This window comes from Oncorhynchus clarkii, chromosome 10 (genome assembly GCF_045791955.1).
Source record: "Oncorhynchus clarkii lewisi isolate Uvic-CL-2024 chromosome 10, UVic_Ocla_1.0, whole genome shotgun sequence".
NCBI classification, from domain to species: domain Eukaryota; kingdom Metazoa; phylum Chordata; class Actinopteri; order Salmoniformes; family Salmonidae; genus Oncorhynchus; species Oncorhynchus clarkii.
Window position 1 is genome coordinate 43,924,087 of NC_092156.1, and position 69,613 is coordinate 43,993,699.

The following is a 69,613-nucleotide window of genomic DNA, read 5'->3' on the forward strand; positions in this document are numbered from 1 at the left end:
GCCTAATGAATTTATTTAAATTGACTGATTTCCTAATATGAACTGTAACTTAGTAAAATATTTCAAATTGTTGCATTTATATTTTTGTTCAGTATATCCTCTTGTTTGCATTCAGCAGTAAACTCATTAAGCACTAAAAGTTATGAAAAATGTATCATAGTTACAGCATGTCACCTCGTCTGTGAGTCAACAGAAAGGCAGGATATCAAACATGGTGGGTAAACTGAACATGGTGGGTAAACTTAATGAGTTTCTCAGAACTGCCTTTACTGGAGATATGACAATGTCATTTACCGGGATGACGTTTTTCTAATTATATCAATGGACCAGTTAAACAAATTCTCTAAATTATTGACAAAATATGTGTATAAAGGTCATGGTTGTTAGCAATGTGCTCCATCTCATGACTGTTCTCTTGTTCTGCAGTTGGCCCTGAGACGGTAACTCCATGCCAGATGTCAACATCAGCGATTCCCTGTTGTGAAGAAGAATGACTTTTGCTCCACAGCTTAACTCTGCGTCGCTCTGTGGAAGATGAACCACTCCTGTCTCTCCCAGACCAGTGACACCACCAATGTGACAGCAGATCCACTGGGGGGCCATGAGATATGGGAGGTGGTGGTGATTGTACTCATCACAGGGCCTCTCTCCCTGGTCACTATCATAGGTAACCTGCTGGTGGTGATCTCCTTCCGGGTCAACAGGCAGCTGCGCACCTTCAGCAATTACTTTCTGCTGAGCTTGGCGGTGGCGGATCTGATCCTGGGAGCAGTCTCTATGAACCTCTATGCTGTTTATATTATCATGGGACGCTGGACCCTGGGCAGCCTGGCCTGTGACGTCTGGCTGGCTGTGGATTATGTGGCCAGCAACGCCTCCGTCATGAACCTGCTGGTCATCAGCTTCGACCGCTTCTACTCCATCACCAGACCTCTCACCTACCGGGCCAAGCGCACCACACGCCGGGCAGCCGCAGCCATCGGCCTGGCCTGGGCCGTGTCCTTCATCCTGTGGGGGCCAGCCATCCTGTTCTGGCCCCATGTAGTGGGTAGGGAAGCACAGGACGCGGGTGAATGCTCTATCCCGTTCCTGACCGAGCCTGCTCTCACATTCGGCACGGCCATCGCTGCCTTCTACCTTCCTGTCACCATCATGGGAATCCTGTACTGGAAGATCTACTGGGAGATTGAGAAGCGAGCCCAGGGTCTGGAGGGGCTAATGGGGTCTGGGAGCAGTGGAGGGGCCTCCCAGGTGTCTGGGCGAAGGGATGTCTACTCCAGCAGCACCAAGAGCAGTGTGAGCAGCTCCAGAGAGGTGCCTGTGGGCAGGGAGCAGAGCAGTGAGGTGTCCCAGGGCTGCTTCCCTGTGAGAGAGGAGCCTAAACAGAGCAGTGAGAGGAGAATAGCAACACTGTCATTGTCTCCCACCAAGGGGGCATACAGGGAGGGCTGCAGAGACAGCACCTGTAACATAGATGAGGAAGAGCCTACGGTCTCCCTTTCCTCCTCAGAGGAAGAACCAGAGCAGACGCAGCAGGGGGCGAGCGCTAAGACAAGCCCTAAAGCCATGATCCCACTCAGAGACGCCCAGGGCAGAGACACCGTAGGGGCCATCAAACCCCTGACATCCAGGGCAGAGGACAGTACAGCAGGTCCACAGGGCAGGCAGCCCCCCCTAAGGGGCTCCACATCAGACTCCAGACGCCACAAGCAGCCCAAAGCCAAGAGGAGGAGGAACACAATTGTCAGGGAGAAGAAGGCAGCCAGGACCCTGTGTGCCATCCTGCTGGCTTTCATCCTGACCTGGACGCCGTACAACATCATGGTGCTGGTGTCCGTCTCCTACTGCGTGCCCGAGAAGCTGTGGCAGCTTGGCTACTGGCTCTGCTACATCAACAGCACCGTCAACCCAGTCTGCTACGCCCTCTGCAACGAGCACTTCAGAGTCACCTTTAAGACGCTGCTGCTCTGCAGGCCGGGACAAAAGAACTGGGGAATGGCTTATAACTCCAACCATGCCTCCTTCAGGACACACAAGACCAGCAGTACTGTCTGAACTTCTTCAAAGCTAGACACTACCCTCTAGCTTAAGAAGAGTGAGACCTGCCCTAGTAAGAGACAATCCATGCAAGGGGATGATTTTTTGAAGAAGGCAGAGGAATTGCTTTTTGACTGTTCGGTAAGAAGGAAAAAGAAAGACATGCTAAATATGATGGGCATTGACATGCATGACAGTCAATAGCAGAAAACCTGTTGCCTCAAAGCAGTCTTTCTTAAGAGCATTAGATTGCATACATCTATGATAATCATGCAGTCTGTTTCTGCCCATGACTGTCTTCAAACCTTCCTTCCTCACCCTCCCCTTCAGTTCCTCTCCATGGAGCTGTTGGTCTGCCCGTTTTGACTTCGGGCCAGAGCCATGAAATGGCTTCTGTTTATGACATGTTTATTGAAACAGGGTTATGAATTGGTCCATATGTCTTAATGTTAAATCATCACCAGGAACTTGCAATACAAAAAAGGTACAAATATAACAGACACAAAGATTCCATCACTGATACTGTAGTGCTTCAGTGATACTGAATGCACACTGCTGCAATAGAGAAAAGAGGACACGGCACCAAATACAGCCAGTGACAAATATTTTATTTTCATGGGGGGAAAAAAAAGACAAAACCTTCTATCATAAAGGCAATATTCATTCACAACTCCAATAAAGTCCCAAAACTGTTCTACATCAACTGAATCAATATCATTGCTGAATATGACGGCAAAACGAAAACCGTTCTGTTCCTGGAAACCGCCTCTAAACAAACACCCCAAAAAGTGTCATGAGAAATACTTGTTTAACGCTTTAGTATTTGTTAGTTGGCTATTGATATAACATGATAGTATAGCTAAATTATATTACACAATTTCCTTACACTTTGATCAATTCAAATCGGAGCATACCATTAGCACACATTATCATGCACTTGCTTGACTGTTTTGCCTTTTTTTTTTTACCATGTCTGCCAATGTATCCTGTGTTTTTTTACTGTCACTAGTTAAGGTAAAAACATCTTCGCTAATTGTAATTAGTGTAATTTGTGTGCCAGACCTGTGGAGAGCATTGTGCCCAGCTTTGGGGGAGAAGAGCAGAGAGAAAATACAATGTTCCCTTTCCATGAGACAAACAACTCAGACATGCAATTGATTCAGAAATGTGCCTTTAAGGTTCACCTTAGAATCCCTTTGTGCCCATCTTACAAATTATATAAATGTAGACCTATATATGACAATGTCAATACATTTTCCTCTAAGGAAAATGCTACAGTATAGCAAATGCAAGTGCACACACCAGTCTGCAGTTTGTTTTAACACACCACTGTCTGACTAGATCCTCTGATGGCTCCCCATCATTCCAATAACATTATCCCCCTGACAGTCCCAGTAGCACTTGTATTGCTCATTACTGCCCTCCTGTGGCTATAACTGAAGGGGAGTGTAGATCATGACAGTAACGTGAGGCCCCAGTGGAGCTGGTTAGAGCATGGTGGGATGAGACTTCTGAGCCGGTATGGGAAGGGAAACAAAGTCCTGTGTTCGGTAGCCATTTCCCAACACATAACAAGGTCAGGTCGGGTTCAGGACTAGTGCAGCTCTCTAGGACCTGTGTTGCCTACCAATGGAATATGTAACTATTGCTGGTAAAATGCTGACCGTAGGTATACAGTCGTGGCCAAAAGTTTTGAAAATTACACAAATATTAATTTTCACAATGTCTGCTGCCTCAGTTTGTATAATGGCAATTTGCATATACTCCAGAATGTTATGAAGAGTGATCAGATGAATTGCAATTAAATGCAAAGTCCCTCTTTTGCTATGAAAATGAACTGAATCCCCCCCAAAACATTTCCATTGCATTTCAGCCCTGCCACAAAAGGACCAGCTGACATCATGTCAGTGATTCACTCGTTAACACAGGTGTGATTGTTGACAAGGACAAGGCTGGAGATCACTCTGTCATGCTGATTGAGTTTGAATAAGACTGGAAGCTTCAAAAGGAGGGTGGTGCTTGGAATCATTGTTCTTCCTCTGTCAACCATGGTTACCTGCAAGGAAACACGTGCTGTCATCATTGCTTTGCAGAATAAAGGGCTTCATTGGCAAGGATATTGCTGCCAGTAAGATTGCACCTAAATCAACCATTTATCGGATCAAGAACTTCAAGGAGAGCGGTTCAATTGTTGTGAAGAAGGCTTCAGGGCGCCCAAGAAAGTCCAGAAAGCGCCAGGACCATCTCCTAAAGTTGATTCAGCTGCGGTATCGTGGAACCACCAGTACAGAGCTTGCTCAGGAATGGCAGCAGGCAGGTGTGAGTGCATCTGCACGCACATTGAGGCAAAGACTTTTAGAGGATGGCCTGGTGTCAAGAAGGGCAGCAAAGAAGCCACTTCTCTCCAGGAAAAACGTCAGGGACAGACTGATATTCTGCAAAAGGTACAGGGTTAGGACTGAGGTAAAGTCATTTTCTCTGATGAATCCCCTTTCCGATTGTTTGTGGCATCCGGAAAAAAAAGCTTGTCTGGAGAAGATGAGCGCTACCATCAGTCCTGTGTCATGCCAACAGAAAAGCATCCTGAAACCATTCATGTGTGGGGTTGCTTCTCAGCCAAAGGAGTGGGTTCACTCACAATTTTGCCTAAAAACACAGCCATGAATAAAGAATGGTACCAACACATCCTCCGAGAGCAACTTCTCCCAACCATCCAGGAACAGTTTGGTGACGAACAATGCCTTTTCCAGCATGATGGAGCACCTTGCCATGAGGCAAAAGTGAGTGGCACGGGTAACAAAACATTGGTATTTTGGGTCCATGGTCAGGAAACTCCCCAACCTTAATCCCATTGAGAACTTGTGGTCAATCCTCAAGAGGCGGATGGACAAACAAAAACTCACAAATTCTGACAAACTCCAAGCATTGATTATGCAAGAATGGGCTGCCATCAGTCAGGATGTGGCCCAGAAGTTAAATGACAGCATGCCAGGGCGGATTGCAGAGGTCTTGGGGAAAAAAAAGGGTCAACACTGCAAATATTGGCGCTTGCATCAACTTCATGTAATTGTCAATAAAAGCCTTCGACACATATGAAATGCTTGTAATTATACTTCAGTATTCTATAGTAACATCTGACAAAAACATAAAGACACTGAAGCAGCAAACTTTCTGGAAATTAATATTTGTGTCATTCTCAAAACTTTTGGCCAAGACTGTAGAATACACTCAAATTCACTTAAACCAGCCAGCAATCACTTGACTCACTTTCCTTCAATGCAGTAAACACAATATCAATTCCTTAAAAAGAGTTACGCCAAGGTCCTGTTCTTCTCTCTGAGGTATAGAGATGGATGGGTACTAAGTAATGGTAAGGCCCTCTCTATGCTTTCCCAACTCTGTGTTGCCTCCACATCAGGAGATGGAAGATTATTCATTAATATTGAAGATGGGCACTACACAAAGACTACAGAACCAACCTATTATTGCAGCTTTTAAATCATTTCACACCTTTAATATGCTATACAAATATATAAATATACAAAACCTTAAAATTTTTCTGATTATGAACAAGCATTGGCATGCTAATTGATTTCAACTATTTCTCTCCTCTCCACGCAAAGCAGATATTTTGCAGAATAAAAGTAGGATTCGGAGCAGTCGTGTGCATGTGCAGTGCCTTCGGATTCTTCAGACAATTTAACTTTTTCCACATTTTGTTACGTTACAGCCTTATTCTAAAATGTATCCCACCAATCGACAACCAAATACCCCATAATGACAAAGTAAAAACAGTTTGTTAGAAATGTTTGCAAATGTATTTAAAATAAAAAAAAACTTAACATATTTACATAAGTATTCAGACCCTTTACTTAGTACTTTGTTGGCAGCGATTACAGCCTCGAGGCTTCTTGGGTATGACGCTACAAGCTTGGCACACCCGTATTTGGGGAGTTTCTCCCATTCTTCTCTACAGATCCTCTCAAGCCCTGTCAGGTTGGAGCGGGGAGCGTCGCTACACAGCTATTTACAGGTCTTTCCAGATATATCAGATCGGGTTAAAGTCCAGGCTCTGGCTGAGCCATTAAAGGACATTCAGAGACTTGTCCTGTTGCAAGGTGAACCTTCGCCCCAATCTGAGGTCCTTAGTGCTCTGGAACAGTTTTTCATCAAGGATCTTTGTTCCGTTCATCTTTCCCTCGATCCTAACTAGTCTCAGAGTCCCTGCCGCTGAAAAACTTCCCCACAGCATGATGCTCCTACCACCATGCTTCACCGTTGGGATGGTATTGGCCAGCTGATGAGCGTTGCCTGGTTTCTTCCAGACGTGATGCTTGGCATTCAGGCCAAAGAGTTCAATCTTGGTTTCATCAGACCAGAAAATCTTGTTTCTCATGATCCGAGTCCTTTTAGGTGCTTTTGGCAAACTCCAAGCAGGCCGTCATGTGCCTTTTTACTGAGGAGTGGCTTCCGTCTGGCCACCCTACCATAAAGGCCTTGTTGGTGGAATGCTGCAGAGATAGTTGTCCTTCTGGAAGGTTCTCCTATCGCCACAGAGGCGCTCTGTCAGAGTGACCATCGGGTTCCTGGTCACCTCCCTGACCAAGACCCTTCTCCCATAATTTCTCAGTATTGCCGAGCGGCCAGCTCTAAAAAGAGTCTTGGTGGTTCCAAATTTCTTCCATTTAAGAATGATGAAGGCCACTGTGTTCTTGGGGACCTTCAATGCTGCAGACATTTTTTGGTACCCTTCCCCAGATCTGTGCCTCGACACAATCCTGTCTCGAAGCTCTATGGACAATTCCTTCGACCTCGTGGCTTGGTTTTTGCTCTGATATGCACTATCAACTGTGGGACCTTATATCGACAGGTCTGTGCCTTTCCAAATCATGTCCAATCAATTGAATTTACCACAGGTGGACTCCAATCAAGTTGTAGAAACAGCTCAAGGATGATTAATGGAAACAGGACGCACCTGAGCTCAATTTCAAGTCTCATAGCAAAGGTCTGAATACTTATGTAGATAAGTTATTTCAGTTGTTTTTTTTACAAAAATGTCTAAAAAAACTTTTGCATTGTCATTATGGGGTATTGTGTGTAGATCGATGAGGAAAATGTATTTTTTAAATCAATTTTAGAATAAGGCTGTAACAAAATGTGGAAAAAGTGAAGGGGTCTGAATACTTTCTGATTGCACTGTATGTGTGTGTGTGTGTGAGATTGTGTGTACTTTGGCTGGTAAAAGCTGTGTTTGTGGTTTAAGCCACTTTTAAAAGAAACATACTTGATGTATTGTCAAGTTCAGGATATTACACATGGAGTTTGATATATTGACAAATAGTTGAAAACAAAAGCCTACATGGGTCACTTGAGCTTGGAACTGTGTAACAGTCATAGAACAACCAAACCTAAGCGTGTTTCAGCGGGGGGGGGGGGGGTACGTTTCCCTTTTCACAAGTCATCTGTCCCACCCCCGCCGCTCGACTGACCACAGAGAAAGAACCTCACTGTGGAGGGAGGGTTGTATGTGAGGATGGGGGTCCATCACGACGGAGGGACACTACGGGTCTGGTATATTGACGCCTTGTCTTTCAATAGGTCCAGACACAGATGGCAGCTCCAGCTCCCTGTTAGAGGACACAAGGAAACAGAGGTGAATGACTCAGACTTTTAGTCCTATAAATATCCTCTTTCTTCCATGGACCCACCTCATGTCATTAGCCCAGTTGAAGTCAGTGGGCTCATGGTAGAGGCTATTCTGTGATCTAACACTTTGCATTGATGAAGCATTTCAACGCTAGCTTAGTGCTGAACGAGGTGATTCATCAGTACGCTATCGTTGTCTGGCTACGCTGCCTGAGAGCTCTACTTGGACACTCGGCTCTGCCAAATTTACCGAGATAAATCTGTCTCCCTACGGAGAGGAAACCCACAACACTCGTTACCAAAAAAGCTGTTGACTCAGAGTAGACAGGCAAATGGGGCAGTGGCTGTGTAAAAAAAGCCCATTTAAACCAACATTGTGGGACATATTGTTCACATCCTGCTCTTACCTTCTGGAGGTTCAGCCATAGGGGGGCTGAGACAGTACATATGATAGCCTCTATCACAGTCATCACAGAAGAGAAGCTGGTCCTGGACAAAAGACCACAGGCTCATTATACAACGCAGTTTTTCAGTGCACCACTTCATTCTAAATATACAGTGCACTTCATTTATCCCACAGTAATAAGCATGACGCCTGCAGGTCAACTCACGTCGTTCTCTGAGGTGCCACAGATGTTGCAGCACTTGCACTCGATGCACTGCCAGCGGTATGTCTTCACTGCAGCCATCATCACGGGGGTGAACTGCAGGCAGGACGGGTGGCCTGGGTTGGACACAGAGAATGGGTCTCACAGGACAAACCCTGTCTGCCACTGTCATTACTGCTGGTCTTTGTAACTATGTCATCATGCGTCTGACTCTGAACACACTCAACACGGATCTTAAAGTAAAGTCTACCACTCACACACACCCATACAAAATTGTCTCAAATCGCAGAGGTTATCCCGGTCTCTCAGTGTAAAGGCCAGGGGTGGAGCGGTTACCTGAACGTCCACAGTCTGAGCAGGACTGCAGCGCCTCTGACTGGCCCGTCTTCTGGTTGAGGGCAGAGTCTCCCAGGCAGAAGTCACAGTAGTTATTGGGTATCGCCAAACCATCTGGACCTTTCTTGGGTGCTGTGAGGGAGAGAGACAGAATAAAACAACGTATAAGAACGCTTTCAAAAGTTATTGATTAACAAGGAACCAGTGTCATTGGCCGTGTCCGAATACCTATACTTGCGTTCTATATAGAAGGCATTTTCGGTATGCGGGAAAAAAAAAAAAAAATATTGTATGCTTTAAATGCCAGGATGTCATTCATACTAATTTTGGATTTTCATCTAGTAAAATTTGCTGCACACTTGAGGAAGAGGATCGTCTTTCCAGACTCGCGTGTGTTTGACTACAGCTGATAATGAGATAACGGGACGCACTGTACCCAAATGAACGAATGGCGGGAATCAAGACAATTGCGTATTAGATGATGTATTCTCAGGATTGGAAAGCCTAGGATGTGGATATTTGTTGCTTACTGCGTTGTTGTACTGAACAGTACGTTCTAAATAGTATGTAGCACGATTATACACAGTATTTATTTTTAGTAAGTAGTAGGCAAGAGATTTCGGACATGGCCAACCAATGACCCCACTGGTCACCAATGACTGGTCACTTACTCTTAGGCTCCTCAGGCTGGGGCGGAATGGGGGTGTGGACCTCAGGCTCCTCCTTGTCCTCTCCCTCCTCCTCAGCCAGGTGGGAGTGGGTGTAGTGGTAGCTCAGGCCCGGACGATTCTTGTAACGCTTCCCACAGACTGCCAGAGAAACCCCCCAAACACAACACGTGTGAAAACAAAAACATACGTAAACTATTAAGTAGCCTTCATACGAGGTCAGAGTACAACATTGTTTCCTAAATCGCTCAGATCTGACCTTGCCGTGGCATTTGCTGATGCTGAAAAATCATATCCATGCACTCCTGTCCTCTGCAATGGCCTGCTGTTTTGCCTATCCTCCCACTTAGTCAAACAGTTTCAGCACGTCCATAACTCTGCTACCCTCCAGTCTGCACTGGCTCATCTTGGAAGAGGGATATTACGTTTCAATTTGCACTCAATAGCTGGAGGCGAGAGACCACCTGTGGCCCTGAATGACAATTCTGCAATTCAATTTCAACTGGAGCGGAGAAGGCGAGATCCGGTCGTGGGAATGAATCTTTTCAGCATACAAAACCATAGGAGAGATCTCAATCTAGCTTCTAGAATTTAGCCTGATGGAGTCTGTTTTAATGAATGGACCAAACAGTTTAGATTAGTACTAATAATTTGAATGAAGATTACTCTTCCTGTGCCAGACTAGAACTCTGGTGCTTTGGGAATGGCATGAGGAGTCTAGACTAGACTAATACCCAGGGTTATAAATAGATGGATTTGTGGTGGGATTGTCTGAGTCGTGGAAACAAAGATGTCAGTGTTTTGCCCCAGCCTCAGGTCTAGCATAAGATGTACCAGCAGACCAAACACTTCCTCACTCCCACGCTCTCTTAATCCCTCCACTCACTCAATCACCCTCTCATTTCTTCAGCTGATTTGTAGAAGGGCAAGATTATTGACTAGGTCAGCTCACTGTCCCTTTCCCAGCCTGCCAGTCAAAGGCCATGGTGCAGAACCCAGGTTAGTATACTTCTGGATGGACAAGGCTCTTAACAACATCCCCCCCACCCCCCCACAGGCGCTCTCACACCAGGACCCTCAAAGCCCCAAGCTGTTGGTTCAAAACAAACGCAGAGGCACTATTTCACTCTAAAGAAATGGGTGAGGAGGACGAGACAGGACAGAACGTAGATGAGTTAAGAAAAAATAAATGGAGTTAAGAAATGCAAATGAGTGTGCAGCCCTCTATTTTTTTAAGAAATGCAAATGAGACATACTAAATTAACAGACACAAAGCCAGATTATGACAAGCATATAGCCAACAGTTGATTGACTGTAGTGTGTGTAATAATAAGTGTGCCATACAGAGCCAAGACAGTCCTGAAGACAAACTACTGCTGGAGTAGCCTAAATGTCATTTAGGATAAAATAACACAAATGTACACTGCTACTTAAACTGTGGAGGAAACCAAGCACAGAAAACGCATCTCCACACATTTACAATCCACTCAAGAATATCAAGTTAACTTTGACTTCAAGTCAAATGAATTGTACCTTAAATGAGAGCCATTTAGTGGATGAGGGGAGGCAGCGACATTTAGCCTAGTCTATGGGTTCAACTAATCTCAAAGTGTTCTAAATTTAGCCTTGTCTATGGGTTCAACTAATCTCAAAGTGTTCTAAATTTAGCCTAGTCTATGGGTTCAACTAATCTCAAAGTGTTCTAAATTTAGCCTAGTCTATGGGTTCAACTAATCTCAAAGTGTTCTAAATTTAGCCTCGTCTATGGGTTCAACTAATCTCAGTGTTCTACATTTATCCTAGTCTATGGGTTCAACTAATCTCAGTGTTCTACATTTAGCCTAGTCTATGGGTTCAACTAATCTCAGTGTTCTACATTTATCCTAGTCTATGGGTTCAACTAATCTCAGTGTTCTACATTTAGCCTAGTCTATGGGTTCAACTAATCTCAGTGTTCTACATTTAGCCTAGTCTATGGGTTCAACTAATCTCAGTGTTCTACATTTATCCTAGTCTATGGGTTCAACTAATCTCAGTGTTCTACATTTATCCTAGTCTATGGGTTCAACTAATCTCAGTGTTCTACATTTATCCTAGTCTATGGGTTCAACTAATCTCAGTGTTCTACATTTAGCCTAGTCTATGGGTTCAACTAATCTCAGTGTTCTACATTTAGCCTAGTCTATGGGTTCAACTAATCTCAGTGTTCTACATTTATCCTAGTCTATGGGTTCAACTAATCTCAGTGTTCTACATTTATCCTAGTCTATGGGTTCAACTAATCTCAGTGTTCTACATTTATCCTAGTCTATGGGTTCAACTAATCTCAGTGTTCTACATTGAGCCTAGTCTATGGGTTCAACTAATCTCAGTGTTCTACATTGAGCCTAGTCTATGGGTTCAACTAATCTCAGTGTTCTACATTGAGCCTAGTCTATGGGTTCAACTAATCTCAGTGTTCTACATTGAGCCTAGTCTATGGGTTCAACTAATCTCAGTGTTCTACATTGAGCCTAGTCTATGGGTTCAACTAATCTCAGTGTTCTACATTGAGCCTAGTCTATGGGTTCAACTAATCTCAGTGTTCTACATTGAGCCTAGTCTATGGGTTCAACTAATCTCAGTGTTCTACATTGAGCCTAGTCTATGGGTTCAACTAATCTCAGTGTTCTACATTGAGCCTAGTCTATGGGTTCAACTAATCTCAGTGTTCTACATTGAGCCTAGTCTATGGGTTCAACTAATCTCAGTGTTCTACATTGAGCCTAGTCTATGGGTTCAACTAATCTCAGTGTTCTACATTGAGCCTAGTCTATGGGTTCAACTAATCTCAGTGTTCTACATTGAGCCAACACACACAGAGAGAGAAAAACAAACAGGCATTAAGCAGACTGGACTGGAGGCAGAGGAAAAAGGAATGCGAGAGAAATATACCTCTTTCAGAAGGTTTTGAAATATGCTTTTGTTTGAAAGTGTCTGAAAGAGAGAAGAGAGAGCATAGACAGAAAGACTCAGAAGTACGGTCACAGACAGAGAGAATCAGAAAGGCATCAACAATGCGCCCGAGTGTCTGAGTTTCAGCTGCAAGAGATGACAATTTCAGGAGCTAAAAACAACAGACTGACTGCTTCCCAGCAACAGAGTTCCTAGAGAGTAGCCCACCTCTGCAAAAGCCCATCTGTACTCCCACTGTTTCCCTCCCAGGTTCTGCTGCACCCCCCTGGGACTCACTGTCACAGGAGTAGGGCTTGTCCTTGTCCTCCAGCGCAGCCGCCGCAGCGTCCAGCTTCTTCTTGGCATTGCTTACTCCACGACCCTGCGGACAAACACGCCGTCATAACACACCATCCCCAATATCATAGTTACAGTCATGTTGCCACACTGGACACCATTTCAGATGACATGCCCTTAACATCACTAACAATTATTGGTTTAGAATAGCTTCTCTCACCTTTCCCTTTCCTTTCCCTCTTCTTTTTGGGGTGTCCTCCTCATAGTCCTCATCCTCCAAGTCATCCAGGAAGTCATCTGGCTCCAGGACTCTCTGTGTTGACAGAGGAAAGCATGTAGCTTTAGTAGCTAGTGTCACTGGAGGAGTAGTAAACAAGCTAGTTATCACACACAATCCATCCAACCACAGCAGGCTACTGTACCTTTCTGATGCGTGCTGCAGGGGTGACCGCCCCACCAGTGTAGTCTGTCAGACTGGACTCCTCCTCAGGCCCTCGGAGCTCCGGAGGAACCCGTTTGTCCAGGGGTTCTCCCTTCAGCAGGGCCTCCAGACTGCTGCCATCAGAGGACAGGGAATCCTTCTTTAACCCCAAGTCCAGCTCTACAGACAGGGAGAACCACAAACAACCTTTACAAATGAGTGAAGAACAAACAGGAAAATGATGAACAGAGGGGCACACAAACGGGTCAACACAGCTGTAGTATTATTAAGCAGAGCAGTATGTCATGATAAGGACGTACCTGACTTTAGAGGAGGGAAAACGAGTCGGGGATCCTCTGGGGGGTGGGATCGTCGTTTCTTCCTCCACCTGCGGGATGGGTAGGTGTACAACTGTCCTGGGGCCACGCCTGGGAGATGACAGATAGTTGCATGTTAGTGAGCACCCCATGTCCCCACAGTGACAGCACATACATACAGTGCCTTCAGAAAGTATTCAGAAATGATTGTAGTGTCATACCCAAGAAGACTCGAGGCTGTAATCGCTGACAAAGGTGCTTCAACAAAGTACTGAGTAAAGGATCTAAATACTTATATAAAATGTGATTTCTGTTTTCATTTTTAATACATTTGCAAACATTTCTAAATACCTGTTTTTTTATGGGGTATTGTGTGTAGATTGATGAGGTGGAAAACGATTTAATCCATTTTAGAATAGGGCTGTAACGTAATAAAATGTGGAAAACGTCAAGGGGTATGAATACTTTCCGAATGCACTGTATATAGCCATGTTGTCGTTACTCATTGTGTATTCACTACTTTTCTATATTTTTCTTTCTGCATTGTTGGGAAGGGCCGTAAGTAAGCATCTTACATGCTGACCACACCGCTCGCGTCGCAAAATAAATTGAAACATACATGTTATTGAATTATTGCACCCACACTGCTCGCGTGCACCAACAAGAGTCTGCGTTGCCAGGCGCCAAAATATAGTGCCTTGCAAATGTTTTCATCCCCCTTGGCGTTTTTCCTATTTTGTTGCATGACAACCTGTAATTTAAATATATTTTTTATTTGGATTTCATGTAGTGGACATACACAAAATAGTCCAAATTGGTGAAGCAAAATAAATTACTTGTTTCAAAAAATTATATTAGAAACGGTGTGTGCATATGTATTTACCCCCTTTGCTATGAAGCCCCTAAATAAGATCTGGTGCAAACCAATTACCTTCAGAAGTCACATAATTAGTTAAATAAAGTACACCTGTGTGCAATGTAAGTGTCACATGATCTCTCATATATATATATATATATAGCTGGAGCAGTTTTGCCTTGTAGAATGGTGGCTAGATGTGCCAAGCTCATAGAGACATACCCCAAGAAACTTGCAGCTGTAACTGCTGCAAAAGGTGGCTCTACAAAGTATTGACTTCGGGGGGGTGAATAGTTATGCACGCTCAAGTACTGTTTTTTTGTCTTATTTCTTGTTTGTTTCACATCTTCGCATCTTCAAAGTGGTAGGCATGTTGTGTAAATCAAATGATACAAACCCCCAAACAATACATTTTAATTCCAGGTTGTAAGGCAACAAAACAGGAAAATTGCCAAGGGGGGTGAATACTTCGGCAAGCCACTGTAGAAGTCAGTTCTATTTGTGATGCTGAACGCCGTGCAAGGCCTGCCTCTCCCATCTCCTCAATTGGTTTATAGAAGCAGATACCCACATGCCATCTCCTCAGTGGTTATACCCACAAGGGTGAATGAAAGACAAACTGAGGTCGGTCGTGGTCATGGTAATACTATTAAATACCAATCGCCATATAAAGTCCAAAGAAGAAAAGGTCTGGAAGGAGGAGAGATGACTAGAAACAATTCGGTTGACCGTTTTGTATTTGAATTAATTGTCGGGAGTAGAGGATCTTGTGCATTTCAGGTAAAATAACTCACCGTTTATATCCCAGGACAAATTAGCTAGAAACAGCAAGCTAGCTAACTAAATGGCCATAAATGTTTAATGTTTTTCGACCTGTTTCGACCTTGGTTCAGAGTTTGTTTTGATATTCTGTGTGTCGTGATCCCGTTTGGTGTGGGGGGGACAAAATAAATTTGCGCGCGATGGCACGGACGATTTTGGGTACGGTATTAGTCTACAAATGTTGTTTACGAAGCATGTGAAAATACATTTGAAGTGTACTTACAACTAAATACGTTCTAGACCTACCAAAAAGGCATTAACTGTGACATATCTAAAATACTTGGTTTAATGTTTCAGCATACATAGCTCAACCCAAGTTCTCCAGAGGGCTTGAACTACAGTGTTCTCTCGTGCTCATCTCCAGATCATGAGAAGGTGGTGAATGATATAGCCTACTACTCAAATCTGTGAACTCAGTAGTTCTGAAAGAAAACTCCTACGCGACTTCAGTTAGTGTGTATGCGCACAGTATTTCTAACCTGGTCCCCTGTGTCTCTTCTCCATCCAAATGTAACAGTTGCTCTGCGCCACTCCAGTCTGAGAGTCCAGGAAGGGCATTCGGACACTCCTCTCGGCACATAGCCGGGCGTTGTAGTTATGGCACTGCTCCATGGCATCTCTGTAGTACTGCTCTCCGAGCCTGCACCCACACACAGAGAGCAGCAGCCAGGGTTAGCACTAGGAAACAGACTGCCTGTGTGTACTGTGATAAGAAGTATACATTCATGCATCAGTTCAACAACTGACAGTACCTGGTGCGCTTCTCTGCCATAGAGGTAGGTGTGGTATGTGGTCCTACCACCTCTTTAAGCCAAATCATGCTGTCTGAATTCTAGGCAACCTCTCTACTATGCTGTAAAATAGGCTTAAAATAATTAAAACTTCAAAGCCTTTATCACAGCCTCAGCTAAAACCCTTTTTGTCCCTTTTATGCTGGCACCTCGGAGCAGCAGGCAAGCAAACTATGTAATTGTGTCCCTGGACTTAGTAACTGGTGAGAATGTGTCGGCAGGTGCTCTTTTGTTGGCTTGGCAACAGCGTCTACCTGGTAGAGGAAGCACAGCCTCTGCTGGTTCAGATTTTCAACACAAATCAGCATGAGTGAAACCCATTTTTTTTTAAACTAAATGCTCTGTGGGGTGTCCTGAAAGCTTCATAGTAGTATCATTTTAAATCTATTTTATGCAAAGTGATATGAAAGCTTTAGGGAAATATACATAATAACTCTTCTCGTGTTTTAAACTACATTTGTTTCATGGGAATTTTCTGAAATTGGTTTAATTGTCTTGATGAAAACCACATCTGATTCATATCACCAAACTCCTTCGGCAAAAGTTATTTTTAACACTGCCCCAAAGACATGACTTTTATAGTGACTAATGTATTGTGTTAACAGCGCAACAAAACATGCATTCCACATAAAAGTATGCCAGGACAACATCTGCAGTGTCAGATGATAAATTCAGAACACATATAGTACAAGACCTGGACTAATTTTTAACTAGTAGGCCCAACCTTACATACTACAACAACAGCCTCTATGCACTCTAAGAAGCTAAACGTAACAACCAAATTGCCAACGGGATATCCGCAACTCCCTATCCGTAATCCGACTAATTCCAAGGGGAGTTTGAAAACACCCACCGTGAAAGTAAACCGGGACAGTGACTTGCTAGCTATCTAGTTTACAATCGTTTTAGCTAGCAACATTAGATCGCTACCACAATGACTGCAATTCTTCATGTATATTTGCTAACTTGTACCCGATGTTTGGTTACATAATGAGATTTGGTTCCTTTCAATGTGTTCATTAACCACAACTATTGACAAAACGTTAGCTAGCTGACCTGCTGAGTGTTGACTCTGTGGGGACACAGATGGCTAGCTAGCTGGGGTTAAATTCATTACGGATAACGTTTGCCGTTTAAGAACAAAACGGGGAGGGACCTAACTAGATTTTTCCAATATAAACTCTCGTTTGCATTTTCCGTTTGGAGTAAACGGTTTCTGTTGCAACAGACAACGTTTTGCAAGATAATCGGTGTATTACACCACAGCCTAGCCATTTCCTATAGTCCGCAAAGCTCAACTACTCAGTTTGATAAGTGAGTTACTCGGTTCCTTTAACGAACGTGTTCGGCAATTTACCATAACATATACTTGTTTCTGCTACCACCGACCTGTATTATATTTAAACGTAAAACACATTCGCGTACTTTAACTAGGTGGAAAAGAACAGTACTTACAGTTTGACAACATTCTCAACAACAGCCGCCATCTTGGTTTGCTTTGCCGTGTATAGTTTGCGCCTGCGCGGGGGGGAGGGGGTCCAATAGCCAGTTATGGGTTTTAGGCACTATGCAATTTCAGGCAACATGATTAAATCATGTCTTGTGTAATGTAATTTAGACTTCAGTGTTACTATTATAACTGATTAATGTACTACTTCTAGTGATATACTAAAATGTCCAGCAGATGGAGATGTAACCAAGTGGAAGGAAAGGATCATTCTGGCCAAAGATTTCAGGTAGCTCTTCTGACATGTAAACCGTCAAACTCACTGAATGCTACCCAATTTCAGACCTGTCAGTGCCCCACAATTGCATCTTTCATGTTAAAACCTTTCCTCTATTCATGACAACCTCATCCCGCTATACCACCCCAGCTGAGGTCCAAACTCAGGCCAGGGAGAAAGAGGCTGGCATGGGCACTCGGCAGGCCTTTCCATCATCCTTATCCCCTCAACACATCTGTGTATACCATGCTTCTAGACCTAGACACACAGCTGTTGTTCCTAGCCAATGAGGGACACGGTGAAAAACAACACTTGTTTGATTGCAAAACTTACCAGCGGTCTCCTTCGAATGCCACTGGTGTTTTTGTTTTGCAGTTACATAATTTATCCAGGCCAGTGGGGACACATTCCACTTATACTGTAGCGTGAGGTTTTGAGTATCATTAACTTAGAGAGGAATAGATTGTGCGGTTCAAGAATCAACACAAGTATATTCTGGAGGTCACATTGGAAATCTCCAGGCATGTCTTTGCTGGTGCACCAATCACTGTGTTTTTCGCTTTCTCTGTAGAGAAACAAAAGCGCTTGTGTAGAAGATCTGGATCGGTGCATATAGGGACATCCAGGCATTCCCAGAATGGCACAAAAGCATCAAACCCAACTCCTCTCATGGTTTTAATTTACAAAACTATTACAGTATAACGAAGGTCAAATAACATGTGACCCCTGCACTAAAATATTATTTTGTATTTTTTAAATGTAACCTTTATTTAACTTATTTACAATGACGGCCTACACCGGCCAAACCTGGACAACGCTGGGCCAACTGTGCATCGCCCTATGGAACTCCCAATCACGGCCGGTTGTGATACAGCCTGGAATCTAACCAGGCTGTCTGTAGTGATGTCTCAAGCACTGACATGCAGTGCCTTAGACCGCTGCGCCACTCGGGAGCCCAATATCTTTCCATCTCTGAAGTTCCTTGAAGACTCAAGCTCAAAAGGGCAGAAAATAATATCGAGATGAAAACAAATTTACAACAAGCTTTTTGAAAACACAGTTGAAACAGTTAACTTGTTTGCTGCAACTATTTGCTCTGATAAGAAATACACCATGAGAGAAAAGGTTACAAATAAATATCTTTGGTCTCTCCCTCTCCTCATCTGCACCGGCGGTTTCACCCCCGTCTCCTCGGAGAGCCTCCCCCTGCAGGGCCCGTCTCAGTGGTGTTCCCAGAGCTATTAAACTGGATGGGCCATGGCAAACACAACAGAAAAGACAAAACATGGACATCGTTTTTCTTCTAACCATAATATTGCATTTATTCAATTACAGCTTGTAATCAATTTTGTGACGCCAGTAAATAATTTGTCCCAGTACGTAAAATACGCCAATTGATAGCAGCATGATAAGTCATCATCAAACACATAATTATTGTGCAAAAATGGAAGATCAGCAAAGGTTATGATGTAAGAGACATCTACAAAACTTTGATAAGTTTGGTGCCTATAGTTCCCTGCGTGTAGCCTCATATCTGGTGATTCCGATATGTGTTTGGTTCTGTATGCTGCAATCCCTTTCTAAAACAACCAACAGCTACTTGGAGGTCAGGACAAGTAGATAGATACAATGTGAAACATGCCAAAATAACTTGAGTTCAATTATCGTAGGAGGCATAGCATATTTCACAGCTTAAAAAAAAAAAAAGGAAGACCAAAGTATGTTCACATAGTCGCATACTGTACACGACGACTTCAACTAGATTGTAAAAGCCAGTGAAGGTTATTAATGTCAACATTAGTCCATCAGTCTTTCACGATGCAGGAGAGGCTGGTGTACTGTACTGAGGAGTTGGCTGCATATCTGTCAGCAGAGCTCCAGAGTAAACAGACACAGTCTTACGTAACACCGTCCTGGCCTGGCCACAGTCAGCAGGACAGCTCCAGTATCTGGACCAGGCTCGGGCTACGGACAGACTGTGCTGCAGTACATCTTATCACATCCTCTCTCCCTCTGAGTTGAAGCATATGTCTACTAATACAGTCCTCTTCCCAAAATGTCAGCTATGGAGTCTTTTCCAGCTGATTTAGAAATCACATAAACCATGCACAGGGTGGATTTTATGGAATGAGAACATTATATGTTGATAGATATGGCCTGATCCAAAAGTAAACATAGAAATTAGAGCAGTTTAAAAGCTGTAATTCATGGAACAACGCTGGAACTATGCTGTTACAATGCTTGCCAACAGGTTTAGTTGTAAATGTCAACATTTTATTGTGCAGGAAAAGGTTTATAGTGCTTTAGTGAGTTTGTCAAAGTATCAAGAAATGTAATCTGAGACTATAATGATATTGTTAAGCGTTAGGCTCAAATGTAGTCTGTTTTCCTACAATATGGTATATCTTGGTATAATGTGTTAACGGGGAATCCAACGTTTTGTGCCATTGGTCCATCCTCAAGATAAACCTAACCATCATTGGTCCACCGTTATCAAAGAACCAATGTATGTTCTATATTATATTATCTATCATCCAGAATATTTTCTACAATGTTAAAGTGAATCCTTGCACCTCTGGGTGCAAGTAATCATGCATTTATTGTTGGGTTTGTGAAGAATCAAAAAATATATATATACAGTACCAATGAAAAGTTGACACACCTACTCATTCAAGGGTTTTCCTTTTATTTTTTATTATTTTCTACAATGTAGAATAATAGTGAAGAATTCAAAACTATGAAATAACACATATGTAGTAGGCAAAAAAAAAGTGTTAAAACAAATCAAAATATATTTTATATGAGATTCTTATAGCCACCCTTTGCCTTGATGACAGCTTTGCACACACTTGGCATTCTCTCAACCAGCTTCATCTGGAGTGCTTTTCCAACAGTCTTGAAGGAGTTCCCACATTTACGGAGCACTTGTTGGCTGCTTTTTCTTCACTCTGTGGTCCAACTCATCCCAAACCATCTTAATTGGGTTGAGGTCGGTGATTGTGGAAGCCAGGTCATCTGATGCAGAACTCCATCGCTCTCCTTGGTAAAATAGCCTTACACAGCCTGGAAGTGTGTTGGGTCATTGTCCTGTTGAAAAACAAACGATAGCCTCACTAAGCGCAAACCAGATGGGATGGCGTATTGCTGCAGAATGCTGTGGTAGCCATGCCGGTTAAGTGTGCCTAAATAAATCACAGACAGTGTCACCAGCAAAGCACCTCCACACCTCCTCCATGCTTCACGGTGGGAACCACACATGCGGAGATCATCCATTCACCTACTCTGCGTCTCACAAAGACACGACGGTTGGAACCAAAAATCTCACATTTAGACTCATCAGACCAAAGGACATAGCAAAGGACCAGTTCCACCGGTCTAATGTCCATTGCTCGTGTATCTTGACCCAAGCAAGTCTCTTCTTATTATTTGTGTCCTTCAGTAGTGGTTTCTTTGCAGCATTTCGAACATGAAGGCCTGATTCTTGCAGTCTCCTCTGAACAGTTGATGTTGAGATATGTCTGTTACTTGAATTTTATTTGGGCTGCAATCTGTGGCGGTCCTCATGAGAGCCAGTTTCACCATGGCGCTTGATGGTTTTTGCAATGGCACTTGAAGAGACTTTCTAAATTCTTTTAATCTTCCAGATTGACTGACCTTCCTGTCTTAAAGTAATGATGGACTGTTGTTTCTCTTTGCTTATTTGAGCTGTTCTTGCCATAATATGGACTTGGTCTTTTACCAAATATGGCTATCTTCTGTAAACCACCCCTACCGTGTCACAACACAACTGATTGGCTCAAACTCATTAAGGAAAGAAATTCCACAAATGAACTTAAGGCACACCTGTTAATTGAAATGCATTCCAGGTGACTACCTCATGAAGCTGGTAGAGAGAATGCCAAGAGTGTGCAAAGCTGTCAACAAGGCAACGGGTGGCTACTTTGAAGAATCTAAAATATATTTTTGGGTTACTACATGATTACATGTGCTATTTCATAGTTTTGATGTCTTCATTATTATTCTACCATGTATAAAATAGTCGAAATAAAGAAAAACCCTTGAATGAGTTGGTGTGTCCAAACTTTTGATTGGTACTTTATACTCCATGAAGCAAACGGTGATCTGGCAACTCTATCCTGTACTGTATTAGTTTGTAATTTCCACAAATTGCAGATTTAAAATGTATCAACCCCTACAAGAATGTCCATTAATGATGATCCACACAATAATTCACATTTCCTGTTGCTGCAGTATTATTTTCCTGCTGTAGCAATCTGGCTCAAATTAAAACCCTCTCCCTGTATCTTGTAACAAGAATTCCAAATAACATTGGTAAAAGTCTGATTCAGAACTTCACTGTGTTGGTACAGAGATGGTTTGAGCAACACAAGGACTTGGCTACAGCGGTGAGATAATCTCCAAACGTGCTCAACATCTCAATTACCAGAGCATGAGGGCCAGTTTAAGCAGCTCTCTGTAGATCTGCTGAAACGTCAAAAGATATCCAAAAAGCTCTCCAAAACTCATCGTCTCTCCTGATGCAAAGTTACAGCATTCACATTCTTGCATTAAAAATAACAAAAGCTGGAAAATGACACATCTGACTCAGGGATGTGACCTCCTCTACCACTCTGGATCTTTGTCCTTGCAGACATTTAAAACAAATATATATAACCTTTATTTAACTAGGCAAGTCCGTTAAGAACAAATTCTTATTTACAATGACGGCCTACCCCGGCCAAACCCGGACGACGCTGGGCCAATTGTGCGCCGCCCTATGGGACTCCCAATCACGGCCGGTTGTGATACAGCCTGGAATCGAACCAGGGTCTGTAGTGATGCCTCTTGCACTGAGATGCGCAGCGGTCTGAGGCACTGCAACTCGGCAGACACCCTCCCTGTTGTACAGTTCATCTTTCCATAAGCGTGTCTTTGATAATGTATATCCAACCATGAATAGAATGTCAGTTCCAGAACAGCTTTGTAAGCTGGATAAATCTGTGTGACACAGACACCAAACTGTGATCTCAGGAGCACGGACTCAGCACGGTTTTACAATACCATTTCACTCCCACTGACAAATATGATCCCAGTCAGATACATGCTGACCTCAGTTCCTGACCAGCAGTATATTCTTTCACCGGTTTCTTCATATCCTCTTTGGAGGAAGGGTAGAGGAGATTTAACAGTGTCAGCTTTTGGCTCATGGTCGCTTCATTTCGTACTTACTATATTAAGTAATTTGCATGGAAAAGTGTAGAAAGATATTCAATACCAATTAAAACACTAACAGCAACTGAAGTTAAGTTCCAGGAAAAAAAGCACTTCATTTGAGCGTCCTACTGTACAAATCCAGCCTTGTAATCCAGCAAGGCTTGGTTGAGGTCAGAACCTCCTCTTATACGCTAAGGAGGTCAGTAAGGAGGACAGAGGGCCGAGGGCTTCTCATGGTCAGGTGTAGAGCTCCTGCCGCCCTCCCTGCAGACAGGTTCCGTTGAGGCCACTGAGGCGCTGGCTATCCATAATCTGTAGCACGTCGTCCAGGATGGAGGGGCCCAGGTCCAGGTGCAGGGAGAGCAGGGAGCCTGCATGGGACAGGTAGGGGCGCTCCTGGTCCCCATCATCCAGATAAGGGTCCTGGATACACACATCTTCGCCTGATGACAACCTGGGGGAGGGCGGGCAGAACTGGGACATCTTGCTGGGAGCCAGTGAGGGAGAAGATGAGTCCAGGCCTGGGTGATGGGGCGTCAGGATCTCGTCATCCAGGTGCAGTCGAGGAGGCTTGGGTGGAGGGGGCGCGTTCTGAGGCGGATGGGGGCGGGCCGAGGAGGGTGCAGAGGTGACTGGTAGGGTGATGGCCTGCACCCCTTCGATGACGGGCAGCGAGAGGGCGTTCTTCAGCAGGGGGGAGCGCTCTGAGGAGGGTGTGTGTCCGCTGTCGCTGGCAGTACGGCTGAACTGGAAGGGCTCTGCGTACATGGAGGAGCGCTGAGACAGGTTGTGGCCCTGCTGCCCAGGGAGAAGGTGGAACTTCCCCTGCAGGAAGGACAGGTCCCCAAACAGGTCGTCCCCCCCCCCGCCGCTCCCGATATGAATGGTGTGGCGGAAGTCCCCCAGCGGAGGACTGATCATGTCAGAGGAAAGGATATCCCGCAGCTTCTCCTTCTTCCCCTTCCTGCTCCGCCGCTTCAGATAGATGGGCGCCTTGGTGGACATGTCGGGAGCCCTCCCTGGGCAGCAGAGGCTCAGCTCCTGCAACAACGTGAGGGGAGGTGGTGGGGAGAGGAGGCCGGGCAGAGCTGGCTGGCTGAGCTAAACTATTAACAGGTCAAATCAGGTCTGGTGATCAGGGAGGACTGCTACTTCTGCAGCCAGCTTTAAAATGATGAATAGTACCAAACAAAGCCTAGATCACTCTCTTGGAACAGAGATTCAGTGAGCAGGATGTAGGGTTGACACTTTGGCTGCGGAGGAGGTTTCTTGGTGAGGTAAAATGATTATGTCCACAGTTTTAATCAACTGCAGAAAGAAGCAGAAGAAAGCCATTAGAACAGAAAACTATTACAAAACCTGTGTTATAAAATGCATGCTTTTATAAACATGCAGGAATAATCCTCTGCCATGAGAGAACTTAATTTCATATGTTCTGAAACATAATCTATAGGGATTATGAACACTCAGGCGTTGATACAGGAGGGGAAAACCTCTAGCATGAAACAACATGTAAAACCCAGGGACCCCCTTAATCCTAATTTGACTAGCATCTCAGAAAACGTTATTTACGCTGACCAAACACACAGAGTTGAATGAGTTGAGATAAGATAAACCCATAGTTCCGTCGTATCATTTGAGGGCAGGACAGAAAATAATGACTCTGTCTATTGTTGTTGGCAACGCAGCGTGGGAATAAAGGCTTTTCTAGTTGACGAATCCTGGAATGAATTCATCCTGATCCACTGCGGAGGAGTGGTAGGGAGATGTGTGAGGGTGTGAATAAGGGAGGACATTTTTAGTAGCATGTCTAGAGGACGAGAGAGAGGTTAACCTGGTTTAAACCTATTTAGGGAGCTTTAGTGAAGCAGCTGTGTGTGTCAGGCTGGTGTCTGATGGAGGCAGATTAAAGTGCTGCTTCTCAGTGAGGGCCTTGGCCCCGAGGGCACAGGAGGTAGACAGGGCCAAGGCCAAGCAGAGCAGGAGAATGAGAGAGAGGGCATGACTTGCATGCCGCTGACATTAACTCAAGCTTCTTAGGTTCTAGTTATGAGACAGCTATACAGTAGCACCACTGCGTGCACAGGAGGAGCCTGAGCATCAGTCACTCACAGAGGATTTCCTTTAACGTTTGCTGTCAGCGACTGTGCATAGATCACTCTGCAACAAAAACAAAACAACGCCTCCCTTCTGCCAGCGTACGGAACACAATAGCTGACCTCAATGTGCATACAAAGTACACAATGGTAGAGTAATACCGAATTGAAGCCACAAAAGGCACCAGGGGGAACAATATAATGTCACATGACGTCAGGGTTGCAGAGCGAGAGGAGCTGGTCCAACCAACTTGATCGGGGCTCTGCTGAGCCTGAACAGAGTGCATTCTGGGTGGTGACAGATGCCTCTCACAATAGCACAGACACACATTGTTAACTCACACACACAGAGAGAGAGACAGAGAGAGAGAGACAGAGAGAAGAAGAAAGGAAGGCGAGAGGAGGGGAGAGAGAAAGAAAGAGAGGGTAGCAGTGCCAACTGAATGACTGGTCTGTGGAGATAATGACTGACAGAGAGAAAAAGAGGGAGAGAGCAGCGCCTCATCTCCTAGCTGCTCCATTTGGCCATAGTGAGGAAGCCACTCTCAGGGGCACCATTGTGGACCCAGACTGTGTACGTGAATACTATACAACGGTCTAAAGCACACGATCAATCTATTTAATTAAAATGAGAAGGGTAAACGAAGCACCAGGACGATTAGAATGCAATAATGTAGTAGGATACTATCTAATCACTTAAAAGGTTTGGACAAAACATTGTAATGAGATTCTAGCCTTGTCTTAGATCCTCTGTTGTGTTCGTATGGAACAGCTATACATTAGCCTACCAGACTAATGAAATGCCTTTGCCTCCATAAAATCCATTTGTCAGAGTTAACAGATCACCATTATGGGAGGTCAATAGTATTTAACCCTGGTCACAGCAGGTTATAATGACTTACACATACTGCATTTAAACTTAATGTACATTTAACATGCTCAAAACACATTCGCTCTTCCCCTTTCATATAGGCCTATTCACTCAAACAAACAGAGAGAGCGCTCTTGCACATTGTAAGCAGTTTCCAAGGCCTGTCTTTCCCCAGACTGAAGTGTTAAACATATTTTAAAGAATGCTTTGACTACATAACAAAGGGGCCAAGATCTTGGTAGACCCCTGAGTTTAAAGATAAAGGTCACATGATATTAATAAGATCATTTTGCTCCGGTTTTGCTGAACTGCAACCGTCTGGATGGGAAGGCTGGCCATTATAAACCCCAATCACAGATACAGCAACGGACACAGCTAAGGTCAAGGCTAAGAGACAGCTTCCCGGAGCCATTACTTCACACACACACACACACAATGGCCATCTGAGTTGTGCGAGACGCCACTTATCAAGTTGATAGGAGCCAAGGTTGTGGAGACAACCTTGTGACATGTCTTGGTTGTCTCCAAAAAAAGAAGCCAGAGGTGCTTTTTGTGGAGGGGGGGGGGTCATTGTAAAAAGTGTGTGTCAGAAGCTGGGTCATTGTACAACATGGGTGTCAAACTCATTCTACAGAGGGCCTAGTGACTGCCTGTTTCTCTTTTCAATTAAGACCTAGACAACCAGGTGAGGGGAGTTCCTTACTAATTGGTGACCTTAATTCAATCAAGTACAAGGCAGGAGCGAAAGTCCACAGACTCTCGATGCTCCGTGGAATGAGTTTGACACACGTTATACAATATGTTGACACACAAATCTTTGTTTCCTGCCATTTTATCATGCATTATATTTTCCTCAAGTTCAGTTCCAGTTGAGAAACGGAATAGTCTCTTTGACTTTCAAACTGGTTAAGAAATACACAGGAAAAATAAAAACACAGGAATTTGAAGGGTCTGTTTTGACAAGCCCCTTTCATATTGTCCAAAAGTGTAGCTTCTTGAATCTCAACTTGTTTCCTCGACACACAAGGTGTGAGCTTAATCCATAAAATTACCAGGCTATATCAGACAGTTTTTTTTAAACTGCCACAGCTGAGATTGCACAACACTTGGTGAAGCCCTTGAAAGGCTTGTTCATTTGTTAGATAATGCATGGAACATACTGTCACAACTTTTTTGGCCCAGGCTGCCATTGCGAGTTCACACAAAGAGCACTGTCAGAGGTCTCAGAAGGACATTGTTCACCCAGCACATACTGTTAACTGCAACCAAAGCGCTTTTTGGAACAATGCTCACTCACAGTGTCACCATTCAAACTGTTCTGTCACAGGAGGCCAGTGAAAGACAACAGGCCTCAACAGCCGAAGGGATAACTTCATTCTGCTTTTAAAATAATTTTACTCCTGCAGGGCGGGAGAATTGTGGCTTGAAAGAAGTCAGGTGTTATGTCTTGATCACACCGAAAGCATCCTCTGGATGTGTGCAACAAAAGTTCCACATTCACCTTCTGCTACCTTTTCTGTCAAGCCGTCTGTCTACACATACAATTTGATGCAGACGTTCGATGTATGCAACCCACAGAACGCACTGCAACGCAATGCTGCAAGGCAAACGCAGCGTTCCATTGGAAACGAATTTACTTCTGGTGTACCAAAACGCAAAACTACTGTCGGTGTGATGGAGGCGTTAGTGAAAAACATCTGCTTTCACGAGCCTTTCAAGGAAAGTGGAGCTGAAGGATTTTTGGATCGTAACATTTTTAGATTCCTTTCTCATGATACAAACAGAACCCTGCCGAAAATTATTTTAAAAATCCTCACATATTAAGGAGAAATTAGGGAATACTCCTCTCGCCCTCGAAAGTTGTGTGAAAGTGTGAGGTTTGGTAAACAATAGAGAAACAGAATTTGCATAAACATATACAACTAATTGATTTGAGGATCGTAGCACAATACCCAATATCCACCTCTGTCCCAGGAAGAGAGAGCAAAGGGAACAGGATCGAGATTCTCAATGTTTCATTCACCCAACACACTAATGATTTCCTATATTGTTAGAAATGTCCACTAATCTAGCTAGAATAGAGATATGCTGCAGTATGACAAAACACTCCCAAAAGGGATGACTAATGGGCTAACAGAAATGTGGAATCCTCATAATAAGATACGAGTCCCATTTGGTCAGATTCAACATTGTCAGTAAGACTGAAAGTAGGCCACTTAGTTTCTTAGAAAGTAGGCCACTTAGAAATTTAAATGCACGTTTGAGTCAGGAAAGTTTGCTCTCATGACCTCAACAAACCAATGTTGCTTAAAATTACATTTTAAAAAAGGTACTTCACCGGTTGTCCATGCAGTTGGTCCTCTTGGTGGTAGGAATATGAGACAATATATCCACAGGAAAGTATAATTACATACAATTTTAAAAGCACTCTTAGCGCATTTAGATTTCTATCACCTGAGGCAGAACCAAGTAAACATGTACACGAGCTAGGCAAGTATGCGTGCATGTATTACTCATCTTGTGCGCATGGTGTTGGTGATACAAATCGGAATGTACTACCAGTGCTTTGAAAAGTTGATGTAGCCTAGTTATACTTACTTACCTGCTGATATATTGCATCACATTCCTACCGCCAAAAAGGGCAAACCGCATTGACAACCGGTAAAATATATTGAAATATAATTGTATTCAACATTATGGCATGTAGAGGAAACTTATCTGATTCAAACGCTCATTTTTGCCCGACATAGAATCTATGCAATTCAACGTCTGGTTTCCAGGCAGGATGACATAACCGTCGCCCGACAGTCTTTCCGCAGTACCCCTCCTATTCACCTTCTTCTATGATAACTTGGGCTATCTTTTATTTAATTTCTACTGGATACATGTCGGTTTATCATAGGCGCTGTGCGCAACATTCAAGAAGGTAGAATAGATCCAAAGACCCGCTTACCTCCCAGTTTCCCGATATCCGTTATGATAGCCCTGACTTTCACCAAAAATATCTCTCATCTGCCCAGAGCAGGGGTCGGCTATTCAGGGTTGCGTAAAAAGCCGAAAAAGTCCCACTGCTTGGCGATGCGTAGGTGCCTGCATCACAAAACGTAACCACTTCACATCGCCTGTTCCATAGGCTGCTACAGCGACTATGTGCAGATATGGTAGAATCCGAGACATGCGCTACACCCCTTTTCGTTCTCGTCCTCATACCGGAAACTCCGGCACTGGATTTCGCGTATTACAATTTTGAGGTATAGCTAGCCCAAAGGCGGGCAGATGGCGATATTGATCTGGTATTGGTGGTTTCATTTTACCGTCCAAACACATTGTATGCAGCAAGCAATACACTCCTAACCCCTGTGGACCGGTTCGTACATAAACAACTCTCCATTCAGGCTGCAAGGCCTCGATTTCCCCATGAACTAAATTTAACAGCGAGAAGGCGGAAAAAAGCCGAAAAAACTGAAAAAGTGTACTTTCTGTATGAAACACAATTTCCCACCACCAATAACAGCTTATTCTACTAACTGTTGTTGTGCCATGCATGCAGCCAGGGTAAACAAGACTGCTGCAACCTGATTGACTGAAGGCTATACCCAACATCTGGGACTATAATTACTAGGCATTCGCTACTTTAGCATGGTGGTTTAAAACGGTGTTTCATTAAAAAAAAGTAGGCATATTTCCCCCGTTTTTTCCTGCCTTCTAACCATTAAATCTAGGTAAGGATTAAATGGATGCCTATGCAGCCTGAATGGAGAATGTTTTAGGTATGAACAGGTCCACGGGTTTAACGAGTGTATTGCCAGCTGCATACAATGCGTTTGGACGGTAAAATGGAAACTACTGAATATCGCTATCTGCTGCCCTTTGGCTTAAGGGATGGCGCAGGGCCCACCATGCGCATATCACCTTAGCAAACGGCCGATGATTAGAAAACTTTGTTGGATTATATGGCTACTTTGTGGCTGCAAATTCAAACACATATGCGCTTCCGACACATGTACAAGCACTGCAGTGTGCACACTGACTAGCAGTTACACATATTTGTCCCCAGGGCCGTTTCTAGCTTTTTTGGGACCAGTCCCTAAGAGAGATTTGGTTGGGGGGCCCCTCACCTCGTGGGCAAAACATTTGAGTGGCACCCTCTTGACTGTGGAGAGAAAAATGTGCAGCTTTAAAGTTAGTGATTGATGCTAGAGGTTTTGTATAATTTCAGCCATTAGTTCTGAAAGTAGTGCTCCAGAGCCAAACAGGTCCCTGAAAATTGTGCACAATTGTGATGGCAATATTTTATGAATTTGTAAGTGCTTAAGATCACGGACTGCATCTTTAATGTCCTGCAATTCTACATACTTGCCATGGGCCGTACAGAAAATGTTGAGTTTTAAAGCAATTTTTCTGGAATTCTACCAATTTTTCCATGGGCTAGAGAGATTTTTGCAGTTTTAAAAGTAATTTCCTGCAATTGTACACATTTTTCCATAACTTATGCCATGTTAATATGATATCTGAGTCTGAGTGGGAGTGAATAACACAATCAACCGGCACTCTCTAGAGATCAAGGTCCCTGGGCACATGCCCTGTGTGCCCGGTTAGTAATGGGGTCATGAATACTACAAGGTTTACATTGCTAGGTAAGTTAGTCTAGCCAGCTATCTACAAAATGTTAACTGACATGGGCTAATCGAGTGACTGTCAGTGACTGACATAACAAGAGGATAACTGCTGATGGACTACCACATTTCAAAATTGTGTATTCTACTACCCTCACTAACAGTAAGTTGAGACCCCGACTGACTTAAATATATAGGGGGTTGGGGGGCCTCTAGCAGCCGCAGGGCCCTTAGCAGCTGCTTATGTCGCTTATACCTAGAAACGGCACTGCCTGTGCCAATCACACATGAAACCATAAAAGACTGCCATGCAACCCCCACGAAAGGCATCAGTCTATACTGTGTCATTCTAAAATCTGATGTGGTCAGCAGCTAAGATGTTCCTAGAAAAGCCCGGCCTCGAGCCATCCCGTTCTGAGCCGGTGACCAATCATTTTGACATTCTAACAGCCAACATTTCATAATAATTTGGTTGTGTTTATGAAGGTCATGGGTAACATTAGAAAACACTTTTTTTTTTGTATTATCTTACTAGTCTTGTGTGTAGTAGACAAGGGTATATAGTGCTGTGTGCTCATCACTTGTGGGGCACATGGAACAGCAGTTATTCTTGTAGAAAGTTATATTTTGAAATCATCTCTTGAATTTTGAGAGTTAGGTCTGTTTGGCAAAAGGGAAGTGTTTTGGAAACCTCAGAATCTGCTGATACTATATAAAAATCTAAACGTCTTACCTGCATCTGACTGTAGGAAGATTTGAAAAAGTCACTTTTTGGTGATCTGTTTCCCCATCCTCTGTTTCAATTCCAAGCTGCGCTGGCCCATCTCTTCATACAGTTGAAGCTGGAAGTTTACATACATCAAATATATTTAAACTCAGTTTATCACAATTCCTGACATTTAATCCTAGTAAAATTACCGGTTTTAGGTCAGTTAGGAACACCACTTTATTTTAAGAATGTGAAATGTCAGAATAATAGTAGAAATATTTATTTATTCACATTCCCAGTGGGGTCAGAAGTTTACATACACTCAATTAGTATTTGTTAGCATTGCCTTTAAATGGTTTAACTTGGGTCAAACATTTCGGGTAGCCTTCCACAAGCTTCCGACAATAAGTTGGGTGAATTTCAGCCCATTCCTCCTGACAGAGCTGGTGTAACTGAGCTTATTCAGTTCTGCCCACATATATTCTATAGGATTGAGGTCAGGGTTTTGTGATGGCCACTTCAATACCTTGACTTTGTTGTCCTTCAGCCATTTTGCCACAACTTTGGAAGTATGCTTGGGGTCATTGTCCATTTGGAGGACCCATTTGAGACCAAGCTTTAACTTCCTGACTGATGTCTTGAGATGTTGCTTCAATATTTCCACATCATTTCCCTTCCTCATAATGCCATCTATTTTGTGAAGTGCACCAGTCCCTCCTGCAGCAAAGCACATGATGCTGCCACCCCAGTGCTTCACGGTTGGGATGGTGTTCTTCAGCTTGCAAGCCTCCCCCTTTTTCCTCCAAACATAACATAACGATGGTCATTATGGCCAAACAGTTCTATTTTGGTTTCATCAGACCAGAGGACAAAAAGTACAATCTTTGTCCCCATGTGCAGTTCCAACCCGTAATCTGTCTTTTTTTATGGCAGTTTTGGATCAGTAGCTTCTTTCTTGCTGAGTGGCCTTTCAGGTTATGTCAATATGAGACTCATTTTACTGTGGATATAGATAGATGTGTACCTGTTTCCTCCAGCATCTTCACAAGGTCCTTTGCTGTTGTTTTGGGATTGATTTGCACTTTTCGCACCAAAGTACGTTCATCTCTAGGATACAGAACGCGTCTCCTTCCTGAGCGGTATGATGGCTGCGTGGTCCCATGGTGTTTATACTTGCGTACTATTGTTTGATGAACATTCAGGCGTTTGGAAATTGCTCCCAAGGATGAACCAGACTTGTGGAGGTCTACAATTTCTTTCTGAGGTCTTGGCTGATTTCTTTTGATTTTCCCATGATGTCAAGCAAAGAGGCACTGAGTTTGAAGGTAGGCCTTGAAATACATCCACAAGGTACACCTCCAATTGACTCAAATTATATAAATTAGCCTCTCAGAAGCTTCTAAAGCCATGACTTCATTTTCTGTCTGTTTAAAGGCACAGTCAAGGGCAAGGGTTTTGTGGAGCGATGGGTAACGATGCTTCGAGGGTGACTGTTGATGTGTGCAGAAGGTCCCTGGTTCGCGCCCGGGTATGGGCGAGGGTACGGTTTCAAATGATACTGTTACACCAGCAAGATGTGTGTTAAATAGACTTATTTAGGGCAAGTAAAGGACAGGGGGGTGTGGGGGCATTACTTTAATAATTGGCAGAGATAATGCAATTCTAATACAGTCAAAATGTCTGCATTGGCACTTCTATTATTAACACAAGGTAACATTTAGTCCCACAGGCCTACAATAATCACATTTCTTTGATTATAATGCAGCTGATTATGCCAACATCTAGGCTCCCACCGGAATAAACTACCTGCTCCCATTGAATCTCGACCCGATGTAGGCCTACAGTATGCAACCCAACAGTTGGCTATGGTCATGTGAATACATCGATAACAGCCAATTATAGACATCTTTAAAACGTCTCACCCGGGGGTAGGTGCTATCTGCATGTGGGTAAACAAAACATTGTCCGTGACATGAGAAAAGAAAAGTGATCAATACTCTTCTAGAAGGGACAGCAAACGTGGTGAACATAAGAGGCGCATAGTGCAATGACGGCAGCATTTAAAAAAAATGCAACAACTCATTCATTTTTTAAAATTATTTAACTAGGCAAGTCGGTTAAGAACAAATTCGTGTTTACAATGACGGCCTACCCCGGCCAAACCCGGACGACACTGGGCCAATTGTGCGCCGCCCTATGGGACTCTCAATCACGACCGGATGTGATACACCCTGGATTCGAAACAGGGACTGTAGTGACGCCTCTTGCGCCGAGATGCAGTAACTTAGACCGCAGCGCCACTCGGGAGCCCTGAATGACATCTGCACTTCTACCAAAGCATGTGCAGGCCATTTTTGAAAGATTTCATAACTTGTAAATACAAAGCTGGCCATACAATGTGAGGGAAGCCTACACATGGTTTAGTTAAAGAGTCTGAGAAGAAGCCTACTAACAAGCCTACTACGGAACAGCTCTGTTCCGGATAAGGGCAGACTACCTATTGTATTTTCCCCTTCCTCCTTTCCATACAGCTCTAAATACAGCCCAGATGTTAGGCATGTTCACCAATCTGTGTTCATGAGGTAGCCTGAGCTTTAGTCCTCTCAGGGTCTATCTTTCAGTCCCTTTCCCACCATGTCCTTCGGTTTGTTAAGCCGAAAAAAGACAAGTGCACTTTCAGCTCCCCTGTCTTCAGACTGCTCAGGCCCCCAACCCAGTTCTTGTCATGCATAATGCAAGAGGGCTTAAGAAAAATAGTCTTGCAACACATGCCCACAGCTTTTTTGCTTACTAGAGAAAGTATGAGTGATTAAGGACCCAATTCAACCCAAGTTATTCACTAGGTTTCTGATAAATCAAAAACACATGTTTTTTCACTGCAAGAATGCATAAATCCATTTATACTCAAGAAAACAATGTTTTCAGTGAGATAATAATAAATAAATAAAAACGAACTGCTTAAATCACATATGCTTTCTCTAAGCACTCAAGGAACATTATGTATGATTCACTTGATGAACTTGGCTACCAGTTTGATTGAATAGGATCCTGAGTTCAAAACCAGGCAGTCATGGTTGACGCAGTCATATCGTCAACATTTCACGAAGGTATGAAAAACAAGAGTTAGACAACTTACTTAACTTATTCCTTTTTTTAAATTATTTTTTAGCTCCGTTAGACAAAATGTGTCATGTTTTCTTTTGCAATCAGGTTCAAGTTTTTAAATGTTGATATTAGGCTGATCGGTAAGCTACCATTCCAAAGACAATTTTCTTGGGAGCGCTGAATGCTTCGACAGCACTGTGACGACCTCCTTGTCTTTTCACTAGGAGCTTTAACGGTCGCTGGGTAACAGGCTATTGATAGGTGAATACAGTGGGGAGCTAAATGAAAGAGGGCTGTGCTCTTTTAAATGTCCTTCAATATATTGTAGCTAGTTTCCAAGGTATCCAAGGCACTTGATTATTTGAGGTCGTTATGGCCATTGACACGTCTTTAACAGAATGAATGAAGATGGAAATGCGACCGTTACTATTTAAATTAGCTTATATCATGCCTGTAGGCTCTTACAACACCATGTACACGCCGTTTAAGCCTCCTCTTCGCATTAGAGTTATGAAGCAGATAATGAGGGGTCTTCATTAAATCGTCCAATTAATGAACACTGATCTATTGGTAGAGTTAAATAAAGATATATACTGAGCAAGCTGAAATATTATACAGACCCTTACTACTACTGTTACTATAATCAAACCAACTCAGTTCCTGCTCTTCCCCACAAACACCTGCAGACTGCAGTAGGACGTTTCTACTGGAGGTTTTTGTGGAGAAGCCCGCGATGAGCAACAATTCAGTTGATAAAGTCCTGTAACCTGGGACTTTGCCGTGCATTGAAAATGATCTGAGTGCTTCAGACACCACTACAAATGTACACATAGCAGGGTATGTGCAGCCAAGTTAAAGAAAATCAAGAATAATAAGTACTTTTTTTTTTTTTTTTTACAGAGCCAACGCAAAACAGGATATATCCCAAATCCCTTTCCTCTCTCTGCTGTCTGCGTCATACGCTTGAAGGATATGACTATTTTTCCTTAAAAGCACACGGACAACTTTGGTTTTACCAATGTCCAATCAGAATAAATACATGGTTAGCTGCAAAAGTATTGGGACAGTGACCCATTTTTTTTTTTTACAGTAGATTTGGCTTTCTACTCCAGTACTTTGGATTTTAAATGATACAATGACTAGGAGGTTAAAGTGTAGAATGTCAGATTTAATTTGAGGTGTACTGTTTACAAATTACCACACTTTTGTACATAGACACCCCCCCATTTTAGGGGACAAATTCAGTTATATGTGTATTAAAGTAGTAAAAAGTTAAGAATTTGGTCCCATATTCAAAGCAAACAATAATTACACCAAGCTTGTGACTTGATGCATTTGCTGTTTGTTTTGGTTGTGTTTCAGATTATTGTGGCCAAAATAAATTAATGGTAAATAATGTAGTGTCATTTTGTAGTGACTTTTATTCTAAATAAGAATATCATGTTTCTAAACACTTCTACATTAATGTGGATGCTACCATGAATATGGATAATCCTGAACGAATAGTGAATAATGATGAGTGAGAAAGTTAGATGCACAAATATCATACCCCCACCAAAAATGCTAACCTCCCGTTATGTAATGATGAGAGGTTAGCATGTCTTGTGGGTATGATATTTGTGCTGAAGTACAGAGCCACACACACAAAAAAAAAAAATAGGTCACTGTCCCAATACTTTGAGCTTGTATATAGCACAGAATGCACACCCAATCAAAAATGACTGCTATTTCGGTTACAGAAGTTGTCAGCCTCACCTGGGCACTATGCATCTCCACACAGACCCTGTTCACAAGAGTCCCCTTTCCACACAGGCTGGTCACGGAAGAGGTCAGGGACTAGAACTCCTCGAACACAATTGTATAGAATACATTCGTTTTTTTTACGCGTGAATAACTTTAGCGAAATCGACTACCATCAAAACAGTGACGATCACCGACAACAGAATGACAGAAATAAGAAATAACACCACAGCTGTACTTCGTTGTTTTCTTTTAAACCAGGTTTTATTATTCCTAATATGAAGATACAAGTCAACAAACATTATTTTCAATCTGTAATGAAAATGCTCCACAGCACACTGACATCTTGTGGAAGGGTCTGGTATTACAGACACATACCTGAAAAATGGACAGCAGTTCTAGTTAAAGTAATAAGTAACAGGAGTAACAGTAGTAGTAATAACAGTAGCAATAATAATACATCATAGCAGTGGTATTAACTTGGAATTAGTTAAGTCACAGAAGAAGGAACTTAGATTCATCAAAGAAATTAGAAATGAGAGTGGGTGAACAGGCTTATCAAACGCTGCAGAACAGATCAGACCACTGGATGAGAAAATACAAGAACCCCGCGAGACAGCACATCTGCTGTCTAACTCTAGAAAAAGGAAGCTCAAATTTGCCATCAGCCCTCTGGTTAATGTATACTGTATTTATTTTCCTCTTCAAATAAGAGACCAAGATACCTTTTCAGGTGTTCCACTTTAACTTTTAAAACCCCATAAAAACCCTATCTCAACACCCTCAATTAATACAATCCTTTTCTGGTCAAAGCTCACCAGTAACACACAGAGACTGAACAACAACAAGTCTGGAACCAAATCACAACCAGCTCCACATATTTCTGCTTGGCTGGAAGGCCAGAGTCATTCTACCTTAGTATATCAGAGTGTGTGTGTGTGTGTGAGAGAGTGAGACAGAGAGAGGAGAGAAAGGTAGTGTGTATGTATGTAAAGTATGTGAAATAGTGGCTCCAAGTAACATGTCCTTTTGCATCACATGACCAATTTGGCCAACTCACCTTCTGAGCCATAAACATTCATAAGAAGTTATACTAGAACATACAGCGCTAGACTCATCTTCAGAGACTTCAAATGGGCCTGGGGAACCTGCTCGTGTCTACAACTGGGTCACTGTTGGAGCAGTACGCCCAGTAGAGGGCTACACAAGCTACTTGTTGAAGTGCTGTGGCCGATCCAGCACTGGCTGCCCTGGTAGTAGTTTGTCACAGTGAATATTGACACAGCAAGGCTCACTCTGTTCTACTCTGAGCGTCGTTGACGTCTTTGTTGTTGTTGCCTCGTTGAACAGGTCAGCGGGCTTTGAACTGTGACTCAGGAGCCAGAGGCTCAGCTCGGTACATTCGGCTGGGACCAATCGCTCAGGCTCACAGCTGGGATACAAATCAAGGCAGACAAAGCAGCCAACTGCATATTCTACAGCCTCAGGTATTATGGGTCAACTCTTGCTTATTTACCCCAAATCACACCAACTGAATTGGAATGAAAGGCCAATAGTGCAATGGTCTTGCCTGTTGGAAAGCTGCACATTTCGGACACTTAGCCAGCCACTTGATCTTCCCTTCTCTGGTTGAGGGTGAGCCATCGGTCATACAATAACCTAACAGGGCTTTGATACGCCCACACCCTCACCCCAGATAAGCCTATCGTTGAGTAACAGATTACCATTTTGCCTGCAAGAATTGAGGCTCCAGGATTCTGCCATGTTTAGAGCCGTCTTACACAGGAAAAACTTCCGCTCGTCTCAGACAAGGAAATAAAAATCACCCACTGTGCCAGGACTCGCCATCTACGCATCAATGTCACCTTTACTGTCATTTAATATCATTTAACCATTTTCTTTTTTGCCCTTTTGTGAATTCTTTCCAAACTGCTAATGATACACCTGTGTAATACTACACCCTCCACAGCATGGGTTTCATGGTATCATGCCATACATGGCTTACGGGGGAAATCTCATGTACCTAGAAAATCTGACTAGGTGAGAATTGGAGAGAAAAATGAGACACACACAGGTACAATCCTACATGAGGTCATGCCACACGCGGGCGGAGGAGCTCAAAGCTCTCCGGCAAAACACCGGAAGACTATTCTCTCTATCATTTACCATCAAGTGAGGAAAGTGATCCATGGTTACGCCTCTTCCAATCCAACCGAGCTGTGCCTGCATTTCACTTCCTTCAAATCGCTGTTGCGGCTGGGCCTGTCTCCATGCGCCCTGTGGTACCTGGGTACAGAATCCATAGACATATGCCGCGTCAACGCCAAGGGGCACATTCTGAGATTTGTTCCGTGAGCGAAAGCGCTCCCTTTGTGATTAAGCGCTATTCAAGGAACGACTGGGCTAATAAAGGGTTCTTAAATCTGTGGGCTGCAGTAAGGCTCAGTACTCCTCCTCCCTCGTCCAGCACACTACCTTCTGATTCTCTACTCTCATCATCCCCCCTCAGCACCCCGACCCTAACCCACCTGTAATGACCCCCCCCCCAACCTACTAGACCACCCCATGCCACATTGATGTGCTTTTGCTTACAATCCTCTCTAGTGTTGGGCACTGGCAGTGTTAAACAGTGTTAACGTACCCCTCTGCCATCACATAGCAAAACAACAGACAAAGGAGGAGGTGGTGAGGGAAGAGTGAAACGGAAGTCTGAAAATCATCTAGGAGGAACGTTTAATTCATTCATTAGCACATTGTCATCTACATTTTAAGAATACTTCTAGAAAGCCATCTCAACAACTTCTTTAAGTGTGTGTTTATCTGTGTGTGTGTGTGTGTGTTAAGTCAGAAAAGCAGCATCCAACCGGACACGTCTGATGTAGAACAGAAACGTGCAGAACCCACAGCACCACAACTCACACTCACTAGAAAACTAAATCTCTCTGCTTCAAAAAGAAACAAGGAAACTCACAATCAAAGGAGAAATAATCCCATCGAAGAACAAAATCAAACAGGTACACTTTCCAAGTTAAAATAAAACCACTTTAAATATATCTATCATTCTGCACTGGTGAAAATCACTTAACTGCACACTGCTAAAATTTACTGAGCTTTCTTAAAAAAAAAAAAAAACCCACCTCAAACTGAAAACGATACAAACAGAAACAAGACCAACGTGGTCCCGTGAATTAAACCAATTTGTTGTTTCACAACATGACTCAATACATCCACTGACGTACTCTTTAAATAACTTCTCCCCCCCCCTCAAGCTTGCAACAGCAAAAAGATAAATATTAATTATAATAACAGCAATAATTATTGGTAACGTTAATTACGCCAACGTCCCAAAAATGATGTGGTCCTTCCCAAGGAGGGGGAGAGAGAGATTGGGAGAGGGGACGTGAGGGGACAGCACTCTCTACCGTGGTCCATGGGTTCTCTTTTAGTGGTAAAACAGCATTAGAGCAGATTAGCCATCTAAAAACTGGTCGAGGAAGAACTCATTTTAAACAGAATCCAATGTGGGTGAATGGAAGAGAATGGACTCTTACAGGCCTCATAGCCTCTTGGCTCTGCCAATGCTAACCACCCCTGCCTCTCATCTCCCCACAAACACCTTGGTTCTCCCCCAGCGATGAGGTCAAAGAGTTCTTATTAGTGACTGATCAACAAACACAGCTTCTTGTCTGAAAATGCCATTGAAGCAAAAAGACAAGGGCTTACATTGGTAGGATGAATCTAATGTGAGAAATGGAAAGGAAAAGAGCGATATGAGAGGGAAAGAGAAGACAAATGGAGAGGGAGGGAGGGAGAAGAGAGGGAGGAAGAGCAAGCTCTGTGTGTGCCACATAGTTGTTGACAAACTCCTTAGGACCAAGGCTGAGAGCGATGTGTTTATGCCACAAGACTGTTTTCCTTTCTGCCCGTTTCAGTTTGGTGGAATTTCGACAAATATCATTTTCCTTGATGTTGTTATTCTCCAGACATTTTATTTCTTCTTGCCAAAGAAGCTGAACCTCTTTTCGCGGTCCTTCTCCTTGCCCTCCTTGTTGCGCATGGTGACCCCTGCAGCCTCTGCTGAGCTAGGGGAGATGGGGGGCATAGTCATGGCTCGGCTCAGGGCCCTGGGGCCTCCGGGGGAGCGGTCTCCTGACCCCCCTGCTGGGATGCAGCTATGAATGGAGTGGATCCACGAGGCCATCTCCGGCTGGGACAGACAAACGCAGGGTTAGTCCTCAGTAGGGGGAAAACACCAGAGGAGCATCAGAATCTTGTTTGGGTTCAAATGTGACACTCACCTCATCTTTAGCTTGGAACAGGAACTCCTTACCATCCCCTAGCCTGCACAAGAGAAACACCGGGTCAGTATAGATGCACATCACAATTTATCACAATTTAATTGAGTTTACAAGACTATTCTCTTTTCAAACCGTCACGTTCCCGCTCTCTCACCGTAGTTTGAAGACGTGTTTCCTCTTCTTGTAGTCGTGCGCCACCTCACACACAGCCTCTCCCAGGCTGATGGGGACTTCTCCGTGGTAGGGGATCCCGCTGGAGGCGCTCTTCTGGTCCTTGTAGAAGCCAAGGCTGCCCTTACGCAGAACGCAGTAGACATTCTGCCAGGACCTATGGGAAGAGAGAGAGAAGCTGTTGGCGGAAGGCATGCAGGCATGCGCCTGAAAAGGTTAGGGACATCGAAGAGTTCATGGCGACACACAAAAGGCTATTTTCTTCATCAAAAGAATAGACACTCCAAAATCCTACATCTAACTTCTTATGCTGGTGTTGTTTTTGCTTGTATTAATCCCATCCTTCAACAGACGGAGTCTATATAACCTAGGGCTCTCCATTTACCCTTCATGGCACTCCCAACGCTCACTCCAAGACGCCCCTCCATGCCCCCTGCCCAACTCCCGTCGCGGTATCTCACCTGCTAGCTGCCCTCTTGGCGTGGGTCTCCATCTCCTGCTTGCGGTAGAGCAGGCCTTCCATGGCGTCTGTGCCAGCGTTATCTCCCTTGCTGGGCAGCGTGGCAGACGGGTCCAGGCGTGAAGACGCCAGCCCGCTGTCCCTCCCCGGACCATTCACAGAGTCGGACTCAGAACCCTGTCATCCAAGACACACGGCAGTCAGGACACATGGCCACAACGATTCCTAGAAGCCATGCGGCGTAATACCAGTCATTGACTGTCTGTCGGAACTTGACAAAACGAGACAACAGCTGAATGTCCATATCCACACATGCACTAGATGGTAGCTTTGAAAAGGATGGACAAAAAAACACATACAGGACTACACAGACACACGTTAACAGACGACAGACACATGGTGAACAGCTCCAACCAAGCAGGAGGAGGGTCAACCCTCATCTGAATGTCACTCACAGCCTTACTGGAACATGGCAAACGCAGCAGAAAGCATTGTCATACTGTTGCTAAGATACACTTGGCTTTTTATAGAGGGGGTGTGGCATTGTTATCTTTGTTTCCTGGCAAACCATCAAACTCAATTTGAAAGGAAATCAACATTTCCTCTCTTTAAAAAAAATAACTTTCCCTACTAACACCCCATTCAAAACAACCCCACCAAGCTAGGCACAGCCCACCCAGGGACCTGCCAGCTAGGGACAACCCTCATCACCTCATACTAACAATAGCTTGGAACTGAAACTACCCTCATGTGCTGGTCATTTTGAAGATGGGTACAAATGGAACAGCACCCAAGAAAGGCTTAAGAGCCTCTGATGCTTCTGGTGACACCAAATGATATCATGAATCTGTGTGAGGCATGATTGGCTCAACAGCTGCGGGGACTGTAGATCTTCAAAATCAAATAAGGCAATGGCACAGTGACAGAGGACGATGGCGCCCTCTAGTAGGTCATGCTGAGGTACTGCGGGAGCTGAGCGCAGGCGGTGATGGGGGGGATGGGATGAGGAAGCTAGGCTAGGATAGGTACTCACGCGCAGCGGATGCTTTGGCTTAGACACGGGTTTAGAGACAGGTTCACACTTCTCTTTCTTTTCCACTGACACTGATGATACTGATAACGACTGCAGGTAAAGACGCAACAAGTCATTGTTAAGAAGTCCTTGTGCTAGGAGATAGCATGCTACCCTGTGCTAACGCGTTTGAAACAGCCTGACACACGCACGACAAAGGGACACAATCACATCAGAAATGGGGAAACGGACTCGCGTCGAACATATACAGGCTTGGTTACAGTTATGTCAAAGACGTCTCTCACACTTAGAACATTTAAAACCTTTCATTCAAATCTCCTCAAACATATGAACAGGACAACACGAAGAGGAAAAAGACAAAAACATGAAAAAAACTATATACTGCGGTGAAAATCAAACTATTTCAGTCAGTAGTTTAATTTGAGTGCATGAAACAGGAGGTTAGAAGCTTTGATTAGATACAGTGTGTCTCAATGTCCTCTCTCACCTGGGAGGTGTCCTGGTAGCTGTGGACTCCATTGACTGATACTGACTGGTTGAGTGTGGTCTGGTCCAGGCTGGTCCTGGGTTACACAGAAGGGGAAAGGAGCATGAGAACGAGGGGAGGGGGGCATCAAATGTCTCTGATTACTAGGAGTTCCTCCAGTCTTACCTGGCATCATGTGTTTCGGCCTCAGACGGGGCCACCTCTTCTGTCGGGGGTGGTGTGGGGGTTCGCCTCGCCCTCTCCTCCTCCTCCCTCCTCCTCTGGATCTCCTGCTCCTCCAGCTGAAATGGAAGCCCAGGTTAGTGGCTGTTCAGAGGAGACGTTACCCTACCTTCCTAACAACGGCAAGTACATGCATTCTCCCAACTCCTGCTAACCCACCGTCTTCCCATTTGCAAACCACCCCCGTCCTCCTCACCGTGGTGAGTTTCTCCAGCAGGGTGAAGCGTTCCTCCCAGCCGGCGGCCAGCTTCTCGAAGGCCTCGTGGCGTTTGATCAGGCTCTCCACCTCGTCCACGTTAGAGCCCAGCTCGGCCCCCCGCACCAGGGGCTCCTGGCCTGCCAGCCACGTCTCTGCCACGCATGCATCCCGGCCAAACTGCAGCACCTCCAGAACTGAGACAGAAACCAGAAAATAATGAGCATCCATGAAAAGATCACGAGCAAAACGTGTTAAAACAGACCAACGCAAAATGAATTCATTAATTCAATTGAAAAAACACCCCGAAGTCCACATACCTATCAGGAGGTGGTCCATCTTGTCCTGCCACTTGTTGCTGATCTCATCCCTCTTACCCTGGAGCTGGTCCAGTTTCTCCAGGATCTATGGGAAAGCCAACAGGTATGTCAGTAACATTACATGAACAAGCAGCAAGCCGCACTACACACACCAGGTCCCTGGTCAGTGTGGGGCCAGAACAACCGCTCCCTCAACGTCAGTAAGACTAACAACTTTAAAATGGTCTGCGCGCAGTTGTGAAGAAACCTCAGGAGGTTGAACAGGTTTGGCATGGGCCCTCAAATCCTCAAAAAAGGTTCTACAGCGGTACCAGAGAGCATCTTGACTGGCTGCATCACTGCTTGGTGTGGCAATATCACCGCCCTCAATCGCATGGTGCCACAGAGGGTGGTGCGGCCAGTCCAGTACGTCAGTACGCTCCCTGCCATCCAGGACCTCTATATCAGGGCGGTGTGAAAGGAAGGCCCGGAAAAAGACTCCAACCACCCAAGCCATAGACCGTTCTCTCGGCTTCCGCCCGGAAAGCGGTACCCCTTTTTGCCCTAACTCGTTTTACTCCTCACATACACTGCTGCTACGGTTTATTATCTATCCTGTTGCCTAGTCATCACTTTACCCCTCCCTATATGTACACATCTACCCCAATTACCACGTACCCCTGCACATCCACTCGGTACTGGTACCATGAGTATATAGCCATGTTATCATTACTTAGTGTGTATTTATTCCTCGTGTTATTATTTTCCTATACTTTTCTTTCTGCATCATTGGGAACGGTCCGGTCCGCAAGTGGGCATTTCACCATTAGCCTACACCTGTTGTTTACGTAGCATGTGACTAAATAAATGTGATTTGATTTGCATAAACACACCTTTTACATTTGCTTTTGTCCTAATCCCGTGACTAAATCCAAATGTGGGTGTCCAGTATGTGACGTAACGGTGACATGGCCCTTACCTCATCAGCTGCATAGTGGTTGTTGTTGATGAGAGAGTGTCCCATCTCATTGCAGGTGGTGAAGCTGTCTGCCCGGGTCTCGATCTCAGACTTGATGTCCTGATGGTTGGCTATGACCAACCCTGCAGAGGACACGTCCCTGACAGAGAGAGAGGATGGGGGACGGACGGACGACAGAAATTCAGCGTAAAACCTTAATTAAAAACATCGAGAACAACGATGACAGAACAGAGGTAAGGTCAGGTCTCACCTGGGGCTGTCGTGGGCGTCGATCTGCAGGTTGACCCCGTCCATCCACAACATGAGGTCACGCACCATGTTGACGAAGCGGAACTTCTCCACGGTGTCCAGCAGGAGGTGACGGCGAGCCTGGCCGGCCCCCAGCAGACCCTCCCAGGCCTCAGTGACAGAGCGCTCGCTCCGGTGGATCTCCTCGGCCTTCTCCCCGGCGTAGGCCTTCTGCAGCCGCGCCGCGTCGTCCTGCACCTGGTTCACCTGGGGTTGGAGGAGGCAGCCGGCTCAGAAGGGATCCTGAAAACCATTAACCTGCCCCCTCATGTGCTCTGACACATTTCTGATAGCCCCCAGTACGAGTCTGAAAAGCAGCCCTCACAATGCATTAAATCTAATATTCTACTGTGGGATGGTGTGTAAAAGTGTGTGTAATTACATTATTTCTCCCATTAGTGTTCCTGTAAGTATCCCTGTACACTGGTGGTATGGTGCAGAGTTCATCCAATTGAATTCAATATCTTTATTGTCCCGAAGGGAAATTCATTGTGCAGCCAAGAGTTTAAAAGAGCAGCAGCCTACCTGTCCGCTGAGGGCCTGGATGTCGTGCTCGTAGGCGGTGTGCTGTCGGTGGAGGTGCTGGACGGTGTTGAGGTCACGGCCCAGGTCAGAGGGCAGCGCCTCCTTCTTCTCCCGGACTCTCCCCAGCGCCTCGCGGGCGTCCTGGTGGAAGCGGTGCAGCTCGTAGGAGGCGGACAGCATCTGGGTGCGCGTGTCGATCAGCTCCAGCAGGTCGGCCCACGCCTCGTTCAGCCCGTCCTTCCACTCTGCCACGCTGGCGTTCTCAGGGTGACCCGACTCGATGAGGTCATCGGCCAGCCCATTAACGCCGTCCACGCGCTCCTGGCCGATGGTGCTGGTGTCCCGAGCAAACTCCCGGAACTTGTCCCGCAGCATCTGAGAGGAGAAGAGGTTTAAATATGGATAACAATCCCAGGTTATCGCCATACTTCTTAAAAGGTAGCTGACAGAAAAAGAAAAAAAAAGAGTTGTCGGTGAGCAATTAGTGCCTGTGTGTTGTGTTGCTAAGCGCGTGTGTGTGTGTTGTGTTGCTAAGCGCGCGTGTGTGTGTTGTGTTGCTAAGCGCGCGTGTGTGTGTTGTGTTGCTAAGCGCGTGTGTGTGTGTTGTGTTGCTAAGCGCGTGTGTGTGTGTTGTGTTGCTAAGCGCGTGTGTGTGTGTTGTGTTGCTAAGCGCGCGTGTGTGTGTTGTGTTGCTAAGCGCGCGTGTGTGTGTTGTGTTGCTAAGCGCGTGTGTGTTGTGTTGCTAAGCGCGTGTGTGTGTGTTGTGTTGCTAAGCGCGTGTGTGTGTGTTGTGTTGCTAAGCGCGCGTGTGTGTGTTGTGTTGCTAAGCGCGCGTGTGTGTGTTGTGTTGCTAAGCGCGTGTGTGTGTGTTGTGTTGCTAAGCGCGCGTGTGTGTGTTGTGTTGCTAAGCGCGCGTGTGTGTGTGTTGTGTTGCTAAGCGCGCGTGTGTGTTGTGTTGCTAAGCGCGCGTGTGTGTTGTGTTGCTAAGCGCGTGTGTGTGTGTTGTGTTGCTAAGCGCGTGTGTGTGTGTTGTGTTGCTAAGCGCGTGTGTGTGTGTTGTGTTGCTAAGCGCGCGTGTGTGTGTTGTGTTGCTAAGCGCGCGTGTGTGTGTTGTGTTGCTAAGCGCGTGTGTGTGTGTTGTGTTGCTAAGCGCGCGTGTGTGTGTTGTGTTGCTAAGCGCGTGTGTGTGTGTTGTGTTGCTAAGCGCGCGTGTGTGTGTTGTGTTGCTAAGCGCGCGTGTGTGTGTTGTGTTGCTAAGCGCGTGTGTGTGTGTTGTGTTGCTAAGCGCGTGTGTGTGTGTTGTGTTGCTAAGCGCGTGTGTGTGTGTTGTGTTGCTAAGCGCGCGTGTGTGTGTTGTGTTGCTAAGCGCGCGTGTGTTGTGTTGCTAAGCGCGTGTGCGTGTTGTGTTGCTAAGCGCGTGTGCGTGTTGTGTTGCTAAGCGCGTGTTGTGTTACTAAGCGCGTGTTGTGTTACTAAGCGCGTGTGCGTGTTGTGTTACTAAGCGTGTGTGCGTGTTGTGTTACTAAGCGTGTGTGCGTGTTGTGTTACTAAGCGTGTGTGTGTGTTGTGTTGCTAAGCGTGTGTGCGTGTTGTGTTGCTAAGCGTGTGTGCGTGTTGTGTTACTAAGCGTGTGTGCGTGTTGTGTTACTAAGCGTGTGTGCGTGTTGTGTTACTAAGCGTGTGTGCGTGTTGTGTTGCTAAGCGTGTGTGTGTGTTGTGTTGCTAAGCGCGCGTGTGTGTGTTGTGTTGCTAAGCGCGTGTGTGTGTGTTGTGTTGCTAAGCGCGTGTGTGTGTGTTGTGTTGCTAAGCGCGCGTGTGTGTGTTGTGTTGCTAAGCGCGCGTGTGTGTGTTGTGTTGCTAAGCGCGCGTGTGTGTGTTGTGTTGCTAAGCGCGTGTGTGTTGTGTTGCTAAGCGCGTGTGTGTGTGTTGTGTTGCTAAGCGCGTGTGTGTGTGTTGTGTTGCTAAGCGCGCGTGTGTGTGTTGTGTTGCTAAGCGCGCGTGTGTGTGTTGTGTTGCTAAGCGCGTGTGTGTGTGTTGTGTTGCTAAGCGCGCGTGTGTGTGTGTTGTGTTGCTAAGCGCGCGTGTGTGTGTGTTGTGTTGCTAAGCGCGCGTGTGTGTTGTGTTGCTAAGCGCGCGTGTGTGTGTTGTGTTGCTAAGCGTGTGTGTGTGTGTTGTGTTGCTAAGCGCGTGTGTGTGTGTTGTGTTGCTAAGCGCGCGTGTGTGTGTTGTGTTGCTAAGCGCGCGTGTGTGTGTTGTGTTGCTAAGCGCGTGTGTGTGTGTGTTGTGTTGCTAAGCGCGCGTGTGTGTGTTGTGTTGCTAAGCGCGCGTGTGTGTGTTGTGTTGCTAAGCGCGCGTGTGTGTGTTGTGTTGCTAAGCGCGCGTGTGTGTGTTGTGTTGCTAAGCGCGTGTGTGTGTGTTGTGTTGCTAAGCGCGTGTGTGTGTGTTGTGTTGCTAAGCGCGTGTGTGTGTGTTGTGTTGCTAAGCGCGCGTGTGTGTGTTGTGTTGCTAAGCGCGCGTGTGTTGTGTTGCTAAGCGCGTGTGCGTGTTGTGTTGCTAAGCGCGTGTGCGTGTTGTGTTGCTAAGCGCGTGTGCGTGTTGTGTTGCTAAGCGCGTGTTGTGTTACTAAGCGCGTGTGCGTGTTGTGTTACTAAGCGTGTGTGCGTGTTGTGTTACTAAGCGTGTGTGCGTGTTGTGTTACTAAGCGTGTGTGTGTGTTGTGTTGCTAAGCGTGTGTGCGTGTTGTGTTGCTAAGCGTGTGTGCGTGTTGTGTTACTAAGCGTGTGTGCGTGTTGTGTTACTAAGCGTGTGTGCGTGTTGTGTTACTAAGCGTGTGTGCGTGTTGTGTTACTAAGCGTGTGTGCGTGTTGTGTTGCTAAGCGTGTGTGTGTGTTGTGTTGCTAAGCGTGTGTGTGTGTTGTGTTGCTAAGCGTGTGTGTGTGTTGTGTTACTAAGCGTGTGTGTGTGTTGTGTTACTAAGCGTGTGTGCGTGTTGTGTTACTAAGCGTGTGTGCGTGTTGTGTTACTAAGCGTGTGTGCGTGTTGTGTTACTATGCGTGTGTGTGTGTTGTGTTACTAAGCGTGTGTGTGTGTTGTGTTACTAAGCGTGTGTGTGTGTTAGTACGTAGTTGAACGTATGAGGAAGTGAAAGGAAAGCCACTCACGGTGACATGTTCGTAGTCCTGTCCCAGCTCATGGGATCCGGCCACCACCTCCCTCTCAGCGATCCACTGCTCCAGGTCGTCCACCTCTCTCTTCAGCTGGGTCAGCCTCAGCCTCTCCTGCAGACGCCCACGACGCTCCTCAGCCAGGTCCTTCAGCCCTGCGTACAGCTTGTCTACCTGGGCTTGCCGTAGGTTGATACGCTCGCTAACAGCAGGGAATATATATATATGTGAGTGAGTGAGTCAGGCCAGTTGTAATGACTGAGACATTGTGGCTGTAATTAAATCCTATTGTGAAGTGGCATTACTTAGCTTTTAACTGCCCCCCCCCCCCCCGTTAACCCCGGTGCCCTTCACCTCTCTGGGTGTTCGCTGGTCATCATGGTGCGGCTGCTGTTGGCCAGCTGGTGGATGGGCTGAGCGTAGTCCTCCAAGGTCTGTTCTAACGTCTGGTGCTTCTTCACCATCACCAGAGCGCTCTGCTCATCCTGGGTCACACACACACACACGGTACAGAGATGGAGTTCGCACCATTAAGCCAGGGACACAGCACTAGAGAGCGCACAATAGACGCCATTAGGACAGACGGAGCTTAACTTCCGCCTGCCTCTCCTCTCACCTTGGCCTTCTCCTCTGACATCATGTGTAGCTCCTGCTCTCCCATCCAGGCCTCAGCCTCGGCAGCGTCGGTGTAGAACTGCTGGGCGCGGTTAGCCTCCACCAGCCGGGCGTGGCGCTCGTCCGTCTCAGCGATGAGCTGGGCCCAGGAGTCCCGGAGCTCCGCCAGACGGCCCTCCAGAGCAGACCGCCTCTCCCCGTCCATCTCCTCCTGCCCTGGGGACATCCCCCTGCGGTGGGTCTGGATGTCATCAATACGGGGCTGGTGGCCCTGGATCTCCTTCTGCAAAGTCTGGAAAACAAAACAGTGTTGCTGTGTTTTTTCCCCTCCTACTGTCCAGACTCTTCCCTAAAATTCCTCTCTCGTCTGTGTACCTGGTTCTTCTTGATGAGCAGCTGCACACTGGACAGGTCCTTCCCATGGTCGGTGGATGTGGCCAGGGGCATCCTCTCCTTCACCCATAGCTAATTGACCGACAGACAGGAGGAAGTGCATTAAAAAAGACGACGATGATGATTCTGTACAACATCTCTGTATTTCGAGTCAGGTGGTCCCACTCACAATCTCATCCTCCAGGTCTCTGTTGAACTGGTGGGCCTCCTTGGAAGCCAGCAGTTGCTGCCGCCTCTGGTTGAGGGGGTCCTGGAGCTGGGAGAAGCTGTCAGTGACACGTCTCTGCTGGCCGTCCACCTCCACCACGGCCCCACCAGCATCTTCCTGGGACAGCGCCAGCGCCTGGGACTGCAGCGACTGCACCTCCTTCTCACGCACCTCCATCTGGTGCTCCAGCATCTACACACACACACACACACACACACACACACACAGATGTTTGTTATTACTCTTTCATTTCGATACGGACACTTCTCCACGCAAATGGTCACAAAGGAGTACGACAACTGAGAACGGGCTTCGATGGTGTAATGTCACCCACCTGGTGCTTCTTGAGCAGGATGTTGACGGAGGTCAGGTCCTTGCCGAAGTCGTCGCTCTGAAGCTGCCCTGACAGGTTCTTCAGCCACACGTCCAGAGCAGAGCAGCTCTGGGTGAAGAGCTCTGCCCTGTTGGCATCAAAGAGGCACTGAGCCTTGGTGCGTGTAGTGTTCTCTAGCTCTTCCCATTGGCTCTGCAGGCCCTCCAGAGTTTGCTGGACTACAGGCTGTAGCTCCGGTTTCTCTGTCACCAGGGCCTGGCCCTCCTAACAGGGGCATGGGGGAAAGGGGTCAGAAAAAGCATAAATACTGGCACCCACATCTTTCACACTGCTTTTCCCACTTATTATTTTCATCGTATAATAGTTTTATGATCATACCTTATCGATCTTATCCAGCCAGTCTTTGTTGGAGGCCAGCTCAGCCATGAAGGCCTGGTGTTTCTGCCACTTGCTGTGGAGGTTCCTGGCCTCGTCGTACGACATGTCCTGAGCTGTCAGCATCTTCTCATTGATCCACAGAGTCAGCTGCAGAGAGAAAGAGAGAGGAGAATGATATTACTCAATGCACGTGCCTCAGGAAAATTCCTTTGACTGCGGTTTTATTAAAAAAAATTTACTACAAGACAAACAGTGTCAATAAAATGTATCACACCACCGTTATTATTGTAACAGTTTTGCGATTCGTACCTCCTGTCCGTCCTGCAGGAAGTGCTGAAGTTCGCGGTTGTCCTTCAGTTTAGACAGGAGTTCATTTGCAGCTTCCCTATTCTTCTGATGTCTCTCCTGGATGGAGTCGGCCTTCTCCTGGATCTTGTCAGAGTTGGCGTTAAGGTCATTGACCAGGCGGCGTCCGGCCTCCACCACGCCCGTGATCTTCTCCTCACTGGCCTCCATGGTGGTCAGGAAGTCCTCGTGCTTCTTGATGGCCTCCTCTGCCCCCTGCAGGCTGGAGGGCATCTCAGTGTGGGACAGCACATACTCCTACAGAAGGAGAGAGAACTATTAGTAACATCATCGAGATAGACAATAGACGTGTTTGATTCTTCTCCACTGGTGTCCTGGTCCTCACCTGGCTGTTGAGGAAGCCCTCAGCCTGCTTGACTTCCCTCAGGAAGCTCTGGAAGTCGAAGGCTTGGGCCAGAAGGCTGTGGCGGTTCTCCCACATCCGGCGCAGCTCGTGCCAGCCGGTGTCCAGCGCCTGCAGCCTCTGGGCCAGGAACATGTACTGGGCGTCCGTCTGGCCCTGGGTCACCTCGTCACCCACCGCCCGCATCTTCTCATAGTCCTCCTTGTAGTTGTCCACCTCGTTCTTGATGCTCTCGTGCTGGGAGAGCAGGCGCTCAGCCTCTGGCAGCGAGGTGGGGATGTCCTCGGACGCCACGGCGGTCTGCGTGCGGGACAGCCAGGACTGGAAGTCATCCAGGTCCCGGAGGAAGCCCTGCAGCTTGCTGGCCTCGCCCAGAGACTCCTCGCGCCGCTTCATGGTGGCGTTGAGCTCCTGCCACACCTCCTGGATCTCCCCCAGGTGGGCATGGATCTCCTCTGCCTGGTCCGGGTGCTCCTCAGCCAGCGTCTCTGCCTCCTCCTTCAGGTCGTCCAACTTACCCTGAAAAGATATGGAAAATAAACAAATGGTGTCACCAACATCATATGGTATAAAATGATACAAAAGGATTGACGTGAACCAGTTAATGACTCAACCGATCGCTATTAAACATGATCTGATGCAGTGGTTTAACTGTCTACCTCCATAACCTTTGACCCGTCACCGTACCTGAATGGCCTCCAGGTCTCTCTCCATGCCGGTGAGTTTGCGCTGCAGGGCCATGACACCAGCCAGGTCGTTGCCCAGGCTCTCGGTGGACTCGATCACCTTGGTCTTCTCTCTCATCCAGCTCTGGATCTCGTTACACTCCAGGTGGTAGTTCTGGATGTTGAGGGCCGACTCCAGGGCCTGTTTCCTCTGGTCCGCCAGACGCTGGAACTCCTTCCACCTGGGGACCAGAGCAAGGGGAAGTCTCAATCACCTGTTTCCAGTGCTCACTTTATACAGTGTATTGGCTATGCATCAGAGGGTATATGTGTTTTTCATGTGAGTGTATCAGACTTGGGTTCAAATACCATTTCAAAGATCTTGGATGTAAGTATTCAGATATATTTTATTTGAAAAGAAAAGCAGTTGAATACAGTCAAAAACAGTTCCATGCATTTAACCCAGGTATTTTAAAATACTCTCAAATACAGTTTGGTAGACTATTTGGTTCTCACAAATAACCATTCAAATAAAAGTAGTTGTTTTGGGCTGTGTTATTTGCATGTCTGAGAGGCATCACGTTGAGAACTACTCACCTGTTGTTGAGCTGGTCTTGTGTCTGGTGGATCTGCTCTTTGCTGAGGTTGTCTGATCCCAGCAGCTGTTGAGCCACCTGGTTGACATCAGAGATACGAGTCCCCAGGTTGTTCATCTCAGGCTCCAGGGTCTCGAACCTGCAGCCCACACACAGGGATGTACATTCAACACTCAGTCTCATGTTCCCATTGCTTTGCCTCAACAATGGAGATTAGAAGGGAAATATTATCATAGGAAGAGCTTCTATCCCCCAAACGTTGCTCTGCCATTCCACACAAAAAAAAGACCCGATTTTACATCTGTACTGTAAAAAGGAGCAGTTTGATATCCACTCAACGAAGCACAATGATCAGCGTACACAGATCAATACCAAATCATTATAAAGGCTATTCAAATCACAGCCTAAAGACCACCTCTTCCTTCTTATCCCATCGTTGGAACACTCCTCCCTTCCCCAGCTCACCTCTGCTGCACCACCTCCAGGTCTTCCAGTTTGGTGGGGATCTGCATGCCGTCCAGCCACTGTTCCTTCTCCCCCACCCACAGCTGGCAGGCGCCCGCCTCGCTGTACATGCGGTAGAGGGCCAGCGCCCCCTCCAGGGCCTGACGCCGCGATGCAGACAGGGCCTCCAGCTCGTGGTAACGCTGCTCTATGGCAGGCAGACGGCCCTCTACCTACACACAGCCAGACGGCAACAACCACTCAGTCAGAGGACGCCCCTCCGAGCAGAGTCAATAACAAGTCAAGGAACACAAAATGGGAGCGATAAATAAAATATGTCTCACTTAAAATGGGAGACATGGAGAGTCTTTCTGTAATGTGTATGGGCCAGTGTTTGTGTGTCAGAGAGAGAGAGAGAGGGAGAAACAGCACGGTGCACTAGCCTAGTGAGCGTGGGTTGATATGCTGTTCCAGGGGTAACTGACCTGAGGGGAGTTTGCATGGACCGGGGGCAGGGTGAGGGCCTGCTCGTGCAGGGAGTCGATAAGGGTGCGGTGGCTCTGGATCTCCTCCTCCACCTCTCTCTGCTTGCGGGCCAAGGTCTGGGTGGAGAACTCGTCGTGGCCCACCTCCTGGCTGGACACCTGGCGCAGCGTCTCCAGGATCCAGGCCTCCATGTCGTTGGCGTCCGTCTGGAACTGGTGCAGGGCCACTGCCTCCTTCAGCTGCTGCTCCCTCAGCTGGGACGTCTGGGGACGGAGGGGGAGAGAAGGAATCAGTATATAAACAAGAGGAACCCCTTCTGAAATCGATCAATTAATTTTCTCTCTCCAGACCGGTCGACCTCCTTTCCCCTGCCTGCTCACCTCCTCCAGGTGTGCCCACTGAGCGCGGACGTCCCTGATCCTCTCAGTGCACTCTGGGGCTCCAATGTGTCCCTCCTCCACCAGGGTCTGTCCCGCGGCGATGCTGTTGCCCAGAGGGCCGTAGCGGGCTGCCATCTCGTCCCTGAAGGCCTCGTGCTTGCTGAGGAGGTGCAGGGCGGAGGTGAGGTCGCGGCCACAGTCTCCTCCAGCCAGGATCTGCTCCTGCTCTCTGATCCAGGCCGCCTCCTCTCCCAGCTCCCACAGGAACTGCCAGAGGCGCCGTGAATCATCGAGGCGCACCCTCCGCTCCCCGGCCAGCTGGCCCAGCTCCTCATAGGCCCGGCCCAGCAGAGACACCTTCTCTCCCACCAGCGCCGGCTCACACGGTTTGTAGACTGAGAGAGATAAGGAGAATTAGCTAAATGGTTATCGGCGAAGAGGCATCCAAATAAATTCAGAAATTCCATCCTCCGCATAAGTTAAAAAAAAAGCTGCACAGTGCAGTCGTTGAACGCCATCGTTACCATAATCACACGTATACAGTAACTGACTGTCAAGTGTATATTAGTGAGGGGGTGCAGATCTGTAGTCTCACCCTGTTGGTCCGAGGTGAAGCGCTGAGCGGCTCCCTGGACCCCACGGACCCCCTCTGCCTGGGCTGAGATGTCTGCCTCCACCAGGTTGTGAGTCTGCAGCAGGTCCTCCACATCATGCAGGTGCTTCCCACTGTCCTGGGACTGCAGACGACCCTGAGAGAGCACAGAGCAGGAAGAGGTTAGAAACACACTCACTCACTAAGTCTGGATTGCCTGTAGTTAATAAATGTCGCTAATGAGATGTGAACGGCAGGGGGCATGAGTAAAAGACATAGCTGCAGCAGTCACTAAGAGATATAGATTAAGTCACAGCGTCAATATTGTAAATGAGGGGCCAGCTTTTGTGCTGACTGATAAGTGAGACTTTATCTTTAGAAAACAGAGCGCTCACTTGGTTTTGATGAGGTGAGGCTCTCTGAATCTCAATACCATCTCTCTGAGGCGCAATGACCAAGTCTATGGGTAACGCCAGTTAGCCTTGGCTCGCGATACTACCTCTAACTTCCTTCATACCAGACACAGAGACATAGAAATTGTATCCGCGAGTTTGTCTGACTCTGGGGAAGTAGATAAAGGGCTTCATTGCCCAAATTCCGAAGTATCCCCTTTAAGGTAGGCAGGGGAAAGGGAAGAGCTAAGAACACACTGTCAGACTGTCCCAGTCAGGACCACCTCAGTCGACCTCTGTAACCCATCACACCCAGGAGTAGCCGCCATTTTTGAAAGGAGTCATTTGAGTTTGGACTGGCATGCAGGGTTGATAGTGTGAGATGTACAGCATGACCATGACCAAGTGTGCATTTTCTACACTGGGAGAATATCGGGTGTGTTGATATGTTCCAGTACCTTCATCTCTCCCATCCAGTCCATGATGGATCTCATCTCCTGCAGCAGTCTCTGCAGGTCACGGTGTGCGTTGAGTCTCTCCCTGCGAGCGGCTAACAGCTCCTTCAGATACTCCCACAGCCGCAGCACGTTGTCCCTCCTCGCCAGCACACGGCGCACGTCGTGGTAATTCTCCGCCTCCAGCTCCCTGGCCACCGCCTCCACGGCCGCCACGCGCTCCCCGTACGCCCCGATGTCCGTCTCGATGGCCTCGTGTTTACGAGTTGCGGCGTCCACCGCTCCCAGGTCCACGCCAAAGTTGTCCTGAGGGACAAGAGGACAGTTTGAGGTGAGAAGAGGTGGTCAGCGTGTGCATTGGTCATGAAATGATCTGTGATCAACAAGGTCAGTGTGTTCAAATGCATACAACTGTAGCCTGTTGAATAACCTTATGACAGTAGCAATTATGATAAAGCTACTGAACAAGCGTATATAATCCCTCCCTCCCCCCTGCCTCACTGAGATAATTACAGTGGCTTGTCTGCAGGACAGCAGGACGTCTGTCCACTCCATCAAAATAAAGTCATCACAACCATCACCTCCGATTACAGTTAACTCTGGGCTGTGGACAACTGAAAGACAGACAATATAACCGCCATCCTTCCTCACCTGCCTTCCCAGTTTGAACACATTGCCAGTTCAAGGTCAGGGGAGTGAATGTGTGTGTGTGTGTGTGTGTGTGTGTGCATTACCTGAGAGACGAGCCGCTGGTTCTCGCTCAGCCAGGTCTCCCTCATGGCGGCCTTGCGGTCGAAACGAGCGGCGAGCATCTCCAGCTTCTCCTGGCGAATCAGCTCGTTCCTCAGCGCCAGCTCCCGCTCGTGCTCCGCCTTCTCTAGGCGCTCCCACGCCTGCAGAGCCAATCAGAACACAGCAAGTCGGGGGTGTCTCTTAAACCAGGGGTGTTATTCATGATCCTAGACGGCTGTAGGGTCAACTGGTGTTTATTAAACGTTCTACTCTAGTCATGCATTTAAACAGGGAGTAACTGCACCTTGTTACAAGGCATCAGTGTCACCGGAGGGGTGTATTCATTAGGAACCAAACAGAACCCCAAACGGAAGCAAATGGAACAAACGGGGAGGGGCCTAAAAATGTGTTCTGTTGAAACGTCTTGCCATTGGGTGGACAACAGAGTGACAGTGATACCTTGTTGATGTCAGAGATGAGCTTGCCCTCTCTGGGCATGTACACCTTCTGGTTGTTGGCTCTCATCTTGCTCTGAATGGTGAACAGCAGCACCTCCAGGTTGCCTTTCTCTGTGAACCTGAGGAACACCAACACAGCCAGGTCAGACACCTAACCTACCATGGAATACGTGCAGTTATGATTCCAACCTGCTGAGATTTATGTTCTAATCTAGAACATCATCCCAGTTCTTAAATTCCCGGTGTATCCCCGTCTTACTTAGGGGGTTTCTCCACGGTGCGGTAGGTGTTGAAGGCTTGCAGCTGGTTCTGCACGGCGCTCAGGGAGTTGGCCAGCTGCCGGTCGTTCAGGGTCAGAATGGTCTGCTCGATCCACTGCAGCAGCTCTGACGCCAGGCTCTCATAGTTCCCAACCAGCTGGTCAGCCTCAATGGCATAGTCCAGCACCTGGGAGGGAGAGAAGGGGTAAGATGGGCCCCAAGAACAGTAACAAGCCCACACACACAGCCGTTGTACCCCACCTTTCCAACCCTCTTGCCCTCCACAGCCAGGGCCTTCATCTTGGAGAAGTAGTGGTAGTAGGTGGCCACGTAGGTGATAATGGACTTCTCATCCGGCTGGTCAACGTTGACATCTGGAAAGAGAGACATGCACTACTTCAGCACTGAAGTTCATTTACACTTGATCCTTTCACTGTGCTCCACATTTCCTCTCCACACACTTCTGCATGCACAGACACAGACTACAGACAGACAGAGACAGAGACAGACTACAGATACACAGACAGACACACACAGATACAGACAGACACACACAGACTACAGACACACAGACACACACAGACTACAGACACACAGATACACAGACAGACACACACAGACAGACAGACACACAGACAGACAGACAGATACACACACACAGACAGACAGAGACAGATACACACACACAGACAGACACATACACAGACGCACACAGACGCACACAGACAGACAGACAGACAGACAGACACAGACAGACAGACAGGACACACGCACAGACACACGCACAGACACACGCACAGACACACGCACAGACACACGCATACACAGACGCATACACAGACGCACACAGATACACAGACAGACACATACACATACAGACAGAGACAGAGACACATACACATAGAGACAGACACATACAGACAGAGAGACACATACAGACAGAGACACATGCACAGACACACGCATAGACACACGCACAGACAAGACACATACACAGACACACACAGAGACAGAGACACACGCACAGACAGACACATACACAGAGACACAGACACACGCACAGACAGACACATACACAGAGACACAGACAGACACAGACACACGACACACACAGACAGACACGCCCACACTAGAGGTCAACCGATTAATTGGAATGGCCGATTAATTAGGGCCGATTTCAAGTTCACAACAATCGGAAATCGGTATTTGTGGGTGCAATTTTTTTTTTACACCTTTATTTAATCATTATTTAACTAGGCAAATCTTGCAACCTTACAGTTAACTTGTCCAACGCTCTAACCACCTGCCTCACGAGGAGCCTGCCTGTTATGTGAATGCAGTAAGCAAAGGTAAGTTGCTAGCTAGCATTAAACTTATCTTATAAAATCAATCAATCAATGACTGTCGTTGCTCCAATGTGTACTTAACAATAAAAATCAATGCCTTTCTTAAAATCAATACACAAGTATATATTTTTAAACCTGCCTATTTAGCTAAAATAAATCCAGGTTAGCAGGCAATATTAACCAGATGAAATTGTGTCACTTGTCTTGCGTTCATTGCACGCAGAGTCAGGGTATATGAAACAGTTTGGGCCTGGCTCTTTGCGAACTAATTTGCCAGAATTTTACGTAATTACGACATAACATTAAAGGTTGTGCAATGTAACAGCAATATTTAGACTTAGGGATGCCACCCGTTAGATACAATACGGAACGGAATAAACCTTTTGTTTTCGAGGTGATAGTTTCCGGATTTGACCTAAGGCTCGTATTTCTGTGTGTTTATTATAGTCAAGTCTATGACTTGATATTTGATAGAGCAGTCTGACTGAGGGGTAGTAGGGAGCAGCAGGCTCGTGATAGTCAAAGGTATATGGTTTAGAGAGAAATAGTCGACGTGTTATAATTTCTGTAATAACCTGCGGCTGAACTTGAAAGGGGTTCCTTGGTTATTTTACCGTTCATGTCTTCCATAGAGAATGTCTTGATCTACTTCAAATAAGGTCTGTGTTTAGTGCTTAAACCGCCTCTGTTCATGTCTTCCATAGAGAATGTATTGATCTACTTCAAATAAGGTCTGTGTTTCGTGCAGGTTAGGGTTCAGGCTTAAACCGCCTCTGTGTTTTGATACCCGTGTAAATCTCACTAGGACAAGGTAACGTTTGTCAACATATTTTCATAAATCCACTCTACAAAAAAAATTTATCTTTGCTTATATTTAACCAATATTGATCAGAGTTACCTTGTCCTATGGATATCTACACAGTTCTAAAATTGGCACGGTGGTGTAAGCCTACACGTAACACAGACCTTATTTTAAGTGAATCTAAAAAATATCCTATGGAATAAATTAATGAAGGAACCGCTTTTCAGATTTTGCTAGAAGGTGTCATAGGAATTATGACTCGCACTTTGGTAGTCAATTCTTACCATGTCCATTATTAAAATATGATTTCCTACATATAGAAATGACAGTTTTTGTTGTCAACATTCATCACAGGTAACTTAAACTCTATTTTTATTCAAACAGTTGAGAGTATTTGTCTCCTAAGCAGACTCTCCAGTATCATTGTCACTTCAGAGCTGTGTGTGTGTTTTACAGATGGCAGAGAAAAGCAGAGCACCCGTGTGGGACTATTACATGGAATTGGCACCAGGGAAAGCAAGGTGTCTTATTTGTGATAAAGATGTAAGCATGGGGTCAGCAACGGCTAAATAAAAAAATACCACCAACCTGTGGAATCACCTTAAGAACACCCATCCAAAAGCCCATATGTATTATATTAAGTTAAAATAAAAGTGTTAATTGTTCATTTCAGTATTGTTGAAATTGACATCATTACAAAATTGTGTGTGTGTGTGTGAATATATACAGTGGGGCAAAAAAGTATTTAGTCAGCCACCAATTGTGCAAGTTCTCCCACTTAAAAAGATGAGGCCTGTAATTTTCATCATAGGTACACTTCAACTACGACAGACAAAATGAGAAAAAAATCCAGAAAATCACATTGTAGGATTTTTAATGAATTTATTTGAAAATTGTGGTGGAAAATAAGTATTTGGTCACCAACAAACAAGCAAGATTTCTGGCTCTCACAGACCTGTAACTTCTTCTTTAAGAGGCTCCTCTGTCCTCCACTCGTTACCTGTATTAATGGCACCTGTTTGAACTTATCAGTGTAAAAGACACCTGTCCACAACCTCAAATAGTCACACTCCAAACTCCACTATGGCCAAGACCAAAGAGCTGTCAAAGGACACCAGAAACAAAATTGTAGACCTGCATCAGGCTGGGAAGACTGAATCTGCAATAGGTAAGCAGCTTGGTTTGAAGAAATCAACTGTGGGAGCAATTATTAGGAAATGGAAGACATACAAGACCACTGATAATCTCCCTCGATCTGGGGCTCCACGCAAGATCTCACCCCGTGGGGTCAAAACGATCACGAACGGTGAGCAAAAATCCCAGAACCACACGGGGGGACCTAGTGAATGACCTGCAGAGAGCTGGGACCAAAGTAACAAAGCCTACCATCAGTAACACACTACGCCGCCAGGGACTCAAATCCTGCAGTGCCAGACGTGTCCCCCTGCTTAAGCCAGTACATGTCCAGGCCCGTCTGAAGTTTGCTAGAGAGCATTTGGATGATCCAGAAGAAGATTGGGAGAATGTCATATGGTCAGATGAAACCAAAAAAGAACTATTTGGCAAAAACTCAAATCGTTGTGATTGGAGGACAAAGAATGCTGAGTTGCATCCAAAGAACACCATACTTACTTTGAAGCATGGGGGTGGAAACATCATGCTTTGGGGCTGTTTTTCTGCAAAGGGACCAGGACGACTGATCCGTGTAAAGGAAAGAATGAATGGGGACATGTATCGTGAGATTTTGAGTGAAAATCTCCTTCCATCAGCAAGGGCATTGAAGATGAAACGTGGCTGGGTCTTTCAGCATGACAATGATCCCAAACACACCGCCCGGGCAATGAAGGAGTGGCTTCATAAGAAGCATTTCAAGGTTCTGGAGTGGCCTAGCCAGTCTCCAGATCTCAACTCCATAGAAAATCTTTGGAGGGAGTTGAAAGTCCGTGTTGCCCAGCAACAGCCCCAAAACATCACTGCTCTAGAGGATATCTGCATGGAGGAATGGGCCAAAATACCAGCAACAGTGTGTGAAAACCTTGTGAAGACTTACAGAAAATGTTTGACCTCTGTCATTGCCAACAAATGGTATTTAACAAAGTATTGAGATAAGTATTTGGTCAATAACAAAAGTTTTTTCCACCATAATTTGCAAATAAATTCATTAAAAATCCTACAATGTGATTTTCTGGATTATTTTTTCTCATTTTGTCTGTCATAGTTGAAGTGTACCTATGATGAAAATTACAGGCCTCTCATCTTTTTAAGTGGGAGAACTTGCACAATTGGTGGCTGACTAAATACTTTTTTTGCCACACTGTATATACATTTATTATTATTAATATATATATATATATATATATATAAAGTTTTTAAATTGGCCGATTAATCGGTATCGGCTTTTTTTGGTCCTCAAATAATCGGTATCGGCGTCGAAAAATCATAATCGGTCGACCTCTAGCCCACACACACAGACAGACGCGCCCACGCACAGACAGACGCGCCCACGCACAGACAGACGCGCCCACGCACAGACAGACGCGCCCACGCACAGACAGACGCGCCCATACACAGTCGCCCACACAAACTCCCATCTCAACCCAGTCAATTAAACACTTAAACACACGGTGCTCTTCTCTAAACCTGCCCTGATTGATGGCCCTGGAGCGTTGCCAACACCTCACCATGTATGGACTTCCTCTGTGATGTCAGAGGGCATCATTAAGCCCTGCCCCGTGTCCAGCCAGACCACACGGCACCTATTCTCACTTAAGCTTTAATTCATTCCAGTAATCCTCCCTCGCCACACACCACATCCAGCTATCCCAGTACAGGACAGGAGCACAGTCTTGGTGGCCATAAGCCATTGGGGGAAGGCAGAGGGCACACACAGCTCAACCCATGTCCTGTCTCAGAGCTCTGACGTTACTCACCTTCTGGGTCCAGGAGTTTGGTGAGGCCCAGCTTATTCTCTGCCGTGTTAAAGGCATTCTGGAGGTTGTAGTGGGCGTTGGAACGCTTCAGGCTGTCAAACTCAATCACGTCCGGTCTGGAAGGGAACACAGGTGTCGCTTTTAATGAAAGGAATCGCATATATATATATATATACACACACACTGAACAAAAATATTAAACCCAACAAGTGTTGGTCTCATGTCATTTTAGAGAATTTGGCAGTACGTCCAACCGGCCTCACTACCACATGTAACGGGTGCTGAGGAGTATCTCTGTCTGTAATAAAGCCCTTTTGTGGGGAATAACTCGATCTGATTGCCTGGGCCTAGCTGCCAAGTCAGTGGGCCTATGCCCTCCAACGCCCACGCATGGCTGCGCCTCTGCCCAGTCATATGAATTCCATAGACTAGGGCCTAATGAATGTATTTCAATTGACTGACAGATTGCATCTTCATCAACATGCCACCATGATTCTGTGAGTTCTACGGTAACTGTGGACCATGTCGACGATGACGACGTTTCTTCAGAGCAGTTCTAATCATCCCTTCCACTCCCTCAGCTCCACTTTGAATAGGATGAGATAAGAAAAAAAGGGCAGTGACAGAACTGACATGATTGCCTTGTAGCACATTCAGAGCATATTTCAAATCTGCTCGTACTTTGAGCCTCAGTTGAGAAATAAAGAGTCAATGATGAGAATAATACATGGTCTTCCATTTGTTAGAGTTGTAGTCATGTTAAAAGGCCAGTCGCTCAAGAGGCCCGTCTCCCACTGTAACGCAGGAGCCACCAGCAGTGGGCAGCGTTGAGTCAACAGGCATTGCCTTGCATGCTAAACCAGTGGGTTTTATTTCTGTTATCTAGGTCAACTTATTCCAATTCATTTGTATCCACTTATCCAAACTGTAGAGGGTTTGAAAAGAGGGTCAAACCAAAAATAGAGAACGGGGATACAGTCACCCCAGGGAGGTTGTGTGTCATAACAGGTAGCCCATTTCTCAAACGCACTGCAAGTACAACAGTATTGGACAGACTGATTTATATCACAACACACAGAAAGCGTGTCAGGTGATGGACAATGTCAGCGCCTACTGTTGAAATGAGTGACTGAAGCATTTTATACAGTGTGACAGGCCACATTGACAGAGGGGAAGGGCGTTGACCTGTGTTTGTGCACGATGGCGTTGAACGCCAGGCCGTCTCTCCAGCTGGTGGTGAAGTTGTGAACGTTGACGTTGGGGTACCTGCAGGGACAAGTTCACAGCTCATTAATCATCGACACAGAACCTAGGCTATTTTGATGTTGACAAACCAAGGACTTGGGACGATAAGGTTCCATCTGCAAAAATATGATTATGAGATAATTGGCTTTCAATCGAAATGTTTCTTGTGTTCTTTTGAACTGAACATGAATCGTGGTAGTTCAAGTACTATATAGAGTGGACAACACTGAACAAAACAAGGCTATGTCAATATCTACATTTTGAACCTTATAGTCCCAAGCTCTCGAAACCCAACGTTCTTCAAATCATTTCACTTCTATCATACATTCACATTGCTTGCACATCCTTGAACATGTCTCGCTCCCTCCCCCCTCTCCCTCTCCCCAGTTTCTCTCTCCCTTCTCACCCAGCGGTCTTCATCTGGCACCAGAGAAGCAGGGCCTCTTTGGCAGACTTCTTCTCCTTGTTATCCTCAGTCTCCACACTGATGTCCTGGATCTGTTAGCAGAGCAGAGTACTCTCTTAGACACACTGCCTGCTTAACACTTCAGCCAGCTCTCGCGCTCCCTCTCTCTCTCTCTCTCTCTCTCTCGCTCTCTGGGAAATTAAGACTTCACTGAAATCAGTCTTACATGCAGCTTTGTATTAGGTTTGATGATAAATCACAATCCAATCAGTCTAACAAGAGAGCAGAGATAAGGGCCGATTCATTTGAGTTTTTTTTGTAATTATGTCTTTTTTTTTTTAAAAGAAGAGGAAAGAAATTGAACGCTGAAATTTAATTCGAATATTTACATAATCTGAAACCACAGTCGTCCCAGAATACAACAGAATGGAGGTTTAGTTACTTTTCTTAGGGACCCCATTAACTCCACATAAATTGTACAAATACATGACAAAGTACGGAAGAGGAAGACAAAATATAGGATTCCATTAAATTAAACAGAGTAATAAAGGAAAGACACCAAGAGACAACAAAAATACGATTTACACATTATTCACATACAGTTGAAGTCAGAAGTTTACATACACCTTTGCCAAATACATTTAAACTCAGTATTTCACAATCCCTGACATTTAATCCTAGTAATAATTCCCTGTTTAGGTCAGTTAGGATCACCACTTTATTTTAAGAATGTTTAATGTCAGAATAATAGTAGAGATAATTATTTATTTCAGCTTTCATTTCCTTCATTACATTCCCAGTGGGTCAGAAGTTTACATACACTCAATTAGTATTTGGTAGCATTGCCTTTAAATTGTTTAACTTGGGTCAAACGTTTCAGGTAGCCTTCCACAAGCTTCCCACAATAAGTTGGGTGAATTTTGGCCCATTCCCTTCTGACAGAGCTGGTGTAACTGAGTCAGGTTTGTAGGCCTCCTTGCTCGCACACGCTTTTTTTCAGTTCTGCCCACAAATGTTCTATAGGATTGAGGTCAGGCTTTGTGATGGCCTCTGCAATACATTGACCTTGTTGTCCTTAAGCCATTTTGCCACAACTTTGGAAGTATAATTGGAGTCATTATCCATTTGGAAGACCCATTTGCAACCAAGCTTTAACTTCCTGACTGATGTCTTGAGATGTTGCTTCAACATATCCACATAATTTTCCTACCTCATAATGCCATCTATTTTGTGAAGTGCACCAGTCCCTCCTGCAGCAAAGCACCCCCACAACATGAAGCTGCCACCCCCATGCTTCACGGTTGGTATGGTGTTCTTCGGCTTGCAAGCCTCCCCCTTTTCCTCTAAACATAACGATGGTCATTATGGCCAAACAGTTCTATTTTTGTTTTATCCAACTAGAGGACATTTCTCCAAAAGTATGATGTTTGTCCCCATGTGCAGTTGCAAACTGTAGCTTTGTTTTTGTATGTCGGTTTTGGAGCAGTGGCTCGTTTCCTACAGCATATTCACAAGGTCCTTTGCTGTTGTTCTGGGATTGATTTGCACTTTTCGCACCAAAGTACGTTCATCTCTAGAAGACAGAACAAGTCTCCTTCCTGAGCGGTATGAAGGCTGTGTGGTCCCATGGTGTTTATACTTGCGTACTATTGTTTGTACAGCTGAACGTCGTACCTTCAGGCATTTGGAAATTGCTCCCAAGGATGAACCAGACTTGTGGAGGTCTACAATTTCTTTCTGGGGTCTTGGCTGATTTCTTTTGATTTCCCCATGATGTCAAGCAAAGAGGCACTGAGTTTGAAGGTAGGCCTTGAAATACATCCACAGGTACACCTCCAATTGACTCAAATGATGTCAATTAGCTTATCAGAAGCTTCTAAAGCCATGACATAATTTTCTGGAATGTTCCAAGCTGTTTAAAGGCAGTCAACCTAGTGTATGTAAACTGCTGATCCACTGGAATTGTGATACTGTGAATTATAAGTGAAATAATCTGTCTGTAAACAACTGTTGGAAAAATGACTAGTGTCATGCACAAAGTGGATGTCCTAACCAACTTGCCAAAACTATAGTTTGTTAACAAGAAATTTGTGGAAAAACTAGTTTTAAATGACTCCAACCTAAGTGTATGTAAACTTCCGACTTCAACTGTATACATAATAATATATTTTGCCTGAGTAACCTTTGGTGGAAGAGCATTCCATAACAGTTGGGGTTGAGGAATAAAACAGGACCGGGCAGGGTGGGGTGACCCAGGTGAGGTAGAGGAATAGGACAGGACTGGGCGAGGTGACCCAGGTGGGGTAGAGGAATAGGACAGGACTGGGCAGGGTGGGGTGACCCAGGTGAGGTAGAGGAATAGGGGACAGGACCGGGCAGGGTGGGGTGACCCAGGTGAGGTAGAGGAATAGGACAGGACTGGTCGAGGTGACCCAGGTGGGGTAGAGGAATAGGACAGGACTGGGCAGGGTGGGGTGACCCAGGTGAGGTAGAGGAATAGGGGACAGGACTGGGCAGGGTGGGGTGACCCAGGTGAGGCAGAGGAATAGGGGACAGGACTGGGCAGGGTGGGGTGACCCAGGTGAGGCAGAGGAATAGGGGACAGGACTGGGCAGGGTGGGGTGACCCAGGTGAGGCAGAGGAATAGGGGACAGGACTGGGAAGGGTGGGGTGACCCAGGTGAGGTAGAGGAATAGGACACAGGACTGGGCAGGGTGGGGTGACCCAGGTGAGGTAGAGGAATAGGACAGGACTGGGCGAGGTGACCCAGGTGAGGTAGAGGAATAGGACAGGACTGGGCAGGGTGGGGAGACCCAGGTGAGGTAGAGGAATAGGACAGGACTGGGCGAAGTGACCCAGGTGAGGTAGAGGAATAGGGGACAGGACTGGGCAGGGTGGCGTGACCCAGGTGGGGTAGAGGAATAGGACAGGACTGGGCGAGGTGACCCAGGTGAGGTAGAGGAATAGGGGACAGGACTGGGCAGGGTGGGGTGACCCAGGTGAGGTAGAGGAATAGGACAGGACTGGGCGAGGTGACCCAGGTGGGGTAGAGGAATAGGACAGGACTGGGCAGGGTAGGGTGACCCAGGTGAGGTAGAGGAATAGGACAGGACTGGGCGAGGTGACCCAGGTGGGGTAGAGGAATAGGACAGGACTGGGCGAGGTGACCCAGGTGGGGTAGAGGAATAGGACAGGACTGGGCGAGGTGACCCAGATGGGGTAGAGGAATAGGACAGGACTGGGCGAGGTGACCCAGGTGGGGTAGAGGAATAGGACAGGACGAGGTGACCCAGATGGGGTAGAGGAATAGGACAGGACTGGGCGAGGTGACCCAGGTGGGGTAGAGGAATAGGACAGGACTGGGCGAGGTGACCCAGGTGGGGTAGAGGAATAGGACAGGACGAGGTGACCCAGGTGGGGTAGAGGAATAGGACAGGACTGGGCAGGGTGGGGTGACCCAGGTGGGGTAGAGGAATAGGACAGGACTGGGCGAGGTGACCCAGGTGGGGTTGAGGAATAGGACAGGACTGGGCAGGGTGACCCAGGTGGGGTAGAGGAATAGGACAGGACTGGGCAGGGTGGGGTGACCCAGGTGGGGTAGAGGAATAGGACAGGACTGGGCGAGGTGACCCAGGTGGGGTAGAGGAATAGAACAGGACTGGGCGGGGTGGGGTGACCCAGGTGGGGTAGAGGAATAGGACAGGACTGGGCAGGGTGGGGTGACCCAGGTGGGGTAGAGGAATAGGACAAGACTGGGCGAGGTGACCCAGGTGGGGTAGAGGAATAGGACAGGACTGGGCGAGGTGACCCAGGTGGGGTAGAGGAATAGGACAGGACTGGGCGAGGTGACCCAGGTGGGGTAGAGGAATAGGACAGGACTGGGCGAGGTGACCCAGGTGGGGTAGAGGAATAGGACAGGACTGGGCGAGGTGACCCAGGTGGGGTAGAGGAATAGGACAGGACTGGGCGAGGTGACCCAGATGGGGTAGAGGAATAGGACAGGACTGGGCGAGGTGACCCAGGTGGGGTAGAGGAATAGGACAGGACGAGGTGACCCAGATGGGGTAGAGGAATAGGACAGGACTGGGCGAGGTGACCCAGGTGGGGTAGAGGAATAGGACAGGACTGGGCAGGGTGACCCAGGTGGGGTAGAGGAATAGGACAGGACGAGGTGACCCAGGTGGGGTAGAGGAATAGGACAGGACTGGGCAGGGTGGGGTGACCCAGGTGGGGTAGAGGAATAGGACAGGACTGGGCGAGGTGACCCAGGTGGGGTTGAGGAATAGGACAGGACTGGGCAGGGTGACCCAGGTGGGGTAGAGGAATAGGACAGGACTGGGCAGGGTGGGGTGACCCAGGTGGGGTAGAGGAATAGGACAGGACTGGGCGAGGTGACCCAGGTGGGGTAGAGGAATAGGACAGGACTGGGCGGGGTGGGGTGACCCAGGTGGGGTAGAGGAATAGGACAGGACTTGGCGAGGTGACCCAGGTGGGGTTGAGGAATAGGACAGGACTGGGCAGGGTGGGGTGACCCAGATGGGGTAGAGGAATAGGACAGGACTGGGCGAGGTGACCCAGGTGGGGTAGAGGAATAGGACAGGACTGGGCGAGGTGACCCAGGTGGGGTAGAGGAATAGGACAGGACTGGGCGAGGTGACCCAGGTGGGGTAGAGGAATAGGACAGGACTGGGCGAGGTGACCCAGGTGGGGTAGAGGAATAGGACAGGACTGGGCGAGGTGACCCAGGTGGGGTTGAGGAATAGGACAGGACTGGGCAGGGTGACCCAGGTGGGGTTGAGGAATAGGACAGGGTGGGTGACCCAGGTGGGGTAGAGGAATAGGACAGGACTGGGCGAGGTGACCCAGGTGGGGTTGAGGAATAGGACAGGACTGGGCAGGGTGGGGTGACCCAGGTGGGGTAGAGGAATAGGGCAGGACTGGGCAGGGTGGGGTGACCCAGGAGGGGTAGAGGAATAGGACTGGACTGGGCGAGGTGACCCAGGTGGGGTAGAGGAATAGGACAGGACTTGGCAGGGTGGGGTGCCCAAGGTGGGGGTAAGGAACATGATAGGACTAGGCAGAGTGGTGGAGGTGAGGAACAGGGCAGTACTGGCCGAGGGGGGGGGGGGGGGGGTAATATTCACATGCACCTTCTACTCTCTAGAAAGGCATACAGAAAGGCATTGTATAGAACATTACAAGGATTCACACGGTACCTGGAAGCGGAGGATGATGGTCCAGATGAGACCCAGGGTGAGGCGGTGGTTCCCGTCCACGATGTCGTGAGAGCCCATGTTCTCCAGGTGGACCTTCTGCTCCTTGAGGAACTGCAGGGCTTTGTCCACATTCTCCAGGCAGTGGATACGCATACGCCCCTTGGTGGGCTTCGGCTGGAGAGAAACGGGGGAGAGTCAGGTTGTGTGAGAGAGTGCTGGAAAGAGACATGGATAACAGAGAGGGAGAGGAAGGGCGTACAGGAATGAAGACAGATGTCATGTTAAGCAGGGTGGAGGGCTCAAATGAGGAAAAGAATGAAGGAATGAGAGAGGGGTTTGTTCAGGACCAACAAGGTGAGTCATGAGTGATGGGTCAGGGTTAAGGTCAGGCTTAGGGTCAGGAGTCAGAGTTAGGAGGACAGAGGGAGTTACTGACCAGCTGTTCTCCTGACAGCACCTCCAGCAGGCGGATGAGCATGCGTCCATCTCTCAGGTCAGTGTACAGGTCCCCGATGCGGCACGTCACACGGCCCAGGTGAGAGTTCACCCACTTAGTGAAGGTTTTCTTCTGCACCGCTTCGCGCTCATCTGGAGAGGAGAGCAGAGGGGAAAGGTGGGTTACAGCGGGGGGGGGGTAAACCAATCCTAAGCCAGCTCATAGTGACTGGGAAGCAAGTGTGAAGTCATTCATTGCTTTGTAATAACCTACGTCCAATACTGTCAGGCAAATGCATAGAGGGGATGCAATTTTTTCGCAAGACAAACACTGATGTAGTCGTATAAGGCCATTCAAAAGCCTGAATCACCCGAGACTGGTGACAGGGTCAGTAACTCATGGGTACCTGAGCTCCGGTACGCAGCACTTCATTTCACAGATAAGCTATGCCACTAGGTCATTGGGATCGTCGAGTTGACAGACAGCTTTAGCAGAAGGTTCTTTAGGCCCCTAACTGAACCTACGTGACTGGGCTGCTGACGCGGCCTGGGACAGTCTGGATGGGAGACCGGCCTTGAACAGCCACGCTAACGGCTCACAATGTGGCTAAAACAAACACAGGCCCTGGGTGAAGGAGGGTCAAGGAAGACGGGATGAAATGCGTTGGGTTTTAAAAAAGGAGAACACGTCACTAGAACGTTCCAGGAAGATAAAGGGGAAGCCATGAAGCAGTGGCAGAGATATGGAGCAGGAGGAGTAAAACTCCGAACCTGCCTCCAAAACAAGGTGACCTCAATTCTAGGTCACATGGTCTGTGTGAGCTAGATCTAGTAGCTATGGGACCCCACACACGTAATAAACAGGGCAACACCCCCCCCCCCCCCCTTGGGTCAACAGATATTGCGTGTAACAAATTTCTGGCAATTACTATAGCTTCCGCCTAGGGCAAATAAATGCCGGATCTCTATGGAAAGATGCATAATTCATCCAAGTTTTGTCAAAATTGGGCCAGCTGTGTCTGAGATATCGCGGGTGACTTATGTAAGAAACGAACAGACGGAGACAGATCCACAATCCCTTTTACGATTTCATCATGGGACACAATTAACTGTCCAAAAAAAAACAACTATAAAATGTAGACACAACGGAATAAAATCAGACGAACTATCCTGCGGCTGCGAGGTAAAAAAGCAGGTGACTTCTGA

General features: G+C 46.4%; 4 protein-coding genes across 12 annotated transcripts in view; 1 reads left to right on the plus strand and 3 right to left on the minus strand.

Moving 5' to 3' along the window:
* The first annotated feature begins 531 nt into the window (after positions 1-531).
* Positions 532-2,055, plus strand: LOC139419583 (muscarinic acetylcholine receptor M1-like). Its single transcript, XM_071169553.1, has one exon. The coding sequence runs from the start codon at positions 535-537 to the stop codon at positions 2,053-2,055; it is 1,521 nt and encodes a 506-aa protein (XP_071025654.1). The 5' UTR covers positions 532-534.
* Positions 2,056-2,624: 569 nt separating this feature from the next.
* LOC139418547 (zinc finger protein ubi-d4-like) lies at positions 2,625-17,244 on the minus strand. Of its 2 annotated transcripts, XM_071168099.1 has the most exons (12): positions 17,189-17,244; positions 15,422-15,582; positions 13,268-13,375; positions 12,949-13,127; positions 12,747-12,839; positions 12,527-12,611; positions 12,230-12,271; positions 9,299-9,436; positions 8,628-8,759; positions 8,295-8,407; positions 8,091-8,172; positions 2,625-7,664 (listed from the first exon to the last, which is right to left on the minus strand). In XM_071168099.1, the coding sequence occupies exons 1-12, from the start codon at positions 17,218-17,220 to the stop codon at positions 7,582-7,584; spliced, it is 1,248 nt and encodes a 415-aa protein (XP_071024200.1). In that variant the 5' UTR covers positions 17,221-17,244; the 3' UTR covers positions 2,625-7,581. The 2 variants fall into 2 exon arrangements, with proteins under 2 accessions (XP_071024200.1, XP_071024201.1); XM_071168100.1 differs by lacking the exon at positions 12,230-12,271 and having other exon boundaries at positions 2,629-7,664.
* Positions 17,245-18,752: 1,508 nt separating this feature from the next.
* On the minus strand, positions 18,753-28,742 carry LOC139418549 (cdc42 effector protein 2-like). The gene is made up of 2 exons (XM_071168101.1): positions 28,592-28,742; positions 18,753-23,979 (listed from the first exon to the last, which is right to left on the minus strand). The coding sequence occupies exon 2, from the start codon at positions 23,674-23,676 to the stop codon at positions 22,909-22,911; it is 768 nt and encodes a 255-aa protein (XP_071024202.1). The 5' UTR covers positions 23,677-23,979; positions 28,592-28,742; the 3' UTR covers positions 18,753-22,908.
* A 9,780-nt stretch (positions 28,743-38,522) lies between these two features.
* LOC139418550 (spectrin beta chain, non-erythrocytic 1-like) overlaps positions 38,523-69,613 on the minus strand; it is a 99,943-nt gene continuing 68,852 nt past the window's right edge. For 3 of the 8 annotated variants that reach the window (XM_071168102.1, XM_071168103.1, XM_071168106.1), the window contains 37 exons: positions 68,409-68,560; positions 67,973-68,146; positions 62,757-62,848; positions 62,291-62,371; positions 61,106-61,221; positions 56,289-56,401; positions 56,027-56,214; positions 55,769-55,886; positions 55,312-55,470; positions 54,581-54,883; positions 53,734-53,887; positions 53,139-53,533; positions 52,758-53,021; positions 52,294-52,505; positions 51,830-51,967; positions 51,255-51,474; positions 50,550-51,086; positions 50,168-50,461; positions 49,859-50,005; positions 49,481-49,744; positions 49,108-49,338; positions 48,921-49,010; positions 48,547-48,837; positions 48,285-48,415; positions 47,928-48,132; positions 44,767-45,141; positions 44,204-44,448; positions 43,954-44,092; positions 42,996-43,080; positions 42,676-42,872; positions 42,423-42,538; positions 42,258-42,333; positions 41,771-41,860; positions 40,739-40,914; positions 40,261-40,455; positions 40,107-40,149; positions 38,523-40,015 (listed from right to left, as the gene is read on the minus strand). In XM_071168102.1, the coding sequence (XP_071024203.1) occupies positions 39,797-40,015; positions 40,107-40,149; positions 40,261-40,455; positions 40,739-40,914; positions 41,771-41,860; positions 42,258-42,333; positions 42,423-42,538; positions 42,676-42,872; positions 42,996-43,080; positions 43,954-44,092; positions 44,204-44,448; positions 44,767-45,141; positions 47,928-48,132; positions 48,285-48,415; positions 48,547-48,837; positions 48,921-49,010; positions 49,108-49,338; positions 49,481-49,744; positions 49,859-50,005; positions 50,168-50,461; positions 50,550-51,086; positions 51,255-51,474; positions 51,830-51,967; positions 52,294-52,505; positions 52,758-53,021; positions 53,139-53,533; positions 53,734-53,887; positions 54,581-54,883; positions 55,312-55,470; positions 55,769-55,886; positions 56,027-56,214; positions 56,289-56,401; positions 61,106-61,221; positions 62,291-62,371; positions 62,757-62,848; positions 67,973-68,146; positions 68,409-68,560 (7,025 nt within the window). In that variant the 3' untranslated portion in view covers positions 38,523-39,796. The remainder of the gene's footprint in view (positions 40,016-40,106; positions 40,150-40,260; positions 40,456-40,738; positions 40,915-41,770; positions 41,861-42,257; positions 42,334-42,422; positions 42,539-42,675; positions 42,873-42,995; positions 43,081-43,953; positions 44,093-44,203; positions 44,449-44,766; positions 45,142-47,927; positions 48,133-48,284; positions 48,416-48,546; positions 48,838-48,920; positions 49,011-49,107; positions 49,339-49,480; positions 49,745-49,858; positions 50,006-50,167; positions 50,462-50,549; positions 51,087-51,254; positions 51,475-51,829; positions 51,968-52,293; positions 52,506-52,757; positions 53,022-53,138; positions 53,534-53,733; positions 53,888-54,580; positions 54,884-55,311; positions 55,471-55,768; positions 55,887-56,026; positions 56,215-56,288; positions 56,402-61,105; positions 61,222-62,290; positions 62,372-62,756; positions 62,849-67,972; positions 68,147-68,408; positions 68,561-69,613) is intronic. The other 5 variants (XM_071168108.1, XM_071168110.1, XM_071168107.1 and 2 more) reach the window with 3 other exon arrangements.

Coding starts and splice junctions, on each gene's coding strand:
- LOC139418549 (XM_071168101.1), bottom strand. CDS start 23,676: ATGTCCACCAAGGCGCCCATCTATCTGAAGCGGCGGAGCAGGAAGGGG.
- LOC139418547 (XM_071168099.1), bottom strand. CDS start 17,220: ATGGCGGCTGTTGTTGAGAATGTTGTCAAACT. Junction 8,760..9,298: donor CCAGCCTGAGGAGCCTAAGA/GTAAGTGACCAG, acceptor TCTCCCTCACAG/CACCCAAGAAAGGTCCAGAT. Junction 7,665..8,090: donor TATGGCTGAACCTCCAGAAG/GTAAGAGCAGGA, acceptor GTCCTCTAACAG/GGAGCTGGAGCTGCCATCTG.
- LOC139419583 (XM_071169553.1), top strand. CDS start 535: ATGAACCACTCCTGTCTCTCCCAGACCAGTGACACCACCAATGTGACA.